Raw genomic sequence first — 72,089 nt, 5'->3', positions numbered from 1 at the left:
AAGTAATGGTAGAGTCTGTGCACTAGGAAGCCTGGTTATAGGGATGAAATGAGACATTTTACTGAAGCAATCAACCACTACCCAAATAGTATTATGCCCTGTTGAACATGGGAGATCCACAATGAAATCCATAGACAAGTGTGTCCAAGGTCTTGTAGGGACAGATAATGGCATAAGCTGACCCAAAGGGCGGTTTGCTAGACGTTTTGTTTTTAGCACAAATTTCACAGGACATAACAAAGTCTCGAACATCTGAAGACATGTTGGGCCACCAAACAGAACGTGAGAGATTTTCCGTGGTTTTAAAGATACATGGATGTCTGACGCTCTTATTTTCGTGGGCTTCAGTGAGGACAGCCTTTCGAAGGTGAACTGGTATAAATAAGTAGTTTATAGGTGTCTCAGAGGGAGCCAACTTTTGAAATCTGCAAAGGGTTATACCCAAGTCCTGGGCTAAACCTGTGTGAATAACTGAAGGTGGTATTATAGGCAGTGATTTCAGAACTGGCGCATGATGAGAGACAAAGCTTCTGGACAATGCATCCGCCTTGATATTCTTGGATTCTGGTCTAAGTGATAATGAAACGGAAGCAGGTAAAGAACAATGACCAGCGGGCTTGCCTAGGATTCAACCATTTTGCAGATTCGATGTACTGGAGGTTCTTATGGTCAGTGATGACTGAGATGACATGGATGGCTCTTTCCAGCCAGTGACGCCACCCTTCAAAAGCCCATTTAATGGCTAAGAGCTCCCGATTACCAACATCATAGTTAGCCTCTGCAGCAGAGATCTTGCGGGAGAAAAGGCGCAAGTCAGTGATTACAAGGATCTTTCTGAGATAGAACAGCGGCCGCACCAATGTCAGAGGCATCAACCTCCAAAATGAAGGGTAACTCAGGGTTACTATGTCTTAAGACAGGGGCAGAGATAAATGCTTTCTTAGAGCTTTAAAAGGACTTGATAGCCTCTGAGGACCAATTACCAGGATCTGCCCCCTTTCAGGCAGATCCTGGGCAACAATGGGCAACAATGGGAGCCACCAAATCAGAAAAGCCTTGGATAAACCTTCGGTAGTAATTGGCGAAACCCAGAAACATTTGGACAGCTTTCAGATTAATGGGCCGCACCCATTCCAAAATAGCCTGAACTTGACTTGGGTCCATAGCGAATCCGGTAGAGGATATTATATATCCTAGGAATGATACACTCAGAACTTCAAACTCACATTTTTCAAGTTTAGCAAAAAGATGATGGTCCCGTAATTTATGGAGAACCTACTGAACATGCTGAGACAAAGAGTGGGAGTAAATTAATATGTCATCCAAGTATACAACTACGAACTGATCTAGAAACTCCCGTAAAACTTCATTAATAAGGTCTTGGAAGACAGCTGGGCCGTTACAAAGACCAAATGGCATAACCAAATACTCGTAGTGGCCGGAATGGGTATTGAAGGCGGTCTTCCACTCATCTCCTTTTCTGGTGCGGATAAGATTGTATGCCCCAAAGATCAATTCTGGTGAAGATGGTAGCACTTTTGAGTTGATCAAACAGGACTGAGATGAGAGGAAGTGGATAGGTATTTTTTATAGTCATTTTGTTAAGGCCACTGAAAACGATACAGGGACGTAGTCCACCATCCTTCTTCGAGACAAAGAAACAACCAGCACCCACCAGAGATTTTGAAGGCCTGATAAAACCTTTGTGTAAATTTTCCTCTACATATTCTTGTATGGCCCTAGTTTCAGGACCAGAGAGTGAATACAGCCTTTCTTTTGGTAATTTAGCACCTGGAATGAATTCAATGACACAATCAAAATCTCGATGTGGAGGCAGTGTCAGCGGCTCTTTTAGAGAAAACATCCCTGAATTCACTGAGGAGGAAGTAATTCGGAAGCAGGTGGCAGAATCCGAACACACAAGCTCAAACACTTCTGAGAACACGAGGAACTCCATTGGGTAATTTCCCCTTTGAGCCCAGTCTATTACAGGGTTATGAAAGGCGATGTCAGGGATGACCCAGAATTAATGGTACAGACGGGCAATTGATGGGGTAGAAGGACAACGTTTCCGAGTGAAGGGTTCCCACTGTCAACTGTAGTGAGGGCGTTTCACACAAGCCCTTGCCACCTAGGAGTGGCCCGCCATATAAGCCACATACAGTAATAGCAGTACTGATACTCTTGAAAGGAATCCCAGAAGACTTAGCAAATTCAATGTCCAGAAAGTTACCAGCAGCACCATTATCCATTAAGGACGAGATATCACCACCACCACTTACAAACCCCTCTCCCAGTCTACTGCCCCCTACATCTCCAACCTCCTCACCATTCACACCCCTGCCCGCTCCCTGCGCTCGGCCAACGACCGTCGCTTCTCCTCTACTCTGATCACGTCTTCCCACTCCAGAATCCAAGACTTCTCCCGAGCTGCTCCCCTCCACTGAAACGACCTCCCTCGCTCCATCCGTCTCTCACCCAGTCTGTGCTCCTTCAAACGGGCACTCAAAACTCACCTGTTCCTCAAAGCCTACCAACAATCCACTTAACCCTTACCTCGTTGCACCTTCGCAAACATCCTTCTCTTGTTCTCCCCTCTCTCCACCAGCCCCGCCCTTCTCTCCCTTACTTTAATGGCTCCCTCCTGTACCTGTTTCTCCACCCTCCCTTAGGATGTGAGCTCGTATGAGCAGGGCCCCTCTCCCCTCCTGTCTCCATACCTGTTCTTCTACTCCATCTTCGCTCATATGTCTGCCCGGAGTTCTGAAGTATTGGTACTTTGTGTTTATTGCTGTGTACTATGTCACCCTGTATGGTCTCCTGTTTGTATTATGTACGGCGCTGCGGAAACCTTGTGGCACCTAACAAATAAATGATAATAATAATAATAATAATAATAATATCAAGGGAATGAGCACCATAAGTGATATGTGTGGGAACTAAAGTTGCATTTTTGGAGATGATCTGAAGACCTAGATGAACCTCCTTCTTAACCCGTAGGCCAACTCTTTTCCCAACTTATTAGGGCAGGAACGGAAAAAAATGACCTTTGGTGCCACAGTAGAGACACAGACCTTGGGTCCGTCTTCTGGTTTTCTCCTCTGCAGAAAGACGGTAGACTCCTAATTGCATAGGCTCTTCAATGTCCATTGATACAGGGACAAACGCAGATGAAGAGGAAGGTACCTCCTTTTCCGCCTTCCTCTCCTTGATCTGTCTGTCAATTTTGATGGCAAGCTGCAGAAGACTCTCCAGCGATGTTGGAGTGGGAGGGGTACTGTACCAAAGCGTCTTTGATCTGCTCTGACAAACCTAAGCGAAAATGACTGCACAATGCAGGATCGCTCCATTCGCTGTCAGTAGACCATCGCCTAAATTCAGCATAGTATTCCTCAGCGGAGCACCGACCTTGCTTTAAGGCCCTGAGGTGAGCCTCAGCAGGGCCACTCTATCTGGATCATCAAAAAGCAGGCCCAAAGCATTGAAGCATGTATCAATGGACAGTAAAGAAGGACTTGCAGGAGCAAGACTGATTACCCAGGACTGGAGGTCACCTTGGAGAAGGAATATTATAATACTGACCCTTTGCTGCTCGGTCTTACCCGAATATAGAGCTTACAACTTTCTTTAAAATTGCGGAGCAAAGCTCTCTCCAGAGAAACGGTCTGGCAGATTCAACTTAGGTTCTACAGCAGGTTCCACAGGAGCTTGCTGGGCTTGCAAAGTCCTAGAGGCTTCCGCTTGTGCACATAAGCGATGCGATAGTCCTTGGACCGTCTTAGACAAGGTTTGAATCTGTCCTGCTAAGACTAGGGTTGGAGAAGGATTCTTCCAGTTATCATCCATGAATAATCTTCTCCAATAAATTTGCGGCTGGTTCTACAGTTAGGGCTCACGAACACCAAGATGAGTTTTTAGAACAGATAGGGTAGAGGTCTTCACCTTTAGCAGCCGCCTTTCCCGTAGAGCTTTATGTGCTCACAGGTACTCAGATGACCCCAGGTCTTAAGCTCAGACTACTAAAAGCTTATCAATGATGGCTAAAGCGCAGATGGAACTGAAGGCGCTAGCCCAGACTGGAGTGGGTGGTCAGTGGCAGGCCGAGGTCAGGGGTCCAAAGCAGACAGACAAATCAATATCCAAGCAGAGGTCAGGGTCACAAGTGAAACAGTGAAGCCAGAATACAAGCCAAAAGGTCAGAGCAACAGGCAAGGTCCATGGTACAGGCAAGGGTCACAACAGAAGATCAGGCAGACAGAAATCCAACAGTGGTCAGCAACAGCACAAGACAGGAAACGCTATTACTGGCTGAGAGGCTAAGCCCTCCCTGCCTTAAATACAAAAAATAACCAATCAGGGCCCTGTCCTACAAGTGTCCCCAGGGGCTGCTTAATAAAATAGATTGCCCGATTAATTAGCCCGCAGACTGTTTACTAATATACGTACAAGCCCACTGTTGGCATGGAGATGGTCGGGACGACGGGAACCGGAAGCGACATCCCGGCTGTTGCCATGACAGCCGGGACACCAATGGAGGAAGTGAGCCGCTGATCACCGCTGCTCGTGACACAAAGTCCTTTTCTCAGACCAACACTGCCTAACTCTGCGAACAGACTGGTCCCTAACTTCCCTGGGCCCTGCTACCGGCTACCTGGCGGGACCGGAGCCGGAGCACAGCGGATTGTCAGGAGACATTGAGTCCCGAGTGGGGCCGGAAGCCACGGACTTGCTTACCCGTTTCCAACCCCAACCATCGGCCTGGGATCCTCGCTGCCCAGTCTACCAATGGTGTATTCGCCCACTACATGCCAGTGGATCGTCAAGTGCCCCTAACAATACCGACTGAACTGACTGGCGGAGAGCTTTAGCCTCTGGATTGGGAGGACACTGCTACAGGTACCGCTTCTTCTCTGTGTCTTTACTATCCCCACTTGGCTGCCAGCACCCGAGAGTCCCTGATCTCCCACTCCCCCTTAACCTGACTGCACTTGAACACTGACACCAAAAAACAACAGAGTAGTGCCCCTAATGCTGTCAAGAGGGCACAATATATAGCCCAGGAAGATTGTCTAATCAAACACAGCGGCCCTGCAGAAAGAGAGAACGACTGTTTAACCCTAACCAACATACAGCTCGGCGTACCTGGGAGGGGGGAGGAAAAAAAATTAAATAAAAAAATCCTGCAGTCCGAATCATTGAGAAAGCTTGCCTTCCCATTGAAGCACGCTGCTCCATTATAACTACCACCACCACCACCACGTGGCTAAGCAGTGCTACTCTACCTCCTGTTGTAAACTCAGTACAGGCACTTGAAAACACTCCTTGCTCAGGAATCAAAATATTGTTATTGACAGGCACCAACTGTAACCCCAAATGCTCAGCATCCTACAGGAACCTCTGCATTTCACCCCAGCCATACTGGAAAGGGTGCTGCCTTGACAACTGAATATCTGATATAACAGCATATAGGCCCACCCACTAGCACATTACGGGCCTCAATATTGTACACCCCTAGTGGCGACCAACATCCTAATGGAAGTTTATTGAATTAACATGTAAGACACGCCTAGTGCGTGGCACCCTAAGCAACAGATAGCTAGTCGGAGCCTATCTTCAGACCCTGCAGGTCCAACCCACTGAATAGGCTGACATGGCTCCTAAAAAGATCAAGCCTACTGTCTAGGTTCCTCCAATTAAATTTCAACAAAAGACTAAATCCGAGTCCAGTTCACCTTCTACATCAAGAAGTTATCCTCCATTGGCTCTCCTCCCTGAACTGGGACCCGACGGAGAACAGCACACCCCGCTAACAGTTCGTACTCTGCATACTACTCTACATCAGATGCTAACTGATCTTCGGGTCGATCTGCCTTCTGAGCTGAGTGGCAATTGGGGGCCTAAAAACTGACATTGCTTAACTTGGAGATCATACGAATCATTTGGAGACGAAGATGGGGAACTGGTCGCCTTCCACAATGACCGTTCTTCCTCACACATCATCAAGTTTAGAGGCATACCGGAATCTGTCTCAAACACAGATCTACAAGACGACTATGTTGTCCCATTGTTTAAGAAGCTTCTACCTTCTGTGGATACTAAGGACCTCCTTATTGACCATATACACCGCCTCCCACGTCCTTGTTCTGCACCGGGGAATGCCCCGAGGTACACCCTCCTCCAGGGTCCACTTTTTCTACATCAAGGAGGCCATACTTTTTGCGGCACGAGATCCAAATAATGCAGCTGAGCTCAACGACCTGCGATTCTTCCAAGATCTTTCACTACCATCAACCAGAGAGGAGCCCTTCATTCCATCACGACAGCCCTGCAAGCAAATGACATATCCTAACGATGGGGTTTCCCAGTCAAGCCCAGTCCTTCACAAAGTCTCCACTTATGTCATCTCATTTTTTGAAGCTGGTACTAAACTCTTAAAGGAATGGCACATACCTCTTCCTCAGATACCTGCTGCAAGCAAGCCCCAGCTTCAACCAGATTGGACTCATGTTACTAAAGAATGAGGTTACTAAAGACTGAAGTTCACCGTTTTGCTGAAGTTTTTACAGCCTCTATCTCCAGCTAGATAAGTATTATTATTACTGGTGTTAATGACGAATGCTTAATGTTTTCTTGTTTAAATTGTCTAATGTTCAATGCCCTATGTTCTACGTTTTTGATGCACAAGCTATGTTAGGTTGTAATAGGCATACTATCCACATTATGCTAATATACCACTACTGCTACTACAACACACCAGTAACACTACCTGTTGTTACATTGTTGCTGTACTGTTGCTTTCCCCTTCCTCTTCAACCGGGTGCACCATGGATGGGATCATGCTCCACCCCCCTACCCCACGATACCCAGTTTGCCACACGCTTCCCTCTGTGGGAAATGCGCTGACCCCATTCCTCGGCCAGTTTATTTTTTTCTCTCTCTTCTCCCCCTCAACTCCCTTACCCTAGCCTCCCCCCCCCTCATTCACTCAGATATCATGCCTTAAAAAGAGGACAGGCTCTTCAACTTTAAATCTTCCCTTCCTGGTTCCATAACCCATGGTTCGGTTTTATTCTATAAATGTTAAGGGACTTAACTCCCCTAATAAATGCCATTACTACATTTTACAAGCATAGAGCGGATGTTATAGAATTGCAAGAAACACACATTTTATCCCGTGCACCCCCCAACTGAGACACTCAAAATACCAGTTGGGATACTTCGCTAATGGCCCATTTAAAAGAAATGGTGTGGCCATGTTGTTTAGTGTTCGTGTCTTTTTTTTAACCTACAAGTAAAAATAGAGTATAAATCCGGACGTTTTATAATCTTGGTTGGAAACCTAGAGAACAAACTGGTGATCTTAGTCTCCCTATACGCACCCAACTCCCGCCAAATTCCTTTCCTCAGGTCACTATGCAATGAGATACAGAAAGTATGTAGAGGCCATCTGATTATGCTGAGTGATTTTAACCTGACCCTAGACCCCAAAATAGACAGGTGCAGACCCTAGAGATCAGCGGGCCCTGATCCTACCCTCGGTACCTCTACTGTTTTTCGCAAACTATTGACAGAGCACGACCTATATATTTGGCAGGTTCATTCCCCAAATGCACGAGAATACACCTACCACTCTGGGGTCCACAACACATACTCTAAAATAGATATGGTTCTGACAGATAAATGGACACTCCAACATAACAGCACTATTAACATACTCCCCATCACATGGTCAGACCATGCCCCAAAAGAGGGGTCCTGAAATTTACACCTTACTAAAGTTCCCCTGAGACCTTGGCGCATGCCGGTATACCTACTTACCTCCTTAGAAACCAGGGTTGCTTTTTTGGAAGCACTGTCACAATATATTCAGATTAATAGTCCAGAAGATACCTCTCTTTCCACTCATTGGTGTGCCTTAAAAGCAGTTCTCTGGGCTCAACCATCCAAATAAGCGCCTGCCTAAAAATACAGTACCTTTCACACCAACAGAACCTTGAATCCACCCTGCCTGTGTTAGGAACCCCTCCAGCCGGTACAACAAAACCCGGAGTCTGCTCCGAAAGTCTGGTGTTCACTGTTGCCCCTAGTGGTGGGGACAGACTTGGCTGCAGACAAATGGAGGGTCGTTAAATGTTTACCGGCTGTAGAGAACCCAGGAAGAGAGAGTTATGGCAGACAGTGTATCCAGAGAACAAGCCGAGGTCAGGGGTCACTTGCAAGCAGGAATAGTCGGTAAACACGCCAAAGGTCGGGGTCACGGGCACGGCAGCAAGGTCCAAGGTACAGGCAAGAAAGGTCAGGGTCACGAGAAAACAAGCAGAGTTCAATAATCCAAGCAAGGGGTCATACACAGGGAATCAAACGGAGTATCCACAGGACAGGGACTAGGAAGCAGGAGCAGGTAAGCAAGACTGAAACACAGAAGCCATAGCCCGCAGTGAGGCTCCAGACCTCACTGCCTTAAATATTGCCACCAATCAGAACCTAGCTCTGAACTCAACCAACGCCATCTGCCTAATTAATTAATGAACCTAAATTAGCCCACAGACTGTTCAGCCAGACTTGTGCACGCGCCCGGCTGTCCCGTTGCCAGGACGCGGCGCTAGAGGGGTTTAGTGTCCGGCCGTATTTTGGATGTTGTTGACCTGGCTGGGACCTAAAAAGAGCTTGTGTTGCTTTCTCTAGATGCTAAGGCTTTTGATAGGCTTCACTGGCTCTACATGAAAAAAATACCACTTAAATTTGGTATATAGGGAAATATACTTCACTCCATTCTGACCCTATATCAGGGACCTTCCGTGAAGGTATTTAGTAAAGGCTTCCTATCCTCTTCCTTCCCTATAACCAATGGCACTAGGCAGGTGTGCCCCCTCTCCCCTTTGATGTTTGTTCTTGCCATAGAATCTCTAGCACACACAATTAGACAGGCTTTCGACTTTCCGGGAATTACTCTTCTTACCCCTACACACATAAATTGTGTGTTTGCAGATGATGTATTCCTATTTGTTACCAGCCCAGAAACCTCGTTGTCAGCCTTGAAACTAATCTTGGATCGCTATACTGGGGCCTCATTCTATAAAGTGAATATTACTAATTTCTAAGCCCTCCCTATTAACATACTGCAATCTTCACTCTTGGCTCTGCAAAAGTAATTCCCTTTTGTTTGGGTGAAGGAGTCTTTACCATACACATACCACCTACCTTATCTACCATATTTGCAAGTAACTTTTCCCCAATATTCCTCCATCTCTCCTCATTGGCAAAGAATTGGATTAACTTAATGCCTCCTGGCTGTGTTGCATAGCTGCCATTAAAATGATATTACCCAAACCTATGTATATTTTCCGCACCATTCCATATATTGTACCCAAAAGATTGATGGCCCACTTTCATACTGTAATGATGACCGATGTGTGGAGACAGAAAAGCTTCCTTCTCAGTCACAAACGTATGACCATACCAAACCGGTGAGGGGGCCTAATGCTTCCTAACCTAACTCATTATCAAGAAGCCTGTATACTGAGCCACCTTCTAGATTGGGCACTTGTAAGCCTTGGATAGGCAGTAAAAGGGCCCTGTGCCCAGCATTTCCCCTACCAAATCTTCTTTGGATTCCCAAGGCCGCCCGGCCGCCCGCCCCTCAGCTGTACATAGACTATTGTCCATCTCAGATGCCATGAATCTCTCTGCTTTAAGACTGCTACAGCCTCCCCCATCTGAGACGTATAAATATTTGCAAGTCAGGCACCGGGTGTTGACTGACTCCACTCTCTCTCCCCGCCCCCAGCTCCAATTTTAGATAGACTGACAAAAGGTGCCAATAAAGGTGGAATAACATTCTGGTACCAGTATCTCCACTCCTTGATTCCCTTCTCTAAAGCCCCAGCCCAACTTCGCTGGGAAGCAAACGTGGGTCTATCCCTTACTCCGCAACAGTGTTAAATTATCTACTCAACCTCCCACCGTATATCAAAGTGCATTAACCACACAGAAATGCAGGTTAAGCTTCTCAAATCGACTTATACCTCACCCCAGACCGGCTCCACAAGATCTGGCCAAATCAATCAAAATTCTGCTAGCGCCACTGTGCCCAGATAGTCGATATCTTTAATTTCTTCTGGTGACTGGTGCTCCAGCCACTCAGGGGTGACGTTTTTGCCTTGATTTCCACTGTTTTGAAAACTACTGTTGCTCCAGACCCTAACTCTTCTGCATGTGTACCAGACTTCTATTCCTAAACAAGACCACTACCTTTTGGGACATATACTTATAGCTGCTAGGGCTATGATAGCCCAAAACTGGAAGTCCCCCCCCCCCCCCCCTCATCATCTCAAAAATCCAATATAGCTTTGAGATGGAGACAATAGATTTGTCCTATTCCACATCTGCATCAGCACCTATTATGAAATGGTTTAGTTGCCATGAATATGTTACAGACGGGCCTGATGCAGATCAGGATGCCGCTGTTTCTTCACTATCCCCTTCTCCAGCAGCTCTTATTGAATTCCCCCAGCCTAATGACCAGATTTCTCCCCCCTACACTTTCGCTTTACCATGAGCATTTTCAGATTACCAAAATGTAAGATAATATGTTTTGTTGTATATTCACTCTCCTCTATATGTACATTGTTGAAATTATGAGGCACTAGTTCAACTGAGTGACCCTCCCGTGTGGGGGTTCACATATGTCTCCTCTTGTTTTGACCTCCCCCTTGTCTTCCCTTTTTTTTCTGTACCTCATACACTTTTGAAAAGTTTCAATGAAAATTATTGATGGGGGAAAAGAAAGAAAACAAAAAAAAAAAAAAACCAGACACAAGGGTTTCAAGCATCACATTCCATGTTTATTGCATAGATCTAATTTTTAAATATTATCTAAATAACATATTCCATGAAAAGCTTGCTTGCATTTTACAATTAAATATTCCCTTAAATTAATACATTAAATGGAAAAAATTGGAAATTAAAACCAATACTAATTGATTCCCTATGTCAGTAATTACAACAGTTCCTGTCTCCAGCAGACAGAGCAATCTTTTAAAACAACAAAAACACATGTTTTAAATCAAATGGGTGCACAATTTTAAACCTTGGGGGAAGGGGGGATTCCATTAGCCTTGATGTCCGGCTGCGCACATTGCCGGCCAATTCGGTACAGAATTTCCACTCCTTTTCTCCTCGCATCCATATGGTACGTGAGGATAAATGAGCGGAGATTTGAGAAAATAACATTGAGTCAGTGTGTCTCCGCAGGCTGTTCAAAAAACACATTGCAGCACCTGGCAACTAATTTAATTCCCCCCTTGAATAGGAATAAAACCAAAAATCAAAAAGTACAATTACAAAACTAGAACTCAGGGCAGTGCATATAGCTATAGCAAAGCAATTGAGAAGCTTTGCTTTCTGAAACCATTATTAAGCCTAAAAGGTTTTAGCTCAGGAAGTACAATAAAAAGAGCACATTGAAATAGAATTATTAACAAGACATACATAACACAGAAAGGATTTTGTAAAATAAATAATTGTAATTAAGGCAAAATCAAAAACATTCAACAAAGTATGTATTTATTGCTTCATCATAGAACATATAAAGTTCCAGTGTTCACTTCTCCAGATAAACAACAAAAACAGATAAAACAATATTTAAATCATACTACTTAGTGCACCTTAAAAGACTTTAAGCAGCTTGTGCTACCACCTACTAAAATTGGTAACACACGGGCTCCCCCTCCTTTAGCTAGAGCCCCAGGGGCTGTTCTGTGCAGCCATTTTCCCTTAGTTCTTCCTCTTACAGCCCCAGATGCTCAAAACTTACCATCCCCCCCCCAGGGATTGTCGCTTGCAATTGGTCCTCCTGCTCATACATACACACTCTGCCTCCGTTTGAAATGGGGTTAACAAAAATAATTTGCTGGTCTGTATACTTTATTAACGTCCTCAGCTTCTAACCTATCATGTGCACTTCACTGAGAAGCCCTGCTGGATAAATACTTTTCCCTCCTTACCAGAAACTTCTTTACCTGTATAAGTGAGCACTTACATAGCCGACAGGTATTTAGCCTGGGTTGGAAGTCGGGGGTCTCTAGGAACTGATCAACAATGCTGCAGGACTTTTTTTTTTATTTGAGCTTATCCATGATGATGACAGTTAATTTTCAATACAAGTTGATTCACCAAAAATATGTAAAATTTACTATACAATGGTAGTCATGGCTCCCTTATCTGTTCATGGCCAGGCTACATTTCAGGTTTATGAGGTGTGTGGTTTAACTAAGTAAAACCTTTTATTTGCTACACTGGTGAATTCTATAGCATTTGGGGGGTGGGGGGAATAGAGAGGGCTCTCTCTTTAAAGCCTGGTCATGTAAATATATATTTTACTTGAAGGCCATTGTACAAAACTCAATAAATTTATCCTAAAGATAATCCTAGGTACAGGGGGTACCAAATATGTACACTTTATGCAGCTCTGACAAAGCAATGGGCCCAGGAACTAATGCACATTGTTTAATTTTGAGTATTATTATTTTAGTCAAAGTATTCTGCAACTACATTTACAGGATTTCAATATTTGTTGAATACGTGATTTCGCTTTTCTACACATATGTCTCATGATGATTCTCGGGACCTTCTAAGCTTTATCTGGATATCCACAAAAGAAGTTGATTTTGCTACAGTTTGACCTGGCTATATATTTTGTATTTTTCTATATAGGAGCCCTGTTTTGCGATCGGATTGTTTATCTATATATCAATTTATTATGACTTTTTAAGTAGGATGTGTTTTTTATTTATAATTTTGGAATTTTGATATTTTATTATGTTATGTAATTAACAATATATTTTAATTCAAGTACAACCAATGAAGCCTCTGACTTTGCTGGATCCCTATCTGATAAAAGCACTATGCACAAACATTAGAAGTGCGTGGCCGTAGCAGTACCTCCTTTCACTGACAGTGTTGGGCTGTGGGTGAATAGATAGAAGATCTTTGCTGAGGCTCCCAAAGCAGTCCTGGCATGGTCAATAGCAGAGGTGCTTCATTATGTATTGGATTTGCAACGATACATAATTATGGTTAATGCCCCACAATAATAGATATATTGTTAGCTGACTGAGTGCAAGCTATTGTCTTCTGTACTTTTCTCATTACAGTCTGTGCATTGTTTTCCAGTGTATCTAAAGCCAAGAATTCTGATGTGCATAAAAAAAGTTCCTCCATCATCAGAATTTTGTTTCAAGTATCCCTAATCCAAAACCACAAATGGGCTAATGTACAGTTGGATGAATGCGATTTATTTGCATAAAAAAAATGCACTTACTGTGCATGCCTACTAAACAAAAAAACACATAAGCCTATTTTGGCACATTTTACAATTCCTAACGAAAGACGTGTAATGGGGAAAGGGAGGGGCAGGCAAGTGAAGGTCAAACACAGTAAGGGTGTGTTCACATAATTGTGCCACAAGTAGATCAGGATGCAACTGAAGATACACCTGTCAGGAGGCGTATCTCTTACAAGTGCATCGAAATGCAGTGAAACTATCCACTTCTGATTGGCTGATTGTGGATTGACCTCTGGTCAGATTTCTTAATTGACATTTCCATTTGGCCTCCAGCAGAAAAGATTCACATTTGATTTTCAAAATGGGAAAATAAGATATTTCGATTTAATTTGTATCTTGCATATGTATTTTTACATAATTCACATTTTATATGATAAATGCAACTTTCACATTTATCAATAACGGTCAATAAACTACTCTTGTTTATAAGACATTTCATTATTTTATTGTGTAGAAATAGGGATTGCGAAAGTCACATTCACTACCAAAACTGTCAAGCCACATCTCTATATTTTCTTTACACTACTGTAGGGTATAAAAAGGGTATATGCTTGTTTGACGCAAGCCTGGTACAAATGCTAGCGATGTATAGCTGGACGCATTCTGAGTTATGTCTGAATCAACACATGAATGTAAATGCACCTTTGTGTGGTCAGAGCACAAACGTGACCAAGAAAAAAAAAATCTCTAAAAACAATGACAAGTGTAATAAATTATATACATATATATATTTATTTTATTACACTTGTCATTGTTTTTAGAGATTTTTTTTTTTTTTTTTTTCTTGGTCACGTTTGTCAAAAATATAAATAAGTAAAATAAGTTCCCTCGCCATCACAGCCTTATTTGAAATTGCTTCAGTGCTGCTAAGCTCCGGAGGAATTTTTTTAGATATATATATATATATATATATATATATATATATATAAATTCCTCCGGAGCTTAGCAGCACTGAAGCAATTTCAAATAAGGTTGTGATGGCGAGGGAACTTATTTTGTGACTACACAGTGAACAATGCAATAATATATCAGTTATTGCACTGAATTACAGACTTTGGGATACTTTTAGCCAGAGAAGGGCTGTTAACTGATTATCTTCCACTCAGCTACACTGCAAATATAAATACAATGTAAAATATCAAGTTCTACTAAGGTATGGCAGCTTTTACATATACTTGTGATTCTTATTTACATAAGTCAACTTGTATTTTAGGTTTAGCAGTCCTATCAATACAAGTATTAGTTCATGAGGTCAGTAATTACAAATATATACAAACACGCACACAAATATGGTATGGTACATGCAACTCCTTCACTTTAATTTTGTGGTTCAAATAATAGAGATTACATCTAGAAAAATTAAATCCTGCAATCTCAATAAAGGAGTAGTAAAATAAAATGTTACGTGGGAGTATCTCTTCATAAGATAAATAGACAAGTTAGAAATGGATTGCAATGAGAAGATAAGATGTTTCAAAGGTTACTAGTTAGTATTACTTTGAGACATTTCCTACCCTGCCTCCACGTTCAAGGTTTAGAAAATGTTTCGACTTTCCCTGTCAACAAATATATGGGATATTTATAGGCCAGCCTAATTTGATTCACTCTCCTATATATAGTTAGGAAAAAACAAAACAAAATATGGCTTGTCGTGGATATGCGAGTAGAGAAGTGAAAAATATAGTATAAAAAGGGGAAAAGTTAGCTGTAAGCAGAGTGGTCTGGATATGGCGATTGATGTATTAAATCATTAAAATCTGGAGTGAATAGCACAAAATAAAGTGGCTACATTAAATAGCAAACAACATGTCCGAAAGTGCCCCAACCAGGACAGAATAAAATGTAAATAGCAAAGTTGTCTTTTTCTGTGTACCCTTCTAGGGACATTTTTCACAATGAATCAGCCTTTAGGAATGCAGCTTAAGTTAAGACATACTTCCTTTCTCCCTCAATCTTCTAGAGACAATTCTGTTTTGGGTACAGTGCAACACATGAATAATGCATTCACATCTGAGCTACAGAATGTGTTTTTGGCTGGTACATGAAATATGCGATTTCTAGTGCTTAACTCATCTTAATGGAACACAATTTGCAACTTTAGCAACTTACTAGCTAGTCTGGAAGACATGTACTATATGGGAAATAGTTTTTGGTATTAAAAACTGATCTCTTCATCACACATTCTAGAATAAATTATTTGCTAAAATAAATTCATATTAAATTTACTCTTGCATGGCTAGCAATTGATAAGCGAAATTCATGCAAATCAGCTTAGCAACAGAGCATTTTGCATGCTTCACCATTCCACACCGCATTTGTAAATTGTAATTTAACATAATTCATAGTCTTCTAATGGGACAATGACAGTTAATTCATTCTGCTGTGTGTGGTTGGGATAAGACTGGGAACACCTACAAAATCCTACTGGAAAACATGCTAAATATTGTGGCCAAAAGTGGAATGAAGTGAACATTGAGTTGAATAATTAGCTAGATAGCAACGAAGATCAGAATTGCAGAAATATATTTGTTAAACGAGTACAAAAACACTGCAAGTTGATCTTATGCTCAAAATATTTCCAAACTTTAAAGAATTTATGTATTTCCCTCTTTTAGGAAGGAAACAGGTGTTTCCAGCAAAGGCTCTAGATAAAATTCTTTGGAATGGGGTTTCCCTAGATTTGAAGAGATTTAATGACCCAATGCTTTTTAAAGCAAAACAATATGAATGAATATTGTCTTTCGGCTATTGTGTCTTTGAATGTATATCAAATTTCCATCTGTGAATTTCTATTAGATGAATGCCAAGTGTATATAAAAGAAAAAAAAAATAGCATTTGCAACACATAGATGTGGCTCAAACATTGATTTTCAAACAAGGCCTTTTGAGAAGATCAGTAGTCTCTTGTTGCCAATAAAATCAGGCTAGAGGTCACTTAACAAAGAGATGAGATGTTTGTGTTGGACTGAAATCTACGGCTGTATTCTCACAACAGTCACATTGTGAACAGATGCATGCCTCCCCCGATAGTTTATAGCTTTTTTTTTTTTTATTCACCAAGAGCTACCTCAGCCCTATCAGAAACATAGAATCAATAGAAAAATACAACCCAAAAAAAATAAAAATAAATTAAAAACAGACTTCTCTCTAACAGTCATGCATCAGTCACACACTAAATGTATACCAAGACACAGACAGCGGTGAGCGGGTTGCTAAAATATGCAATATGGCTGCTGATGCCTGTATGTGTACAGGAAAGCAATTATTCAGCAAGTAATTCAGTCTCCAAATTCAATGTATTATGTTTTTGAAGCAGGAACTGTGCTTCATTTTAGTATATTTTATGGCCAGGATGCTTCTTTAGTTAGCTTGGTCTAAAGTTATTCTTATTGACTGTAGGAGTAATGTAAAAATTGCCCTAAATATGAAGGTTTAATTGAGCTTATTTATTGATTCCCAAGGAACAGAGAGTCGGTGACTTGTCCAAGTATCCAGAAAGCCTCTTACTGACATTATATGATTTGTATTAACCACTGATCTACTCTTTTTTCCCCCCCACATACAATGTATGTAGGCTATAACAATTTAAGGCGGAACCAGCCTCAAATTATATTCGGACCATAAGACACAAAGATTGACTCATAAAAGGTGCACATGTCTTATAATAAAAAGATGGACGCAACAGCTACATTGGTACTGTAGAAGTGGGGCAGATTCCTTCTTCACTTCTTGCCTTTTCATTGGTTTCTCTACTACAGACAGAGGAGTCGGGCTGTTGGCGGAGAAGATAGCAATGCTGCTTCTATAGTAACAATGTAAACGGGAAAGAAAAAAAACAGGCATAGAGAGGGGAGAGAATGTGTCAGTATAAATACAGTATTATAGGCTAGTACAGTGGTTCCCAAACTGTGCGCCTAGGCTCCCTGGGGTGCCTTGGAGATCTCACAGGGGTGCCTCAGCCACGGGTAAACGAGGCGAGGGACTACTTAGTAACTATTTTGGCTTAGGGGTGCCTTGAAAATTTTTTGGAGACCCTAAGGGTGCCTTGAACTGAAAAAGTTTGGAATCCACTGGGCTAGAATATACATTATATGGATGTGTGAAAGTGTGTGTATAAATGTTGCCAATTTATTTGTACCAATTACTGATATTTAAAATTTTCCCTCTAAAGATGTAGGTGTGTCTAATTGCCTGCAAAATATGATCATTTTGCATGTTCTAACATGAAGGGTAGTGTCTACAGCCATTGCTTCCTTGCAAACAATATTTCCAATTTTCTGCAGAGCACAGCCATTGTCTCTATAGCAGAACTCCCAGTTAGGCTGCAAAAAATTCACCCCATCCCGAGTGCAAATCGCCAGAGCCACGTGGCCTGCTCCATGCACCTGCCTTTCTCTGTGCTATATGGATCACTTTATAGCCCAGTTTGAAAATTGGAGCTGTATGGCACTGCGGAGGGAGGGTGTGAGCAGAGGAACAACAACTCGCAGCAATCTCTGCGATATCCGATTGGGCCTATCACTCAAGCTGCCATTTAGAAGAGTAAGCATTAATAACCATCTTATATAGAGCATTGAAATTACACATAATTATATCAAACAGGGCAGTAGTTGAAATGATGCCCATCAAAAAGCAGTGGCTGTAGAGTCAATTAATAAAATGTAGATAGATTTCAGTCTGGCTTAATTTCAGTAATTACATGTAAATGCCTGAAAGTCCAATGTTAAAGGCAGTAAGCTTCTGTGGGAAGTGATATTATGTTTCTGAATGACATGCGCAAAACTAAGTGGCGTGCTAACTGTTAAATATATTCTGATGATTTACAAGTTAAATTGGTCCTCAGGCAAATAAAAAGGACATCTGCACAAGTCTGGGTAGTCGCCCCCAAACAAGAAATCAAGACATTGCAATGTAAATGAGTAATTTACCGTACCCTGTTCTTAGGAGGATAGGGCAGTAGACAAGCATAAAGCTGATAAGGGGTAACTGATGTAATAAAGGAAGGTCTGAAATTCCTGCTGCAATTATAGAAATGATGACATAAGATATTCTTGCAGATTTTCCTCTCTTCTATCTAATTCATAGGTGTTATGGGTACTGGACCAATATGCATGTGCAGAAGTAGCTCCGTAGTTAAAATCACTTACTTACTATAATGGATAACTCGACCTAAACCTTAAAAATAAATTTTGAGTGGATACAAGTGCAGTAAATAAAATAGCACAGCGATCTCCTGTTTGGACCGCTCGAGACATTGTGTGACCTCCCTTGAATCCACCCAAAATTAAATGTTTAGCGTTCTATTTTAAGAGATCCGTTTCCCTGTGTCCCTAGTTTAACTTTACATTGCTTGGAAATCTTAGAGTACAACTTTAAAAAAAAAAAAAAAAAGGGAAAGGAAGAAGAAAATGAATCAAGCAATATAAATTAAACATGCATCAGTATTTCTTTTTCTTCAAAGAATTGACCAGTACATTGAATACCACCACCAAGAATGCAGCAATATTACGAGGTATCAGCTACAGTGTGGGAGAGAAAAAATATTTGATGTAAGTGAGAGTTTAGGAATAACTTCATGAATCTTATTTAATACACCAACAGATAAAAACTTAACAATCAAAAGAAAAATATTGTATACATTGTATTAAACACATTCCACACAGGCAGATGGGTATTAAATTAATTCCAAGTATTATTCAGACAAGTATGCATTAATAAACTAGCAGAAATGTCTTAATAAATTATAACACATAAAAACATTAGGACAAACTTCATTTTCATTTTACAAAACCAATCCAATGCATCCTGAGGTTGTGGTCATTTCAGTTCTGTAAAACTAGTGCAAAATGCTAGTCCTATCTTCATTTTAACAGCCAATGTCACTAAATGTAACACAGGCAAAATGACTGAAGCCATAGAGCGCTCTTTGTAGGAAACATCTTTTATGTCAAATACTGTGCTTTGTACAAGAGCAAAGGTCATTTCACAAGCATTGTATTCCACCGGCATAAAGCACATAGTAAAGCTCATTTAACATATCTACTGGTCTGAGGGAGAATCCAGTCTGCTTTCTGAACGTGTTCTGACACTTTTACTAGAACATACCTAGTAATGATGTGACTACACAAAGTTAACACAGTTAATCCTTAGGGCTGCAATAAATCAGATACATTTAGATAATGAAAAACAAAAATAAATAGTATCTCTCCTTTAACATTCACCTTCTCCCAGTGGTAGTACTTTATTTTAAGTATTTTCTAACACAGTCTTTGTGTAGTAAATAATTTCCCTACACCTTGCAGGTTAGCGCCTAGAACAAAGTATGTGACTTCCCAACCCACCTTGCCACTGAAACACAGAGACCACTTCTCTGCACTATTGTGGCCCATTATTACAATGGGTTCCATTATTATACTGGACCCCACAATAGAAGGCCTAATACATGAACAGACCACATGTCTGATATTGGCCTGACTCCTGCTGTTCACAAGACCAATTCAGGCTGTTGATGCAAAGGTCCCAGTCTGACAACTATTGGCACTATGACCTCAAACATAATATGCCTGAAGCAGGATGATGACAAGGGTAAGAGATCCATAATAAACATGGCTCCAACAGCACAGTGAAAGAATTATCTCCCCGTAATTCAGGTAAGGAGGAGCAAAGGGGTTACTTCCCCAAACCTTTCAATACAAAAAGTGGAATAAGCCTTTAAACGTGCACATAGTGACTGGTAAAAACCTGAACTAACCAAGTAATGATTATCAGCTTCCTAAATAATAACAGACATTAGGAAAAGATACACTTGTGTCACTGGCTATTAGTGAAAAGCATCTGTCCATCTGCAGGATAAATGCAGAATTCTGCAGGCATGGCTGCCATGCATGTTGGGTTTAATAGAAAAGGTTTTCCTGGAATGCAGCTATCCCCTAAAGTCATTGAATGTACATTTATACAAGAACCATGGCTTTGTCTAACTAATGCATAGCAGATTATAGATCCAGAGAAGAAGAGTGGTTAATGTAAAGTTGCGTGCAAAATCAAGGCAAAAGTTCTGGTTGCATATGCTGCATTTCTTGCAGTAAATAATGTACACTTAAAAAATATACTGGTATGGAAAGTATCCACAATGCTTGGAACTTATGATTTTCCAAGGAAGGTTTTTTATTTTAATTTGAAAACACCATGCTTAAAATATTGTACAATAAATTTAAAAATGTACCCACGTCATCTTTCCCAACCATTCTACGCCTGCTTAAATTGTTCAGCAGTTCCTCATTTAACTGTAGAAATTGCAGCAACTAATGTCTCCCTTTTATTTTTGTTTATCAGAACCTTTTTGGATAAAGGGCTCTCATACCTCTATAGATTTTGTAAACACATTATTGGATGTTTATTGCCATGTAAATCTAAATTGCTCCTGTGACTGAAAAAAAACCAAAAACTTAATATTGGCTACAACAACTTTATTTAGGAAAATATGGGTGCCATTTCTATGTGTTTAGAGGTCATTGTTGTAATTACTACAAATGTTATTTTCCTATGTGCAAAAAAAAAAAGAAAAAAAGAGCACTACTATTAAATGTAGTTAAAAAAAAGTCCAGATGGAAATCAATTATCCCCTGCTTCAGACACACGCGTCCTGTACTTTTAAATCAAAATTGCATGGATGTTCTCTGTCCTGCTTTTTAGTTTCAGCAAATATTATTCCAGCTCAACAAATAAATGGTAATTAGGAAGTTCAGATGAACAGTAAGCCAGCTATAAATAACAATCTTATTATTTATATAGCACTTTTCTCCCAAAAGAACTCAACGCACTTCACAGATTTATCAGAAGGTCTGGCAGCCTTCTTGGGTGTGCTCAGTTACTGTCCTATAACCATTCTTATCAGTGCCTGCCCTACGTGAACTTACAGTCTAAATTCCCAAACACACACACACTATGGTTACATTACTGTCATAAGTCAGTTATCCTACCAGGACTTTTCTGGACTGCGAGAGGAAACATCAGTATTAACACAAACACAAAGAAAATGTACAAACACCACACAGATAGGGTCACTGGTTCGATTCCAACCACAACCCCCTATCTGTGTGGAGTGTGCACATTTTTCTCCTGTTTGCCTTGGTACTCCGGTTTAACACCCACAGTTCAAAAACATACTGGTAGGTTAAGTGGCTTCTGACAGTAATGGACCATAGTGTGAGTTGGGGAATGTAGACTGCAAGGCATCAAGGATGACCACTGATCTATTGTGCCAACTAGTATGACTTTTTGAGCTAGCAGTTCTACTGCATTTTTAAATAAAAGCTTAGCTCATTTTTTTCTTGAATATTTACAGTATTAAATCAACACATAAGGAACACATTGAAAACATGCTCCCATTGGTGACTAGCACCAGTATTATAAATAGGCACATGCCACAATTCCAATTATACTATATTTTCTAACTCGGTACTATATTTCATATTTAAAATCTATTAAAGGCATAGCTGAAACTTGGGGAAACATTGCAATGCATAAGACTGTGTGGAAATAAGCAATCCCTAGAAAGAGCTCATATGAATTTTACCAGACCCAGTGATGAGATTTCCAAGTCCATGGTGTACTTGAGCCTGAATTGGGCCATATTCTACCTGCTCTCCATCCACAGTAAGGATCCCCTTCCTTGTGAGGGGTTCTAGACGGAAAGCTCTAACAGGAACATGTACAACATATGGGCACTCCATTTCAATGTGTGTCCCCTTTTCCATTGCCAAAAACAGGCGCACAAGGGCAGTCCGAGAAATTCCAGCTTTAACAAAGAATAAATGGATCAAACCATCATCGAAGCATGAAAAGGGTGCTGTAAATAAGTCAGCCCCAAGATGAGTCTGATAAATACCCAATACTAGAACAAAATCCCCTTCCACAGTTATCCAGGACTTCGGCACAGGCTGATCCAAGGGAGGCAGGAGATCATCCTTCGGTCCATTTACCTGATTATGTGCTGGAGGTTCTTTGTCATTTGGCAGCACATGATCTTGCTGAGATTGATCATCTGAAACAATGTCAAATGTGAATCTAGAGGTGTGCAATGCGGTTGGTGAGCCTGGAGAAGGTGAAGTCTCAAAGCTTGGCAACTCAGCGTCAAACGCTGCAGAGCTCCTTTTACACATAACATTACGTTCCTCACAGAGACCCATATCTGAAATGGTACGGTGCAGTTGAGAGCGCTGTAAAGGAGCAAGGCTCCCATTAGGAGACAAGGTGATACTCCTGCAGATAGGCCGATGAGCATCAAGTACTGGAAGATAAGAAAGACGGCCTCTATAAGTGCGAAGTGAGGCCACCCTCACCATGGTACCTACAGTGAAACGAGCAGAACCCATGTGTCTGTACTTCTCACTTTCTATGTCTACATCAGAGATGAAGCCCCAGGCAACACTCAGAAAAGAGAAACTACGGGTTCCAGAGCAGGTAGTCACAGATACCAGGTCCATAGGCATAACAGTACCTCGACACAGCAGTAAGATACAGTTAAGTAGCAGTTCTGACCCCATCGCCTGGTCAAACCTGTAAGAAATGCATAGAAGTAAAGAGACAAAAAGGTACGGAGAATCACGAAGCTCACATGCACAATTCTAGCAATGTTTGTCAAATAACAAAAAACACACAAAAAAACACTTTACCCTAATCTAGGAATAGTGGAAATTGTATTACTAAGAGTTGGACTATTCTTGGCTATTAATAACTTTGTTTCCGTAAAGCCAATGACAGCCTCCCCGTTTGGGGAACATGTCATTCTCAAACAGTGGTGACCTTAGGTTTGGGTAAACTGAATACATCTAGTTTCTAGGCAACTAATGGCTTCAATTATCTCCAAGTAATAATTATTGCTTATCTTATATTTGGTTTAAGCTCACTCACATCCAGAAGACAATGGAGTCAGTCAAGTGATGGATGTAAAAGTACATGTTCCTGCTATTTCAGATTTTAAAGCACAGGAATGCAAACAACTCATTTTAAGAATATTACAGTATTTCATATAGTGTAAAATACAAAGCTACTATGCTGCAATACAATGGAATTTTAAAAATCTAGGAAGTGCAAACTGTTTCCTCATCTTACCACATCTGCTTTACAATGCCTGCCAGCATTTAGCAACTTTGAATATTTTAAATTACTTGTATGGTAGTAATGGTAATTACTTAGCTCTGTATTTATTGTCTTTATACAGATGAAGCATTGGGGAAGGAAGGAGCTATTAAGATGTGTGGCAATGGGGAAAGGGGTACAGAAAATGTGGTCAGTGCTCCAAAGAGTGAATGCTTGGATCACAGAACGTCAAAACAACTTTACATTTCTATGGAAAGGTTTCCCATTTTATTGTTAAATATCATTAACAAACATCTCATGCACTAGGAAAAATCATCTCCGATACCCCCATGCACCGCCATTTGCAAAAGTGTGCCTAGATTTCAGCCACAGTGCAATATGTTTGTGAACCAAGAATGAATAATTTATAGTAGAGCTGAAGACTGAACAGACGTGGGGAGGAATTAGCTGCAGTGAAGCCGTTCTTGGCAAGATAAAAGTTTTGTCAAGCAGAGCAAAAACAAGATTTTGGTTTGCAGATGTGTCAGTATTTAAATAAGGTGGAGGGGGTAAATTTTTAGGTATGTTCCTTACTGTGCAGAGGGGCACACTGCAAGTGAGTTTTGTACCAGCTCAGTGCTGGAGGTGACTATTGTCCCTCTTCCTATACTTTTAGTGGGACCCATTTTGCCCCTGCATGTTGCGCTCTTTTAATGCAATCCGAGCAATGTAATAAAATGATCCACACACAACAATAACATGTAATAAAAACAGTGGTAATGTCTCCGCAATTTCATGGTTTATTTAAACCACAAATTAGGCTAAAGAGAGAAGTAGTTTAAGACCCAAAAAAAAATAAAAAATGACATGATTATAAGAGGTTGAACTTTGATGCAGCAGTTATACATTTGCACAGTGTGCCTCAGAAGCATCAGAGTAGTCGTGCATCTTGATGGGCACTAGGCAGCACGTTTTGTGATGTGCATCAAGTGAGAGTCATAACAGGGCCCTCAATGATTGATTACACCATCAATTTTAAAATGGAATCATTTATAGTGGGCCCTGTTATATGCCCAGCGTACACTCCACATGGATTAACGATCCATATATTCTTCTCAGGACCTTGTCTTTAGCACTGGCATAGAACTTTGAATGCTTTGTATGAAAAACAAAACAAAACTGTTTAATAATTGTTTCTGCTGCACTAGGGATGCATTGAGCTAATGAATATGTTTCTTACCCGGCATTATAGTTAACAGCTCCAGCCAAAGCATTTCCTGAACCACACGGGAGAATTCCAATGGGTATCTTGATTGCTTCCTCCCAATCAGGGCGTTCCATCAAACCATTAATAACCTGTTCAGAAATTACAATGACAATAGTCAAGAAATATTTTGGTCAGAAAGGGAAACTGAGGTTTATACATATATACGAATGGACACTGGAATCCACTGCGGAGCTGCCATAATACAGGCTTCTTCCTGTAGCTTACTATACCCAGCAGTGACCAGTAGACAATATAGCACCCCATCCCCCTGAGCTTCATCAGATAAGCAGTATAATAAGTAAAATATTGAATACAAATGTACAATAGAAAATTTTATAAAACATTTTAAAAGTGCACTGATGCAGTCAGATGCCCATATGGTCCTCTGTCATTCTAGGATTCTAGTATATTGCATTCCAGTGCTTATAAGATTCAACCTCTTCTGCAGAGTGCACTGAATCATAATCCAGAAAAGCCTTACTATATATAAGATATTTTCATTTAGGAAAGGGAAAATGCGTCAGTTTTTATCCACTATATTTTAGCAACAACACAGTTTGTAAACAACAGTAAAGTAGATATATTAAACTAAACCATGGATGTTGGAGGTGATCCATAGACATAATTTGGGTCACAACCTGTAAGGTAAAGAATAAATAGAAAAGCTGTGGCAGGAAATACAACTTTTACTTTATGAAATAGTTAAACATAAGTCTTTGGAACAATAGATACATAGGTTTCCCAGCAAGTTACAATACATAAACAGTCCCTACGTTCAGGGGATTCCCTATATTGTTTTTGTATTGTGGATGTATAGCTTGCCGTTTAAAATTAAGAAGGGTTCAAGTGCTGCAACAATTTTAAAACCACAATAAATATAGTGGGTCAGATTCATAAATAACCATACATGCTGTATTTTGCATAAAATCGCTCAGTGCATGTCCAGAAACGGACTATACACCAGTGAGTGCAGCAAAAACAAATTCATGTTAGAGCACAAAGGACCCTTTACTACAGCCTATGATTTCAAGGGATGAACGGAGAGGGGAATGAGCATATGCATGTAGTCAATATACAGTAAGGGCGTGCCAAGCTCAAGGGCACACAGCAACGTCCGATTCAAGCTTTGGGCATCTCAGAAGGTATGTTTTTGCTGTTGTATCACTCGCACCAGCTACAGGTCGGTCGCGTATGAATGCTAGAACATGTGTTTGCAATCAGGAGCCATTTTACGTACAGTAGACATTAACATTCTAACAAATGTATTTTACGGAAAAATATTAACAGGTGACATGAAATCAATATATTTTTCCCTCTTTCTGTGTGTTCCATTTGGACTTTATATTCCACATATGTATTGGACGTATAATGCAGTGTATTATCTGTTAGAGCAGAGACACCTAGGCCCGTATTTAACAGACGTATTTTCAGATCCGCTACTAGTTGAATACGGACGTCCAATATATGTTCGTTTTTTGCGCTTTAATGAATCAGACCCAGAGGGTTCCTCTGGAAATGGTAAGTAATAAGGCAAGATGTTTTCCCAAACACTGATAATAGAGAAAGTCTAATTGAGTCTGGTCTTCCATGAAAAGGCTTAACACAACGGTCAGAATCCATGCCCTTATAAAAATGTATCAAGTTATGTATCCTTGTTACCATCACATGAGAAAGGTAAAGGATATGAAAATCTATCAAGGATCTGCATTTACATACATATATTAGAAGAAAAGCAGCTACACACAAAATCTGAATCTATGGAATCCAGAACATTACACTAAATATTTTAGTTAAAGAACAACTACAATATATCTATTATAACTTGCCTAATGTAAGAGTTATAAAGAAATGGAAGTTGCTAAAATCAATTTATAGGCTATAGCAGGTGCATGAAAGGGTGGGGTTATTTGTCTGTGTTTGTTCCTTTTAGGATAACCCCACCCTTTCATGCACCTGCTATAGCCTATAAATTGATTTGAGCAACTTCCATTTCTTTATTTGTCTGAGAGGCATGTTGGTGTCAGTAGCTAAGGGGGAGTGCTGACATTGGATTGCTATTCGGAGGCTTCTGGGGTACCTCTTTGGTAAGTTAGCCCTCAATTTAAAAACACATATGTATGGCCCAAATATATGGGACTCAACTGAGACTTTTGCATTTTTATCTAATGGAAGAGTTACCAGTAACATTGTAATTTGCACTAAGTCTGCAGGAGAATTACTCATACCATTGAAGTTTAACAGCCATCCACACATTGTATCTGTTATTGTTTAATAAATACTCCTTTTAATATTTCTTCTTAATATTTTATCATTAACCGATACATTTTACTCAAAGTAAGTTTACTGTAAGAAACTGTAGTAGCCTTTAATCTGTCCAAGGCACCACTCAGGGTACACGTACCACAGGTTTAGAAGCCTGCACTACATTTTCATCCAATAATATTAAGAGCAGGGGAAGGCTGTCAATTTTAGCCAGGGGAGCAAGACTTGACTATAGCAGCCTATTAGGAGCATTTTAAAGGAATAAAAGGCAGGTCGCCCAGCCCAAGGTGGTCATACTTGGGCTGGGCAGGTAGCCCAGCCTGCTTCTGATTAAGGGGGTTTGTTTTTTTAATAATATTTTTAAACATTTGCTGGAAAATGATCAGCGAGAAGATTTAACAGACTTTACCTCAAATAACAGTCCATCGCCAGAAATAACTACGATACCATCCCACTCTTCCAAATTGATACCTTGCATCAACTCTCGAGCATGATTTTGTCTTTCTAAAGACAAACAGATAATAAGCAAGATTACATGTGAATGGTGAAATAAAATCAAATATAGTAGCAGCAACATCTGCACAGTACAAGGCTAACCTGTTTGTATAAGATTATAGCTAATATCTGCCTCTGTGATTATAGGTAGGATGTGTGTATGACACTGTTGGAGGGCATTGCCCCGTCCTCCACATGGGTTCAGTAAAAGCATTAAACGTCGGCTTCTGGGCTGGAGATCTGGAAGAATTTCTAAAAACGATAAGAAATAATCTTTTAATAACAGTTTTAACTGTGCATAAGTGCGGCTATTTAAAATAATAATAACAATAATAGTTCTGTGGATGGACTCAGGATATGCGAGCATATCTTATTATTGAAGTTATGATAGAAACTTTAATATGCAGTACAAAAGTGGGCACCAAATCACCAGTAAAAAGCCTTGGAACCAGAGAGCACACAGTAGGATGACTAAAAGTAGCAACAATCGTAAATCCACTGGCTCAATATCTGGCATGATGGAAAATGACCACTATCGTTCATCTTCCAACAGCACTAACTGGCTCCAGCAGAAGCAGCGAGATATCTGGCCGATCTACTATGGTGCTGGACAGCTCAATCTCGTTCAAATTGTCAATTCCAGCATGTGGCCAAACTGGAGACAGATCCTGTCTCTTAGTGCTCAGGTCAAGCTGTAGGGTTGTCTTGTGTTCGGTCAACTTTCAATTAATGAAATATATGATGATCTTAGTTATAAGTAAAGGGTGTCAGAGCTAGAATTATTCACACTAGAGAAGATACATTTAAGGAGAGATACGATCACTTGGCACATACTTTCAGTAACCTGTTCAATAGAGTCAACAGAGAAATGGAGGTGCAAAAAACACTGCTCGTGTCTAACAAACAAATCCTCTGTAAGAGATGAACATAGTGCTGTTTTGATTTCAAACATGAACATGCCAACATGACCAGTACACATGGTACCTCAATGGAGGGGACGAGGTTTTGCCCAAGCGAGGGTTTTTATTTTCCTGGAGACTGCCTGAAAAATGCATTTGTTTTGATAAGTGCGTAGTAACATAAAAACAAAATAAACAGTCCTATGGTGCAAAGCAATGTATAGAGAAAAAAAAAAAAAAAGTTAAAAATAACCTTGAACTGCAGTATTACTACGTAAACATACAGGTGTAAAGTATTTTCAGATACTATCAGACTTTTTAAAGGTAAAAAGCAAGGTGTATGTATAAGGAACAGGTGTCAACTAAACAGCTATATTTACTGGCAACAGCTTTTTAAAGAAGGATTCACAATATGAAGAACCATTTTTAAGAAGGGATGCAAATAAGCATAGGTCATTTAGAACACAGAAATCAGACTTATAGGTCAAAAATGAATATGTAAAAATAAGTATAAAAGGAATCTCATAAGACCTGTTATCTTTAATGAGTCTCCTTTTACATAACTATTGAAATTAAGAAAACAAAAAGGTCATATACAAAGAGTCCACCTATCAAGCCATCAATGGACCCCGCATCCATTGATAATTACATCAGACACCCACAGTAGGGAGTGCAGATAAAGTATTATCTCTTTTTGATTGTGAAAAAAAGATAGAATGTGATTTTTGAAGCATAACTTTTCTTTGGGGTATGTTCTGTAAATGTCCGATCTCTTTTTGTGCACATTGAATTTTTGTAATTATTAAAAAAAACAAACAAAAAAAAAACAACTTAGTTATGAGTAGTCAAACTCTATTGTGTCAATACTTTGTATTACTATTGTATTTATTAGTTTTAGTTACTTAATATACACTGCTTTCGTTTTAAATTATCATCCCATATAGCTTTAGTAAATTGCAGCCTGCATGTGTTCCACTGTCAAAGCAAAGAATTTGCATTACCAGCTATGGTAATGCAAATTCTTTGCTCTGACAGTAGATATGCAGACAGTTAAATCATGTGTTACTTCATATACTGCTAAGATGGAGGATTTGGGAGCAGGCAGAGATGGAACGACATAAGAATAGTATTGAAGTCTGAGAAGACGTGAGAAAGAGAACACAAGTCTTATGGAGCAATGCGTGATTGAGCTTTTTGGCAAGGACTTCTTTACATCTGGCTTTTAAAGTGAAACGGCACATAGGGTGCACATTAGGCCTCATCCTCAAGGCATGGCTCATAAGCCCATACTTGCTAAACTGATTGACCACTGAGATTCTATGTTAATAAAGACATGGTAGAAAGATGCTAATCACTTAAACCACAATCAAGTAACTTTTTACCCAGCATTTTCTTTAATAGTGGAGAAAAAAGAAAAGAAAAGAAAAAGTTACTGGATTTTAGATGTCGACTTCAAGCACTCAACTTACTATACACCATATTGTACCCTACCAGGCTGCACATTATAGCTTAAGGCAACACCCACTTCTACCAATCTTCGGATGTAGCATCCCAATGGCTGAATACCAACAAATAGATCACCCAATTCTAAATACTATATTCATGGTACTGTAATGGATTTGGAATCATGGAATATGGTACTCTAAGCATTAGGCCAGGTCAAGGCCATTCAACATCTGTGGCTACATTTTAGAGAGTGAGGTTATTGGGAAATTTAAGTTTGTTCATATTTTTAAGGACAATCGGGTGGGGTTGGGTTGATTTGGGTAACATTTATAATATTTACTTGCCTATATTCTGTCACCACTAGGTAGTCAATAAATGCTTGGTTAATTTACTATGCATTTACTATAGAGAAATTGGTTATCCTAATAGTCTATTATGCAACATATGCTGGACACCACCGTCCTTTTGTATAGCAGATTGTACATTGCACAGTATACAGATTATGCTAGTCATTATGCTATCCTAGTCAGTACATCATCATCATTCCTGGAGAGAAAAATGGTGCCCAGGTTAACAGACAGGCCTCTTGCACTACACATCATATTTAAGCAGTGTGACATATACAAACATTTGCCATCTAACTTTTCATTCCATCTTTGCCCCACCTTGGAAGCATTCTCATCTTTCTGAGGTTAACTTAAAGGGCCACAGAGCTGGATTAGATACAGCATTAATATGTTACCTCAGCTAGATGATAATATATTCAAAACCCTTTCTGTTTTGCAGTTAGCACTCTACATACCTAAGCAATATATATTTTAAAAAAACAAAACCAGATTTTGCCGTAAGTGCAAAATGGGAAACAGATATTGGAGAACCTTGAGATGAATCAAGAAATTACTCTAGTAGAGAATTGGGATAAGGTTTCAATAAAATGTTCAGACTTAAACACAGAGATAGATATCTATCTATCTATCTATATCTTCTATGGCATTGCCCCAGGTTGCAGTGGAAAAGGGTTGTGCAGGTTATAGACCCAGACTAAGTTTAAACTTTTTCTAACCCATAAACCAACTGCCCAGAATTAGATAACTTCTGGAGCCCCATCCCTTGAACACTGGAAAGCTTTAGTTCGTAATGCCATAAAGTTAGAAAAAGTAAGAGTATGAACACAGAAGTTACCTTTAAACCTCATACTTTAATCGAAGATATTTTTGTGTATTCTACCCGAGACAAATATAGCTATATTTCCCCTTCAAATATACCCAGCTAAGCAAACACCATACGAATAGTGAACTTGTTTACTCACTGATTCAAGTTTGCATTAGGTCAGAATCACATGGTATAATACAATACTTTCTCTCCAGTGTGCTTGCTGTGCCTGCTCATAGAATATTACCATGTACTCATGATGTGACATTGTTTTTTGTTTAATGAGTGTTTTATGCCAGTCATCCCTATTGATGTTTGTTACATCCCTTTGTACAAATGTATAAATAAAAAATAAAAAAATAAAAAACGTTAAAAATATATAGGAAAAAAAATATTTTTAAAGGTTCCCCACAATTCCACTGCTGTCCCAGGCAAAATAAAATATATTTTTTTTGTACTTTGAATAAAATATTTCAGAAAGTATCACAGAATGGGAGAAGTCTATGTTTTGATTGTTTGTCTTTTAATCAGCTTCTGCCACAGAAAAGCAACCTTGTACTTTATCCTGATTTCAGATATAAAATAGATAAACAAAAGATAGTGACTGCTGTACCTGGCACAAAACACCACAATGATTTCTAAATAATACAATAATAAATAAATTAAATATGACCTACCACTTTTAATGTCCTCAGACTATGTATCAAAGAAACCAATTATGGTTAATACCGATGACATCCTAGAGCAGGCATATAACACTTCAGTGACATGAAGAGCTGAAATCTGATCGTTCTTTACAATATCTATACAAATGACTTTAAAAAAAACCCAAAACAAATAACTGCATTTATTTAGGGGACAACGGACATAATACAATCAGACCACATGAAGATGGCCAGATAAATCAATCTTTGACGGAAGCTTTTAATCATCCCTTGATAAGCCAGTTACTATAGCAGTGAATGCTGCTTTCCCCTTTCAAACTTCTGCAATCTGCATTTCATGCTGTGGAGTGGCAACACCCCTATAAAGTGAAGTAGATGTCTACTTTAACATAATATGATACTGTTTGTGTACCATTCCCAAATATTTTTTTTTGTAAAAAAGATTCCTGGCTATAATACTGTTTGCCCTACTTGTCAGTATTGCAAGCACCAAGCAGTTCAAATAAATCCCTTCACTTCAGTGTCAAACCACTGCTTCATCATGATAGACAGTACTAGCCATACTGCAGGGTATAGGTCTGTCCATCATGATGGCAAGACGGTATGAAACTGCGTATCGTGGGTGGCTACAAGGTACACGATTTACCAAGGCATGGAGGGAAACAATCGTCAGGCAACCAGCGCCTTTAAAATATAGAACTTTTAGGTTCTCAGAGGTTTTTATTTTTTCTTTCACACAGTTCCAGTTAGAAACACTGAACAGTACCATGGGGAAGCTAGTGCTTGACACCACAAACTAGATGACCTGAAGGAACTATACTATTGCTAATTGTGCATGTCTACGTTCTCAGAATCTCCCTTATTTCAACAAGAATGCCAAGTTCTGGGCTGAGATCCAGGGATCCATGAGTAACAGCTCACATCAATGGCAACCATGTTCCACACACTGGCCGATTCAACATTTCCCACGGCCCAAGGATTGCCACCAGACCAAGCTAGGACCGTACAAGTAGCCGTAGGTGACACTGGAATAGATTCGCCAGGGTTGATTGCCTGCTCGATTAAACTACTTTCAAACTCTTGGCAGATTAATAGTCAGAGAGTTCTGTATTTTCTGTCCTATGAGTTTTAGCTAAACAAAATATAAGTGCACTTCCTTTGAGTGTACTGACAGTGTTAATCTGGTATTTTTTTAACTCTACCCATTGCTTTACCTCTTTTAGGACTGTAGATCAACAACTTGGCTTTTACAGAATATTTCGAAGCAAACTATTTTTGGGTAGGATGGATACACCATTAATTGGACCATAAACCCGATTAAGAAATAATAATAAATGTTCCTGGTCAGTTTTCAGCACATCGTTTTATAGGTTCCAACATACGTACATTTCAGAGAGACTGAGGTTTCAAGAACTTGCGCTAAAAAAAACACATTTTTATAAGATATGCTGGAATTGTGAAATTCCATTTTATTCAGATTACTTTCTTACCTGTTTCACTGGAGATTGGAATTTGTTGAATCAGACACTTTATTGATATTGCCCACTTTTCAGCAATGGCTTGATTCTGCTCATAGTCTGCGGCTTTATCGACCCTAAAAGTGCGAACCAACCTTTGGCGTGTGCGTGTAGAGCCCATAGCAACCTTCTTTTTTTTCAAAGGATATGAATAAATTGAAAAGTAGGCAAAAATGTCACTTGAGCCACGACTACGACTACGCAGAGTGTGACATCCCACCATGTCAAGAATGGGTAGTACTGTCCGCTGGTCATCCTCCGGTTTGGGCACTAGCCTCTGTATGTGGAGCCCTGTTCGGGTCAGGCTAAGTGCATAGCGAATACCTTTGGTTGGATAGACTCCAAATTCTCCATGGAGCAGGGTCTCCGATACCTGCTGGTATTCCTTAGACATTTTATGTTGCTGGTATCAAGTGCAACCGTTTTGATTTTATTCTACAAACAATGTAACACAATGGCACAAGTGCATAAAACTTGGCTTGGTAATGCATAAAAGCAAACAGTATGATGCAGTCATACAAAGAAATATGAACAGAAATCTATTTTTTCTGTCCCATATATTTTCAAAGAGACCATTGTAATAATTGTGACACCAGGCCCCAGACGTTACCCAGAGATGCAACTTCTGCAATATTCATTCAGATGAAGGTTTTCTGCTGTGGAAAAAACATGAACGAAAAACAAATATAAAAATTGGGAAGTTACTATAATGATTACTTACATATGTAACAATATGATGAATAAGACACATAATAAAACTTTAGTCTAAGAGCAGACCAGGGCCTTATACCCACTGACATCTGTTTTTTTGGTTAAAACCCAAGTATATATGCCAGGAAAACCACATGTCGACCATTTTTACTTGAGTTCTGCAGGTCTAGGCTTCCCTCAAGCATTCATGTAAAAACACAAGTACAACACACAAAACTGACACCATTCGATAGAATGCATAAATTTAACCTCCCATCATTAAAGTGGAACTGTAGTATACATATATTGACAAAGTGTCATCACTGGGGCATAAGGTGCTACTTCAAAATAAAATGGAATTAAACAAAATACAGTTTAAGTTCACAAAATGTATATTTGTATTCATAAAATAATGTACATTTGTGATTTGGAACTTGCCACAAAGTAATGCTTACTGAAAAGTTCATGGAAACTAGATAGCACAAAAGCAATATAGCCCAACCTTTAGCCCTTTATTTTATGACATGCATGTCCTGGTAAAATAGCACAGTACACATGAGCACAAATATTTCATGGATAAATAATTTACCAGGACATGTGACCAACTTATAAATCACTAGCACATTCAGTACTGAAAGATTCCTACTGATAAGGGGCATTCTTAGACCTGTTTTTCATTAACGGTGCCAATTCAATTGCTCCAAGATTTCCTTGGATCTTTATGCTAATTTGGACATTAGGTGAAAATGTACTCTTAGGGGCATATTCAATTCCGATCCCGATCCGCGGGATCGCGCCGGAACGAGTCGCGAACTTAATCCACGGTACCGCAATAACGTGGATTTTCGTTCGCAGCCCGTAGGGCTGCGTACGAAAATCTGCGTTATTGCGGTACCGTATTACCGGCAGTAGTGCGCATTTTCCACGGTAACGCCCATCGGAATTGAATATGCCCCTTAAGGTTTAAACATGGGATCAACTACTGGGGTACAGTTGCTTCAAGCAACACAGCTGAGGAGCCCATTGGGGCTACACCCATGCTACTCCAGGCCCTGCTCCTCTCACTTCTGAGTGCTTCAGCACACAGGAGAATAGCGTGATTTGCTAATCAGCAAATTTCCTTTACAGTAAGAAGAAAAACAAATCTATAAACCTCATTACAATACCCACTATAAACTTGATTTAAAGTTGTCGATTTCCAACTGTTAGGAGGGACTATTATATTTTACACACTCAACACATGATCATCATCATGACCGCCTGAGCTGGATCGGCACAAAAGAGCCCCAAAAGTGTGGTACAATAATGAGTGTGTGCAGGGAACAGTAAAGCATGGTAGAGGTTCCTTGCAAGTTTGGGGCTGCATTTCAGTAAATGGAGTTGGGGATTGAGTCAGGTTCAATTCTGAGACAGGCAGGTACTTATCCACTATGCAATACCATCAGGGAAGAGTCCGACTGGCTCCAACTTTATTCTGGAGCAGGACAAGGACCCCAAACATACAGCCAATGTTATTAAGAACTGATCTTCAGCATAAAAAAGAAGGAGACCTGGAAGTGATGATATGGCACCACAGAGCCCTGATCTCAACATCATCGAGTCTGTCTGGGATTACATGGAGAAAGAAGGATTTGAGCAAGCCGACATCCACAGAAGATCTGTGGTTAGTTCCCCAAGATGTTTGGAACAACCTCCCTGCTGTGTTCCTTCAAAAACTATGTGCAAGTGTACCTAGAAAAATTGATGCTGTTTTGAAAGCAAAGGGTGGTCAAAACAAATATTGATTCGATTTAGATTCTCTACTGTTCATTTACTTTGCATTTTATTTATTTTTACCAATTAACTATTGGACATGTCTATCTTTGAAAGCACTCTTACTTTGCCGCATTTTTTCCACACCTGTCTTAAACTTTTGTGTGTGTATATATGTATAATATATACACACACACACTAATATAATAATATATATATATATATATATATATATATATATATATACACACACACACCAGTCTAAAGCAATAAGAGATGGTTCACAGACACATGACTAATGTGGTGTGACTCAGTGTTGAAATCACTGTAACCGATTGTTCGCTTAAGACCAGACACCAAGACACGGATCAGAGAAAAACCACACACTGGACAGCAGTTTATGCATTTCCCCACTGATGGCTAGTGTACCAGTTTCATTTCCACATATTCTGCAATATAATCAATTACTACAAAGCAGCAAGAAGATCAGAGATTTGTACATTCCAGGAAGTACAATTTCAGCTATGTAATTACAGAACCACTTGACATGCATGTAATTTGCAACATTATTTATAAATACACATTAGTTACACAAAGAGGAAAATTCAATTAGTCTTGATGTCCAGCTGCACATATTGACGGTTAATACAGTACAGAAATCTTTGCTCATTTTCCCTTGCAATATGGGACGCACGAGAAAATGAGCGTAGATTTTAAGAAAAACTCTGATGTGATCTGTTTCTGTAGACTGTTCCAGAGACGAATCACAATCGCACAGATTTTAATCTGCCCCCAACACTATAATATGCACTTTTCTCATCAACAAAATCCTGTCAGCAGATTGCTTGAAGTGAAGCCTGGGTGCCATATCCATAGGACATATGACAAATATATTAATAAAAAAAAATAAAAAAATGCAAATTTTAACCATAAACAGTTTACGATCAGGATATTCAAACATTGTACACATTTATAGAGCTTTAAGAAATACAGTATGTATGTCAATAAGGAAAAGAGGGGAGCAAATCTATAAGGAAAGGTGTAATTAGGAGTTTTGACAGATTAACTGGTGGGCAGCTTTATCACTCAAAAGTTAATACTTTGCAAATAGCACTTTAAAATTTCAATAGAACACTATTTATATTTTAGCTCCAACACTTCCAAATGCAATTACTTATAGGGAGACATCTATAGACAATATTCCTGACACATCTATAGTATACATTTTTACCCTATTCAAAACAATTAACATGTGGTCCTGAAAACCAAGTTAACACTTTAATCTGGACCAAAAGACATACCTGGAAACTAGGACAAACCTCTATCCTTCTTTGCATTTTTAAAGTGACATTGTTTGTTATTTTATTCTCGTTAATGATTACAGATCAACGAAAAAAACAGTATATAAAAATATAAAAAAGAGCAATAATATTTGAGTTTGAACCTAAAAGAGAAACATAATATACTTTTAAATGAATATAGTAATTTTTACTGCAAAAACTCGCATGCAAAGAATATTGTCATAAAGTCAGCGCTCACCTTAAATTCTATTCAGAATGATCATGAACTTTGCAAGTCATGTGTATTCTTGGTTGGTTCACATACAATGAACATTAAATTACAAATAATAATGAAAGAGAAGAAGTGTGCCAGACTCTGTACATGCAGCTATGAGGAGAGCACAAAGGCGCTGGTGTCTCACTGCAGCACCGCCTGCCTCCAGCTCCCACTACTTTGACTCAGCTATACTAAACAGGAAGTGAATGATACAAGAACCTGCAACTCTTTGGAGAGAGCGCTAAGGGACCATGACTCACCAGGAGTTCCAGATGGGCAGTATCATCAGCCAATCATTTTTCTCTGCCAGTGAACAATTGGCCAATCGGTAATCTCCTAACGAGCTGTGGGCGTTTGTTTGTCCATGGTTGCCTGGCTGAAGCTGTTTTACTCGATTGGTGGGTGTGAGAATCCCGTGATGACATCAGAGTCATGTGACTGAATGTTATAACCGCGCTATGTGTCATTGTAGGTGAAGAAATCTAGGTTACATCCAGTTATTGTTATTAAAATACGTTTACAGTCATTCACTTAGTTCTCCCTAGGATAATTCAGTAGGTGAAAACAAAGGTAGCAGAGCAGTGTGTCCTAAGTGAAATGTTGGCTTTGTGCTTAAAATGGTAGGTTAGTAATAATACCTTCACATGAGCCAGTCGGTAATGTTATTAGCCTGTTACCAGCCCTGGTGCCATAGACGTAGGACATATTTTCACACCCAGGCAAATATTCAAATAACGTAAAGATATTTTATTTACCCATTATTATTATTACCATTTATTTATATAGCACCACTAATTCTGCAGCACTCTACAGAGAACTCACATCAGTCCCTGCCCCATTGGGGCTTACAGTCTCAATTCACACACACACACATGCACACCAATTTGATAGCAGCCAATTAACCTACCAGTATGTTTTTGGAGTGTGGGAGGAAACTGGAGCACCCGGAGGAAACCCACGCAAACACGGGGAGAGAACATACAAACTCCACACAGATAAGGCCATAGTCGGGAATTGAACTCATGACCCCAGTGCTGTAAGGCAGAAGTGCTAACCACTTAGCCACCGTGCTGCCCTTGGCTGAGCAGTTATAGATCTTTTAGGAAAAAGTAATCAATTACTCTACCTAATTGCAATTAAACATAAAAGCTAACGGCAGTACTTGCCCACTCTCCCAGAATGTCCGGGAGACCCCTGAATTTCAGGTAGGTCTCCTAAACTCCTAGGAGAGCAGGCAAGTCTCCTGGATCTTGCCTGTTGGGTGTCAAAATGACACGATTTGCGGGGAATCGCATTATTTTGGCCAAGCCCCATGACAAAACGATGATTTTGTCGTGGGGCCAAAATTACGTGAATTGCCCTGCCCCCTCCCCAGAATCTCCCGGATACCAGCTACCTAAATTTGGCAAGTATGATGTACCCGCACTTCTTCGCTCCACTTCATGAGTATCCAGGGCCGACGGTTGGTGGGGAAGCGCCATGCCGGAGAGGTGCGCTACTTGCCTTCCCCGCTTGTCCAGCGGAGCTGCATCCGGCTGCAGCTCCCTGCTCCTCTCTGGTCTATTCTCACTGACAGTGTCGGGCGTGATATCATCACATCCCAACACTGTCAGTAATGGGCAACACAGAGAAGAGCCAGGGCATAGAAGAAAGAAGGTCATAGAAAGGTAAGTAGAAATGGAGGGGGACAGCAGGACAAACAGGGTGATGAAGGAGGGCACATTGTGATTAAGGGGCTCAGGGTTATGATGAAGGGGCAAAATTGTGAATTCACCCGTGAGAGGGAATAATAGGAACAGTGGATCTAGGAGTAAGGGAGGAGCGAGAGAAGCAGGATGTGAGGCACAGGGAAGAGCAGATAGGGAGAGAGGGGGATACCCATGGTCGGATTAACAATGGACCTGATGGGGCTACAGCCCCAGGCCTCTCAACAGAAATAGACCCAGTCCAGCCAGGAGTACAAAAAAAAAAATTTGTGAGGGCACCTGGCGTGGGCAGTCTTGTCATTGGAAAGTAACAGGCAGCCAATCACAAGGCCGTCTGTTGCTGAGTGGGATGGGGGCTGCGTCTACGGAGGCTGTGTGTGACTCATGCTGTGTGACTCGTGCTGTACCAACTTCCACCCAGTCCCAGACGGAGGTCAGCGGCATTCAACACAACAGGTAGGATCAATTTATTTTTAACGGGATATGTGACAGTCCCATCGGGATATGTGAAAATATAACATGCAGGTGTCAATGGAGATTATGCTCTGGTGCTACTGACAGTTAACTGTGTTAGTGACTATTTGTATTTTGAAGTCTGCTCAGTTGTATGAACACTTGAAGAAAGAATAGTTATAGATAACAAATCTTATACATTCCCCTTTGGCCATTTGAGGTGTTAGAAGGTATGAAAATGACCAACAACTGATAATAACATTCTCACACATTAACTGCACAGTTTGTTTGTATCAATAAAATCATATTTTGCTCTCTGTATTGGGTGGCGGTCTCATGGCTGCCCTATGTATTGTATGGCGGTCACAAGGGTGCTGTGTATTGTGTGGTGGTCACAAAAGTGCTGTGTGGCGGTCACAAGGGTGCTGTGTGGTCTTCTGCAGCTGTAGCACATCCACTTCAAGGTAGGATATGCTGTGAATTCAGAGATGCTCTTATGCATACCACCGATGGTTAATTGAGTTACTGTCACCTTCCTATCAGCTGGAACCAGGCTGGCCATTCTCTTCTGACGTCTCTCATTAACAATGTGTTTCCACCCACAGAACTGCCGCTCACTGGATGGTAATGGTTTTGGTTTTGAGAATCGTTATTTGTAAAATCTAGAGAGTGTAAAAATCCCAAGAGATCAACAGTTTCTGAGGTACTGAAACAACCCATATGGCACCAAAAATCATTCCACAGTAAAAGTCACTTAGATCACATTTCTTCTCTATTCTGGTATTTGGTCTGCATGTTTTGCAAATTTTTGCAACTTTTGTCCATGTCTGCATGTTTCTATACATTGAGTTTCTTCCACAGGAATGGCTGATTAGATGGCTGATTAGATATTTGCATTAACTAGCAGGTTTACAGGTAAAACTAAGTGGACAGTGAATTTGTGTGTATTAATGTATATATACACACACACACACACACTATACATATATAAACAAACTATACATATACACACACAACAAAAAGTCAGTTGTCCATGCTTATCCTTTACACGGCATATCTGTGTGTATCTAGCAAAAGGAAAATATGAGGTATTAGTTCATATTTTGATCAAAACATTTAACCTGCATCCCAACGTCAAGGGCACCTCATTATATGCAGGTCCTACACTGAACAACATTCTTTAAACACCATTAAAATGCAGTTAAAAATCAGATGCACTCACCTCCCAGGTATAGGGGTTTACATCTAGCAAGGGCTGGCTTGTGAGTCACACCCAAATAAATAAAATATATATATATATATATATATATATATTATATACAGTATATAATCATCAACATTATACAGCGCCAGCAGATTCCGTAGCACTTTACAATTGATAACAAACAGTAGTGCAACAATACTGGTTAATACATACAGACAGAGAGGTAAGAGGGCCCTGCTTGCAAGCTTACAAACTATGGGACAATGGGAGTTTGATACACAAGAGTAAGTGCTCCATCATATTGCATGTTGGTCAAGCTAGAATGCAGACTAGTTTGCTGAAATGCTGACATGTAAAGGGCGGGCGGGTGTTCACTTCTGACATGTAAATGGCTGGCGGGTGTTGCGCCCACACCCTCGTTGCGGCTCTGGTGTGTCCTGTATTTTCATGTTACATTTTCACACTTCTTAAATGTTGCCAGGTGTGTCCTCCATGCAGAGACATGTTCTCTAAAGAAGTTATTGTCACAGTCCTATTACTTTTTTACCTGCTATTCAGGTACACAAAATTGCTAAGCAATAATTGATCTAGTATGGCTAGTCCTTATATGATCCCAAGACTCAGCCCCATGTGGCATTAGATAATTCTCCAATCCTAGTTATACTCTCTTGTGCTTCAGCTCTGAACTACTGGAGGGAAATTTATTAAACAGTGAATTATAGACCGCTTCTGATTGACTGTCTGTCTATTAAGTAGGCAGGCTTAACATTCATTAATTCATTTCGGTTTACATTTTTGTTTTTTTGTTTTTTACACACATGTTCACAGGCAATATATTACAAATTGCTTGCGGTTTGAGTTCTCACCTCTCACAACCACCTCTTTTTTTCTGCTGCGTGATAATTTTTGTAGTGTGTATTTTAGTACAATAAAAAAAAATCAGGGCGGCGATGTCTAAAGTGGCGGTTTGAAAACCAGCGGTTTGGCCTTTGATAAAGCAGTTTAAGGCTGCACTTTAAAAAATTTCCCCCAGGTGTCTTCAACCCTATTGTTTAAATACCCTATTGTTTTACAGAAAATCTCAACTGCTCTAAAGACATTTACTGACAGTAATATGGGCTCTGCATCATCCATATGTGAGGCTGATTAAACTACTTGCTAGAGCAGTGATGGGCAACAGGCGGCCCTAGGGCCACATGCAGCCCTCTGAGCTTTCACCTGCGGCTACCACTCCTTCCTGCTTTATTGTCTGATTTGTTTGTTATAGCTTGTAACACTTGTTTAAAATGACTGCTGATATGTCCTTACAGATAGGTGTCTCTTTCTTTGAGTGTAACAGGTTGCCTATCACTGTTCAATACCTTTCAAAAGAACATTATCCTTAATTTCACTATTAAGTTAAAACCATGCATTTAATCAAAGGAAGGTATCTGTAATAGGATATTAGCAGGCATTTTCATATACGGTAAACAGGTGTTACAAGCTATTACGAACAAATCTGATCATTAAATATGACTTATTTGTGATCAGATTTACCACCAATTTTGGAAGCTTAGGTATGAGGGTGGAACAAGCATATTGCAGGGAGGTTTTAAACTATTAACTTTTGCTTTTTATTTTTGATGTGCCCCATAATAGAGAAAGTCTGTATGACACATGTATGAGTGGAACCAAATTGGGCAACAACTATGCAGCACACTGGTGTATAACATGGGCCTGCCTAAAACTGTCTTATCGTGCTTTAATGAAGTAAGCTGGATTATTGTAGCTTGTTCTTGCAAATGACGGAGGGAGATCACAGACCCCTCCTCTGACTTGTGCTACTGGTGATGCATCTTGCAGAGAAGGCCACATGATGTGAATGATGGCTGCTTTGAGCAAAGAATAAGATTGAGCTCAGTCTTATTCTCTGTTATATGACCCAATGCTTCACCTACTGCCCCAACTCTTATTCAATAAGAGGTGGGTCCATGAATGAAGGCATAAAGCTGAGGCCGATAGGGCATAAAGCAGACAACAGGACTGACTGGTCATAAAGGAGGAAGAAGCAGGGGGCTGCACTTGCACCAAATCCACAGGTTGTCATTTGAGAAGTTTGGCTGACTAATGTCATATCACAAAGGCCACAAAAACAAAAGGCCACTGTTGTGAAGGCACTTTTATTAGGCCACATTCATTTGTTAAAAATGTCATACTTTATTATAATCTTTAAAGAAAGTGAATTAAAAAGGTTGATAAAAACAAACCTACAGAAATCTTATTAAACATCATATTGTGTTTCATTTCATTCATATTGTAATAAGTATTTGCAACATTTTTTCATTCTAGACCCTTCCCTTTGAACAATAACAGGAGGGAAAGAACTATATGCATTATAATTTTCTAATATTCCCTTAACTGTATATTAGGTTGTGTTACAAACTTTAACGTTAACTAAAATTCTTACTCTTTCCTACTGTGTCGCTACTATCCCCTTCAGATATCTATATCAAAGTTTAGTTACTAATACTTTTACTTTCTTGGTAGTGGGCTGTACACAAACCAAAGGACATCACTAGATATTCATAGTGGCCGTCACGGATGTTAAAGGCCGTTTTCCATTCATCGCCTGCTTTGATTCAGATGAGATTATAGGCTCCTCTAAGATCCAATTTGGTAAAAATCTTAGCACCCTTTATACGGTCAAAAAGTTCAGTAATAAGTGGAATGGGATATCAGTTCTTAATCGTTATAGCATTAAGGTCTCTGTAATCAATACACGGTCTGAGAGAACCATCCTTCTTTTTAATGAAAAAGAATCCGGCCCCGGCAGGAGAGGAAGGAGGTCTGATGAAACCACGTTGAAGATTTTCTTGAACATAGTCAGACATGGCTAGGGTCTCTGGCAACGATAAGGGGTGCACACAGCCTTGAGGAGGGATTTGATCAGGTTGAAGGTCAATAAGGCAGTCCCAGTCTTGATGAGGAGGAAGGTGTTCGGAACTGGTTTTATGAATATTGCTTTTGAAGAAGATCAAACTTGACTTCTGAGGAACTGCTAGTAGAAGCCAGGGGGTGAACACAAGAAAGACAATTTTGAAAACAGTTTGGACTCCAGGATAAGACTTGAGAAGTAGACAATCCATTTGAGGCAAATGTTGGAGCCAGGGCAGCCCCAAGATGACCGGACTGATGGAGGATGGTAAAACATGGAAAGAGATCATCTCTTTATGTAGTGCTCCTACTTGCAAAAGGATAGGCTTAGTGCTGATCTTGATAAGGCCGTTGGAAATACGGGATCCATCAAAAGCAGTAACAGAAACAGGATGCTCTAGGGGAAATGTAGCCAAAGAACTTTAAGACTTGAGGGAAAGAGAAATACAGTTCCCAGCAGCTCCTGAATGGAGCATAGGGATGGATGGGGCCTAATGGGCCATACAATGTAATGGGGAAAGAACAGACCTTAGGTAAACTGTACTGAGGAGAGGATTTAACATTACCCAATCTGACCTCTCCGGGAAAAAAATTAGGCTTTGGCGTTTCCAGACTTCTTGGGACAACTGTTGAGCATGTGACCCAGATCGGCACAATAAATACACAGTTTGTTGTTAAATCTTGGGTCACGCTCCTCTGGAGTCAAGCGTGACCGTCCTAGTTGCATGGGTTCATCCTTAGAGGTTGAAGAAAAGTAACGAGGTGTTGTCCTAGGCACAGAACGTTGAGAGATGTCCCTCTCAGGAGCCCTTTTGCGGAAGTGAAGATCCACACGGATGCATAAGGAAATTAGGGCATCTAAAGTAGTTGGTAATTCCTGAGAGGCCAGAGCATCCTTGATTTTATCGGGTAGTCCTTGCGAAAAGGTAGCCACCAGGGCGTCATTATTCCAGCGCAACTCGGATGATAAAGTGCGAAAAGTGATGACGTATTGAGCCACGGATCGTGACCCCTAGCGGAGTCTAAGGATACTAGATGCAGCAGATGTAACACGGCCAGGCTCATCGAACATTTTTCGAAATGCAGCTATGAAGGCAGCGCTGTCAGAAAGGAGTGGATCATCCCGCTCCCAGAGGGGGGAAGCCCAGGCCAGGGCTTGACCAGAAAGCAAGGATATTAGGTAAGCGACCTTAGCCTTTTGGGTAGGAAAATTCTGAGGTTGTAGTTTGAATTGAATTGAACACTGGTTGAGTAAACCTACAAATCTTGGGGTCCCCATCGAACTTGGTAGAAGGAATCCGAAGAGTAGAGGTGGAGTTGGCGGGTATCTCGAGAACAGGAGGTTTGGGTGCTGGAATGACAGGAGGAGGTGTGGAAGCAGCAACTTGAATAGAATCTATTCTGGAAGCCAGTGTTTGGAAACACTGAAGGAGTTGTCGCTGTTGTTCCACCCGGTTAAGTAAATGTTGAAGCATGTCTTTGGCAGAAGGCTCCCCAGTAGAATCCGTCATGGCCTGTTGATACTGTCATGGTTTGGTAAACTGGATTCTTAGGTCTGCCCAACTTGGCGCTACTTCCAGCAAGGCGCGGAGTCTAACGGATGGATGGTTTTCACCAGTGACCACCGCAACGTGATTTGGACCTAGCGTCCTCCGTCCGCAGGTCGCGGACCCTACCAGGAGTGTCAGGCGAGACCCTAGGGGAGTGATTTGGATAAGATGTTATAGAGAGACACAGTGGAGACTTGATGGAGTGTAAGCTCTTTGGCCAGTGGCACGATGGAGACAGGTGGTGAGTAAGCTGCTCAGCCTAATGGCAGAATGAAGACAGATGGAGGGTGAACAATTCAACTAGCAGGATAACGGAGACAGGTGCAGCTTGAGCAGTACAGCCCTTAGTATAGCGGCACAATGAGGACAGGTGCAGCGTGAACAGTCCAGCCAGCAGGGTAACAGAGACAGGTGCAGCTTGTGGCAGTTCAGCTCGTAGTATAGCGGATCAATGGAGACAGGTGCAGCGTGAACAGTCCAGCCAGCAGAGTAACGGAGACAAGTGCAGCTTGAGCGGTTGAGCCTGTAGTATAGCGGCACAGCGGAGAGAGGTGCAGCGTGAACAGTCCAGCCAGCAAGGTAACGGAGGCAGGTGCAGCTTGAGTGGTTCAGCCTGTAGTACAGCAGCACAGCGGAGACAGGTGCAGCGTGAACAGTCCAGCCAGCAAGGTAACGGAGGCAGGTGCAGCTTGAGTGGTTGAGCCCGTAGTACAGCAGCACAGCGGAGACAGGTGCAGCGTGAACAGTTCAGCCAGCAAGGTAATGAGGTAAAAGAGGCTCTGAGGATCCAAGGTAAACGCTCAGAAGACAAGACGAAGTCTAGTCAGGCAGGTAACTTGATCAGCAGGCACTGAGGAGAAGAGGGAAGTGCATTTTCAAGTTTGGAGCCAAACTGATAGCCAATGGAAAACATGCAGAGGACACAAAGGTAAAGGTCTGCACATGCGCAGAACCAAAGCCAGGATGCCAGCAGCTGAAGTATGAATCAATGAAGAAAAGGTGAGCGTGTCGGTCTTCGGTTGTGGAAGCTGAATGAGTGCCGTATGAGTTATTGGTCGTCTGTGGTTTGTGTTCTTGGTAGTGGGCTGTAGCTCACCTTCTTAATAATAACAGTGAGACCTCCCTAGGTCGATCTCTATGAGGAGGCCTTTTTGAGTGAAGCTTCCTAAGTTGTTTATCCAAATTCCATCTGGAGATCTAGAAAATTTATTTCCTTTCTCTCCAGGATTTTTGAATATTCTTTATAGCTATGAAGGATCATTCCATAGGACTGTGGTGTTGATGTTACATAGTAGTCAGAAACCCTGACCCAAGAAGAGGTTCCACCCACCCAAAGCCCTCTGTACCTCTTTTTGGGGGCAGGAGTGACTTTCAATCATTTTATATAGAATGTCGAGAGCATCCTAGTAATTTTCTTCTTCGACCTTCTTCACTTTAAGAGAAAGGCACATCATGAAATAAGGCGTTATTGGTCGTCTGTGGTTTGTGTTCTTGGTAGTGGGCTGTAGCTGAATTTCTTAATAATAACAGTGAGACCTCCCTCGGTCGATGTCTAGGAAGAGGCCTTTCTTCAGCCTTCTTCACTTTAAGAGAAAGGCACATGTTGAAAAAAGGCGTTATTGGTCGTCTGTGGTTTGTGTTCTTGGTAGTGGGCTGTCGCTGAGCTTCTTAGTAATAACATTGAGACCTCCCTAGGTCGATGTCTATGAGGAGGCCTTTTGGGTTGAAGCTTCCCCAGTTGTTTATCCACCTTCCATTAGGAGATCTAGGAAATTTATTTCCCTTCTCTCCAGGATTTTTGAATTTTCTTTATAGGTATGAAGAATCATAGCATATGATTGTGGTGTTGATGTTACATAGTGGTCGGAAAACCCTGCCCCCAAGAAGAGGTTCCACCCACCCAAAGCCCTCTGTACCTCTTTTTGGGGGCAGGAGTGACTTTCAATCATTTTATATAGAATACCGAGAGCATCCTAGTGAGTTTCTTCTTCGGCCTTCTTCACTTTAAGAAAAAGGCACATGTTGAAATAAGGCGTTATTGGTCGTTTTTATAGTTTGTGTTCTTGGTAGTGGGCTGTAGCTCAGCTTTTTAGTAATAACAGTGAGACCTCCCTAGATCGATGTCTATGAGGAGGCCTTTTGGGTTCAAGCTTCCTCAGTTGTTTATCCACCTTCCATCTGGAGATCTAGGAAATTTATTTCCCTTCTCTCCAGGATTTTTGAATTTTCTTTATAGTTATAAAAGATCGTACTATAGGATTGTGGTGATGATGTTACATAGTGGTCGGAATTCCCTGCCCCCAAGAAGAGGTTCCATCCACCTAATGCCCTCTGTACCTCTTTTTGGGGGCAGGAGTGGCTTTCAATCATTTTATTTAGAATGCAGAGAGCATCCTAGTAATTTTCTTCTTCGGCCTTCTTCACTTTAAGAGAAAGGCACATGTTGTTGTGATGAATTAAGGTGTTATTGGTCGCATGAGGTTTGTGTTCTTGGTAGTGGGCTGTAGCTGAATTTCTTAGTAATAACAGTGAGACCTCCCTAGCTCGATGTCTAGGAGGAGGCCTTTCTTCCGCCTTCTTCACTTTAAGAGAATGGCACATGATGAATTAAAGGCATTATTGGTCGACTGTGGTTTGTTTTCTTGGTAGTGGGCTGTTGCTCAGCTTCTTAATAATAACAGTGAGACCTCCCTAGGTCGATGTCTATGAGGAGGCCTTTTGGGTTGAAGCTTCCTCAGTTGTTTATCCACCTTCCATCTGGAGATCTAGGAAATGTATTTCCCTTCTGTCCAGGATTTTTGAATTTTCATTATAGATATGAAGAATCATACCATAGGATTGTGGTGTTGATGTTGCATAGTGGTCTGAATACCCTGCCCCCAAGAAGAGGTTCCACCCACCCAAAGCCCTTTGTACCTCTTTTTGGGGGCAGGAGTGACTTTCAATCATTTTATATAGAATGCAAAGAGCATCCTAGTAATTTTCTTCTTCGGCCTTCTTCACTTTAAGAGAAAGGCACATGATGAATTAAAGGAATTATTGGTCGACTGTGGTTTGTGTTCTTGGTAGTGGGCTGTTGCTCAGCTTCTTAATAATAACAGTGAGACCTCCCTAGGTCGATGACTATGAGGAGGCCTTTTGGGTTGAAGCTTCCTCAGTTGTTTATCCACCTTCCATCTGGAGATCTAGGAAATGTATTTCCCTTCTTTCCAGGATTTTTGAATTTTCATTATAGGTATGAAGAATCATACCATAGGATTGTGGTGTTGATGTTACATAGTGGTCGGAATACCCTACCCCCAAGAAGAGGTTCCACCCACCCAAAGCCCTCTGTACCTCTTTTTGGGGGCAGGAGTGACGTTTAAACATTTTATATAGAATGCCGAGAGCATCCTAGTAATTTTCTTCTTCGGCCTTCTTCACTTTAAGAGAAAGGCACATGATGAATTAAGGTGTTATTGGTCGTCTGTAGTTTGTGTTCTTGGTAGTGGGCTGTCGCTGAGCTTCTTAGTAATAACAGTGAGACCTCCCTAGGTCGATGTCTATGAGGAGGCCTTTTGGGTTCAAGCTTCCTTAGTTGTTTATCCACCTTCCGTCTGGAGATCTAGGAAATTTATTTCCCTTCTCTCCAAGATTTTTTAATTTTCTTTATAGGTATGAAGGATCATACCATAGGATTGTGGTGTTGATGCTACATAGTGGTCGGAATTTCCTGCCCCCAAGAAGAGGTTCCACCCACATAAAGCCCTCTGGACCGCTTTTTGGGGGAAGAAGTGACTTTCAATAAATTTATATAGAATGCAGAGAGCATCCTAGTAATTTTCTTCTTCTGCCTTCTTCACTTTAAGAGAAAGGCACATGATGAATTAAGGCATTATTGGTCGACTCTGGTTTGTGTTCTTGGTAGTGGGCTGTCGCTCAGCTTCTTAGTAATAACAGTGAGACCTCCCTAGGTCGATGTCTATGAGGAGGCCTTTTGGGTTTAAGCTTCCTCAGTTGTTTATCCACCTTTCATCTGGAGATCTAGGAAATTTATTTCCCTTCTCTCCAGGATTTTTGAATTTTCTTTATAGTTATAAAAGATCGTACTATAGGATTGTGGTGATGATGTTACATAGTGGTCGGAATTCTCTGCCCCCAAGAAGAGGTTCCACCCACCCAATGCCCTTTGTACCTCTTTTTGGGGGCAGGAGTGGCTTTCAATCATTTTATTTAGAATGCAGAGAGCATCCTAGTCATTTTCTTCTTCGGCCTTCTTCACTTTAAGAGAAAGGCACATTATGAATTAAGGCGTTATTGGTCATTTGTAGTTTGTGTTCTTGGTAGTGGGCTGTCGCTCAGCTTCTTAGTAATAACAGTGAGACCTCCCTAGGTCGATGTCTATGAGGAGGTCTTTTGGGTTTAAGCTTCCTCAATTGTTTATCCACCTTTCATCTGGAGATCTAGGAAATTTATTTCCCTTCTCTCCAGGATTTTTGAATTTTCTTTATAGTTATAAAAGATCGTACTATAGGATTGTGGTGATGATGTTACATAGTGGTCGGAATTTCCTGCCCCCAAGAAGAGGTTCCACCCACCCAAAGCCCTCTGTACCTCTTTTTGGGGGCAGGAGTGGCTTTCAATCATTTTATTTAGAATGCAGAGAGCATCCTAGTAATTTTCCTCTATAGCCTTCTTCACTTTAAGAGAAAGGCACATGTTGTTGTGATGAATTAAGGCGTAATTGGTCGCATGATGTTTGTGTTCTTGGTAGTGGGCTGTAGCTGAATTTCTTAGTAATAACAGTGAGACCTCCCTAGGTCGATGTCTAGGAGGAGGCCTTTCTTCCGCCTTCTTCACTTTAAGAGAAAGGCACATGATGAATTAAGGCGTTATTGGTCGACTGTGGTTTGTGTTCTTGGTAGTGGGCTGTTGCTCAGCTTCTTAATAATAACATTGAGACCTCCCTAGGTCGATGTCTAAGAGGAGGCCTTTTGGGTTGAAGCTTCCTCAGTTGTTTATCCACCTTCCATCTGGAGATCTAGGAAATGTATTTCCCTTCTGTCCAGGATTTTTGAATTTTCTTTATAGGTATGAAGGATCATACCATAGGATTGTGGTGTTGATGTTACATAGTGGTCGGAATTTCCTGCCCCCAAGAAGAGGTTCCACCCACCCAAAGCCCTCTGTACCTCTTTTTGGGGGCAGGAGTGGCTTTCAATCATTTTATTTAGAATGCAGAGAGCATCCTAGTAATTTTCCTCTATAGCCTTCCTCACTTTAAGGGAAAGGCACATGTTGTTGTGATGAATTAAGGCGTTATTGGTCGCATGAGGTTTGTGTTCTTGGTAGTGGGCTGTAGCTGAATTTCTTAGTAATAACAGTGAGACCTCCCTAGGTCGATGTCTAGGAGGAGGCCTTTCTTCCGCCTTCTTCACTTTAAGAGAAAGGCACATGATGAATTAAGGCGTTATTGGTCGACTGTGGTTTGTGTTCTTGGTAGTGGGCTGTCGCTGAGCTTTTTAGTAATAACAGTGAGACCTCCCTAGGTCGATGTACATGAGGAGGCCTTTTGGGTTGAAGCTTCCTCAGTTGTTAATCCACCTTCCATTAGGAGTACTAGGAAATTTATTTCCCTTCTCTCCAGGATTTTTAATTTTCTTTATAGGTATAAAGAATCATACCATAGGATTGTGGTTTTGATGCTACATAGTGGTCGAAATACCCTGCCCCCAAGAAGAGGTTCCACCCACCCAAAGCCCTCTGTACCTCTTTTTGGGGGCAGGAGTGACTTTCAATAATTTTATATAGAATGCCGAGAGCATCCTAGTAATTTTCTTCTTCGGCCTTCTTCACTTTAAGAGAAAGGCACATGATGAATTAAGGCGTTATTGGTCGACTGTGGTTTGTGTTCTTGGTAGTGGGCTGTTGCTGAGCTTCTTAGTAATAACAGTGAGACCTCCCTAGGTCGATGTCTATGAGGAGGCCTCTTGGGTTGAAGCTTCCTCAGTTGTTTATCCACCTTCCATTAGGAGATCTAGGAAATTTATTTCTCATCTCTCCAGGATTTTTGAATTTTCTTTATAGGTATAAAGAATCATACCATAGGATTGTGGTGTTGATGCTACATAGTGGTTGGAATACCCCATCCCCAAGAAGAGGTTCCACCCACATAAAGCCCTCTGGACCGCTTTTTGGGGGAAGAAGTGACTTTCAATAATTTTATATAGAATGCAGAGAGCATCCTAGTAATTTTCTTCTTCTGCCTTCTTCACTTTAAGAGAAAGGCACATGATGAATTAAGGCATTATTGGTCGACTCTGGTTTGTGTTCTTGGTAGTGGGCTGTCGCTCAGCTTCTTAGTAATAACAGTGAGACCTCCCTAGGTCGATGTCTATGAGGAGGCCTTTTGGGTTTAAGCTTCCTCAGTTGTTTATCCACCTTTCATCTGGAGATCTAGGAAATTTATTTCCCTTCTCTCCAGGATTTTTGAATTTTCTTTATAGTTATAAAAGATCGTACTATAGGATTGTGGTGATGATGTTACATAGTGGTCGGAATTCCCTGCCCCCAAGAAGAGGTTCCACCCACCCAATGCCCTCTGTACCTCTTTTTGAGAGCAGGAGTGGCTTTCAATCATTTTATTTAGAATGCAGAGAGCATCCTAGTAATTTTCTTCTTCGGCCTTCTTCAGTTTAAGAGAAAGGCACATTATGAATTAAGGCGTTATTGGTCATTTGTAGTTTGTGTTCTTGGTAGTGGGCAGTCGCTCAGCTTCTTAGTAATAACAGTGAGACCTCCCTAGGTCGATGTCTATGAGGAGGCCTTTTGGGTTCAAGCTTCCTCAGTTGTTTATCCACCTTCCGTCTGGAGATCTAGGAAATTTATTTCCCTTCTCTCCAGGATTTTTGAATTTTCTTTATAGTTATAAAAGATTGTACTATAGGATTGTGGTGATGATGTTACATAGTGGTCGGAATTTCCTGCCCCCAAGAAGAGGTTCCACCCACCCAAAGCCCTCTTTACCTCTTTTTGGGGGCAGGAGTGGCTTTCAATCATTTTATTTAGAATGCAGAGAGCATCCTAGTAATTTTCCTCTATAGCCTTCTTCACTTTAAGAGAAAGGCACATGTTGTTGTGATTAATTAAGGCGTAATTGGTCGCATCATGTTTGTGTTCTTGGTAGTGGGCTGTAGCTGAATTTCTTAGTAATAACAGTGAGACCTCCCTAGGTCGATGTCTAGGAGGAGGCCTTTTTTCCGCCTTCTTCACTTTAAGAGAAAGGCACATGATGAATTAAGGCATTATTGGTCGACTCTGGTTTGTGTTCTTGGTAGTGGGCTGTCGCTCAGCTTCTTAGTAATAACAGTGAGACCTCCCTAGGTCGATGTCTATGAGGAGGCCTTTTGGGTTTAAGCTTCCTCAGTTGTTTATCCACCTTTCATCTGGAGATCTAGGAAATTTATTTCCCTTCTCTCCAGGATTTTTGAATTTTCTTTATAGTTATAAAAGATCGTACTATAGGATTGTGGTGATGATGTTACATAGTGGTCGGAATTCCCTGCCCCCAAGAAGAGGTTCCACCCACCCAATGCCCTCTGTACCTCTTTTTGAGAGCAGGAGTGGCTTTCAATCATTTTATTTAGAATGCAGAGAGCATCCTAGTAATTTTCTTCTTCGGCCTTCTTCACTTTAAGAGAAAGGCACATTATGAATTAAGGCGTTATTGGTCATTTGTAGTTTGTGTTCTTGGTAGTGGGCAGTCGCTCAGCTTCTTAGTAATAACAGTGAGAACTCCCTAGGTCGATGTCTATGAGGAGGCCTTTTGGGTTCAAGCTTCCTCAGTTGTTTATCCACCTTCCGTCTGGAGATCTAGGAAATTTATTTCCCTTCTCTCCAGGATTTTTGAATTTTCTTTATAGTTATAAAAGATTGTACTATAGGATTGTGGTGATGATGTTACATAGTGGTCGGAATTTCCTGCCCCCAAGAAGAGGTTCCACCCACCCAATGCCCTCTGTACCTATTTTTGGAGGCAGGAGTGGCTTTCAATCATTTTATTTAGAATGCAGAGAGCATCCTAGTCATTTTCTTCTTCGGCCTTCTTCACTTTAAGAGAAAGGCACATTATGAATTAAGGCGTTATTGGTCATTTGTAGTTTGTGTTCTTGGTAGTGGGCTGTAGCTGAATTTCTTAGTAATAACAGTGAGACCTCCCTAGGTCGATGTCTATAAGGAGGCCTTTTGGGTTGAAGCTTCCCCAGTTGTTTATCCACCTTCCATCTGGAGATCTAGGAAATGTATTTCGCTTCTGTCCAGGATTTTTGAATTTTAATATAGGTATGAAGAATCATACCATAGGATTGTGGTGTTGATGTTTTATAGTGGTCGGAATACCCTGCCCCCAAGAAGAGGTTCCACCCACCCAAAGCCCTCTGTACCTCTTTTTGGGGGCAGGAGTGACTTTCAATCATTTTATATAGAATGCCGAGAGCATCCTAGTAATTTTCTTCTTCGGCCTTCTTCACTTTAAGAGAAAGGCACATAATGAATTAAGGCGTTATTGGTCGTCTGTAGTTTGTGTTCTTGGTAGTGGGCTGTCACTGAGCTTCTTAGTAATAACAGTGAGACCTCCCTAGGTCGATGTCTAGGATTAGGCCTTTCTTCCGCCTTCCTCACTTTAAGAGAAAGGCACATGATGAATTAAAGGCGTTATTGGTCGACTGTGGTTTGTGTTCTTGGTAGTGTGCTGTTGCTCAGCTTCTTTATAATAACAGTGTGACCTTCCTAGGTCGATGTCTATGAGGAGGCCTTTTGGGTTGAAGCTTCCTCAGTTTTTATCCACCTTCCTTCTGGAGATCTAGGAAATTTATTTCCCTTCTCTCCAGGATTTTTTAATTTTCTTTATAGGTATAAAGAATCATACCATAGGATTGTGATGTTGATGCTACATAGTGGTCGGAATACCCTGCCTCCAAGAAGAGGTTCCACCCACCCAAAGCCCTCTGTACCTCTTTTTGGGGGCAGGAGTGACTCAATAATTTTATATAGAATGCCGAGAGCATCCTAGTAATTTTCTTCTTCGGCCTTCTTCACTTTAAGAGAAAAGCACATGATGAATTAAGGCGTTATTGGTCGACTGTGGTTTGTGTTCTTGGTAGTGGGCTGTCGCTGAGCTTCTTAGTAATAACAGTGAGACCTCCTTAGGTCGATGTCTATGAGGAGGCCTTTTGGGTTGAAGCTTCCTCGGTTGTTTATCCACATTCCATTAGGAGATCTAGGAAATTTATTTCCCATCTCTCCAGGATTTTTGAATTTTCTTTATAGGTATAAAGAATCATACCATAGGATTGTGGTGTTGATGCTACATAGTGGTTGGAATACCCCGTCCCCAAGAAGAGGTTCCACCCACCCAAAGCCCTCTGGACCACTTTTTGGGGGCAGGAGGGACTTTCAATAATTTTATATAGAATGCCGAGAGCATCCTAGTAATTTTCTTCTTCGGCCTTCTTCACTTTAAGAGAAAGGCACATGATGAATTAAGGCATTATTGGTCGACTGTGGTTTGTGTTCTTGGTAGTGGGCTGTCGCTCAGCTTCTTAGTAATAACAGTGAGACCTCCTTAGGTCGATGTCTATGAGGAGGTCTTTTGGGTTTAAGCTTCCTCAGTTGTTTATCCACCTTCCATCTGAAGATCTAGGAAATTTATTTCCCTTCTGTCCAGGATTTTTGAATTTTCATTATAGGTATGAAGATTCATACCATAGGATTGTGGTGTTGATGTTACATAGTGGTCGGAATACCCTGCCCCCAAGAAGAGGTTCTACCCACCCAAAGCCCTCTGTACCTCTTTTTGGGGGCAGGAGTGACTTTCAATCATTTTATATAGAATGCCGAGAGCATCCTAGTAATTTTCTTCTTCGGCCTTCTTCACTTTAAGAGAAAGGCACATGATGAATTAAGGCGTTATTGGTCGTCTGTAGTTTGTGTTCTTGGTAGTGGGCTGTCGCTGAGCTTCTTAGTAATAACAGTGAGACCTCCCTAGGTCGATGTCTATGAGGAGGCCTTTTGGGTTGAAGCTTCCTCAGTTGTTTATCCACCTTCCGTCTGGAGATCTAGGATATTTTTTTCCCTTCTCTCCAGGATTTTTGAATTTTCTTTATAGGTATGAAGGATCATACCATAGGATTGTGGTGTTGATGTTACATAGTGGTCGGAATTTCCTGCCCCCAAGAAAAGGTTCCACTCACCCACAGCCCTCTGTACCTGTTTTTGGGGGCAGGAGTGGCTTTCAATCATTTTATTTAGAATGCAGAGAGCATCCTAGTAATTTTCCTCTATAGCCTTCTTCACTTTAAGAGAAAGGCACATGTTGTTGTGATGAATTAAGGCGTTATTGGTCGCATGAGGTTTGTGTTCTTGGTAGTGGGCTTTAGCTGAATTTCTTAGTAATAACAGTGAGACCTCCCTAGGTCGATGTCTCGGAGGAGGCCTTTCTTCCGCCTTCTTCACTTTAAGAGAAAGGCACACGATGAATTAAGGCGGTATTGGTCGACTGTGGTTTGTGTTCTTGGTAGTGGGATGTCGCTGAGCTTTTTAGTAATAACAGTGAGACCTCCCTAGGTCGATGTACATGAGGAGGCTTTTTGGGTTGAAGCTTCCTCAGTTGTTAATCCACCTTCCATTAGGAGATCTAGGAAATTTATTTCCCTTCTCTCCAGGATTTTTTAATTTTCTTTATAGGTATAAAGAATCATACCATAGGATTGTGGTGTTGATGCTACATAGTGGTCGGAATACCCTGCCTCCAAGAAGAGGTTCCACCCACCCAAAGCCCTCTGGACCACTTTTTGGAGGCAGGAGTGACTTTCAATAATTTTATATAGAATGCCGAGAGCATCCTAGTAATTTTCTTCTATGGCCTTCTTCACTTTAAGAGAAAGGCACATGATGAATTAAGGCGTTATTGGTCGACTGTGGTTTGTGTTCTTGGTAGTGGGCTGTTGCTCAGCTTCTTAATAATAACAGTGAGACCTCCCTCGGTCGATGTCTATGAGGAGGCCTTTTGGGTTGAAGCTTACTCAGTTGTTTATCCACCTTCCATCTGGAGATCTAGGAAATGTATTTCCCTTCTGTCCAGGATTTTTGAATTTTCATTATAGGTATGAAGAATCATCCTATAGGATTGTGGTGTTGATATTACATAGTGGTAAGAATACCCTGCCCCCAAGAAGAGGTTCCACCCACCCAAAGCCCTCTGGACCGCTTTTTGGGGGCAGGAGTGACTTTCAATAATTTTATATAGAATGCCGAGAGCATCCTAGTAATTTTCTTCTATGGCCTTCTTCACTTTAAGAGAAAGGCACATGATGAATTAAGGCGTTATTGGTCGTCTGTAGTTTCTGTTCTTGGTAGTGGGCTGTCGCTGTCACGGGCACTAGGAGTCTTTACCCAGGGATCACCAGGTGATAAGCTTACCAGAGCAGTATAGGTGGTAACATGGTACTCTGGTAGCAGGGTGATCACGGAACAGGAGACAGCAGATGATAGAGATGCTCAGGAAAGTCTATGACTAGCAGCACTGGTGATATATATGTAGAAATACACAAGGAACTGTATGGACAAAGGACACGTGAGGGTAGTCAGTGGTCTGCGGTAGCAAGTTGTACCACTGCTATAGTGAGGAGGAATGTCCAACAGAAACGAGGAGGTGATGAGAGTCAGCGGTCTGCGGTTAGCAAGTTGTATCGCTGTCTGGGTGAAGGAATGGAATCCAAGTGGAGGTATCCGGGGAGTCAGTGGTCTGCGTTAGCAAGTTGTACCACTGCTATGTGAGAGGATACTGGAACAGGTGACACGGGAAACAGGGATCAGTGGTCTGCCTCTAGCAAGTTGTACCACTGAATATATATGTGAGGAGGAGCACGCGGAGAGACTGCAATACAGAGGATACACGGGCACCTTGAACTTGATCCACAATGACATGCACAATATAGTAATGACTGAACAGCACTGCAATAATATAAAGTCACATAAACTATCCGGGCAATAGATGACACAGTCAATGATGGCAATAGTCTCAGCAGATAGTAAACTCCAGAGGAGAGCAACTCAGTCCAGCAAGATATGCAATACACCAGCACAGTCAATGAGAAGTATGCATACCGTGGTTCAGGAGCAGGCTGTCAGACAGGAGTGCAGAGATACCTGAACGGCTGTAGGCCGGCAAGATGCGAAGTCCCAGGAGGATGAAGCGGTAATCAAGTAGGTGCAGCGCACAGGTAGGTAGACCAGCAGGGGAACAAATACTCAGGAAGCAGTAGTATGTAGAACTGGACTCCTGGAGGACCCTGAAGAGTAGCGATGGTCTAGACGAGATGAAAGCAGTGAGGCGCAGATCCGATGCAGAATGGCGAGTAGAGACCAGCGGGAACACGGAGAAGCACGGAGAGCGGATCAGCTGTTGTAGGACGAGTAGCACTGAGGAGTAGCAGCCAGCAGGACTCAGCAGGTACACGGAGGTAGCGGATAGCAACCAGCAGGTGCAGCCACGATGAAACACGGGAGAGCAGAGCTGAGCTGGAACTGTTGAGCACGGAGAGCAGCGGATAGGAATCAGTAGTAGCAGTCTCGAGGAAACACGGGAGAGATGAGATGAGCTGAAGACTGAAGCGCACGGAGGCAGCAGATAGGAATCAGCCAAACAGTCACGATGAAACACAGAGGGGTTGAAGTGGTCTGAGGACTGTAGTGCACGGAGGCAGCGGATAGGAATCAGCTAACAGTCATGATGAAACACGGCAGAGTTGAAGTGGTCTGAAGACTGTAGTGCACGGAGGCAGCGGATAGGAATCAGCTAACAGTCACGATGAAACACAGGAGGGTTGAAGTGGTCTGAAGACTGTAGTGCACGGAGGCAGCGGATAGGAATCAGCTAACAGTCACGATGAAACACAGGAGGGTTGAAGTGGTCTGAAGACTGTAGTGCACGGAGGCAGCGGATAGGAATCAGCTAACAGTCACGATGAAACACAGGAGGGTTGAAGTGGTCTGGAAACCACAGGAATAGAAGTGGTCTGGAAACCACAGGAATCAGCAGCGCTGAATACACAAGGAAACACAGGAACACCTTCAGAGGCTCATGGGGAATGAGACTCCAAGATCAGGCCACGTGGTATTGACCACAGGTGCTTAATATAGGGAGTGTTGCCTGATCTGCCAATTAAGTTAAAGGAACAGGTACTGAAGGGTTTGAAAGGGCTTCGCATGCGCAGACCCTCAGGATGGTGGACGGCCACGGTTCCTAAACATACAGGAAGAAGCACTCACAGTCCGGTGAGTGACAGTACCCCCCCTTTTAAAGGTGGGCACAGAACGCCTGGAACCGGGCTTGTCCGGATTTTTGGAATAAAACTTCTTAAGAAGAGCTGGGGCGTTGAGATCTTCAGCTTTGATCCATGAACGCTCCTCAGGACCAAAGCCCTTCCAATGAACGAGGAAACGGAGAACTCCTCGCGAAATTTTTGCGTCCAATACATGAGTAATCTCGAAATCTTCCTCCTGATGGACTTGAACTGGCTGAGGTGCTGAAGGAGGAGTCGAGAAACGGTTGATGATGAGAGGTTTAAGCAAGGACACATGGAAGGCATTGGAAATACGAAGATTCTTAGGAAGTAGAAGTTTGAAACAAACTGGATTTATCACTTGAATGATCCTATATGGACCAATAAAACGAGGAGCGAATTTCATAGATGGGACCTTCAAACGAATATTTTTGGTAGATAACCAGACACAATCTCCAATTTTTAGTGGTGGAATAGCCCGCCTCTTCTTATCTGCGAAAGACTTATATTTGGCAGATGTCTTCTTTAAACAGGTTTTGACCTGAGACCAGATATTTTTGAAGGTCTGACAAACAGTCTCTACAGCAGGAACTTGGGTGGGAGGGAGGGCAGGAAATTCCGGAAAAGAAATGATGGTGACCGTAAACCACAAAGAATGGAGTTTTGGACGATGACTCATGGTACATGTTGTTATGGGCGAATTCAGCCCAAGGAAGCAATTCTACCCAGTTGTCTTGATTGGCTGATGAGAACATCCTTATAAAGGTCTCGAGATCTTGATTGACCCGTTCAGTTTGTCCGTTTGATTGCGGATGGTAAGAAGATGAGAGTGCTAATCGTATGCCCAAGGTTTTACAAAGGGCCCGCCAGAATCTGGAAACGAATTGTACTCCTCTATCTGACACAATCTCAGACGGACATCCATGGATACGAAAGATTTCTTTAACGAAATGTTCAGCCAGAGTAGACGAGGAAGGCAAACCAGACAAAGGGACAAAATGAGCCATCTTCGAAAATCTGTCTACCACTACCCAAATAGTATTACAATTTTTACTAGATGGCAGATCAGTAACAAAGTCCATACTAATATGGGTCCAGGGCTTGGATGGAATGGGTAGTGGTTGCAGCAACCCCGCTGGAGTTCTGCGGGAGGATTTAAACTGAGAACACAATTCACAAGAAGCAACAAACTCTTTGACGTCTCTCCTCATCGAGGGCCACCAGTAACTTCGAGAGAGAATCTCAAAGGTCTTGCGTTCACCAGCATGTCCAGAAAAACGAGAGGAATGGAACCACGAAAGGATTTTCCTCCTAAGAGTAGGAGGCACGAGGGTCTTCCCAAATGGTAGCACTTTGGTGGAAGAAGCAGCCAGCGAGATACATTTGGGGTCTAGTATAGAATGGTTGGAAACCTCTTCAACGTCAGAGGACGTCACAAAAGCTCGAGATAGAGCATCAGCTTTCTTGTTCTTGGCAGCTGGTTTGAAGGTTATAATTAATTCGAAAACGGGAAAAGAAAAGAGACCATCTTGCTTGACGAGGATTCAAGCATTGGACAGACTGTAGGTATGACAAGTTCTTATGATCCGTGAAAATCGTCACAGCGTGACGAGCTCCTTCCAATAAGTATCTCCACTCCTCTAATGCAACTTTGATAGCCAGCAACTCTTTGTCCCCGATCGTGTAATTTTTCTCTGCAGGCAGGAGACCCCGAGAGTAAAAGGCACAAGGATGGAATTTTTGTTGCTCCGAGCGTTGGGAGAGAATGGCTCCTAAGCCCACATTAGAGGCATCAACTTCTAGGAAAAAGGGAAGTGTCACATCAGGCTGTCGAAGAATGGGAGCAGAGGAGAAGGACTCTTTAAGAATTTGAAAGGTTTGGAGGGCCTCGGATGACCATTGCTTAGTATTGGCCCCTTTACGAGTCAGGGCCACAATAGGAGATGCAATGGCCGAGAAGTCTTGAATGAAGCGTCTATAGTAATTGGCGAAACCTAAAAAACGCTGGATAGCACGAAGAGTAGTTGGCTGGGGCCAATGTAATACAGCATTCACCTTTTCTGGATCCATTTTTAGGCCAACTCCGGAAACAATATACCCCAAAAATGGAATCTGGGGCAACTCGAATGAACATTTTTCTAGTTTGCAGAATAATGAATTTTTCCGGAGTCTGGAAAGGACCTCTGCCACATGTTGGTGATGAGAAGGCAGGTCCTGTGAAAAGATCAATATGTCGTCCAGGTAGACAACGACACATACATATAACAAGTCCCGAAAGATCTCATTAACGAAGCCTTGGAAGACAGCGGGGGCATTGCACAACCCGAAAGGCATTAATAGATATTCATAATGCCCATCTCTGGTGTTGAACGCTGTCTTCCATTCGTCACCGGGCACGGATTCTAATTAAATTATAGGCACCACGAAGATCCAACTTGGTAAAGATCCGAGCTCCCTTGATGCGATCAAATAACTCAGTGATCAACGGAATGGGATACCGATTCTTAATAGTAATGGCATTGAGTCCACGAAAATCTATGCAGGGGCGTAGTGATCCATCCTTCTTTTTTACGAAGAAGAACCCGGCTCCAGCGGGAGAGGTGGAAGGTCGAATAAACCCTCGCTGGAGATTCTCCTGGATGTACTCAGATGTGGCTTGAGTTTCAGGTAACGAAAGTGGATAGACCCGACCCCTAGGAGGAGTCTTGCCAGGTAGAAGATCGATCGGAACAATCCCAGGAACGATGAGGAGGAAGACGTTCAGACTGAGCTTTATCAAACACATCGGCAAATGAAGCATACTGAGGGGGGAGTCCCGGTGAGGAAGATGAGATGGAAGATTGCTGTACTTTAAGAGGAATGACTTGAGAAAGACAACGATGATGACATTCAGCTCCCCAAGACGTAACTTGAGGAGTGCGCCAGTCAATCTGGGGAGAATGACATTGAAGCCATGGAAGGCCTAAGACAATCGGACTTGTCGTAACAGGAAGAATTAAAAACGAAATCTCTTCATGGTGTAGCACACCAAATCTGAAGCGTTACTGGAGACGTACTCTGGGTGATGAGACCATTGATGAGACGTGATCCATCTATAGCAGTCACAGTAATCGGTGTTTTCAAAGTAATCACTGGTAGGGACCATTGATTCACTAGGGATTTAGAAATGAAATTTCCTGCTGCTCCAGAATCAATCAGTGCTTGAGACTCAAAGGATTTGGTAGCAAAGGAAATCGTAACATCAAAAGCGCAGACTTTTAGTTTCGTAGAAGATGGAGAGGACTCCAGGGACCCTAACTTCACCTCTCCAGAACTAGTTAGGGCCTGGCATTTCCCGATTTCTTAGGGCAAGAACTGAGCATATGTGTGGAATCAGCACAATAGATACAAAGTCTATTCTTTACTCTTCGTTTCCTCTCTTCTAAAGATAATTTGGAACGTCCTATCTCCATGGGAATCACAGAAGGTGAAGCTGGACGAAATTGAGGGGTTGAGCGAAGAGGTGCTTTAACTGAAGTTGTTTTCTCAGATTCTCTTTCACGAAACCTCATGTCTACACGATGGCAAAGAGAGATCAAATCTTCTAATGACGTAGGAAGCTCTTGGGTAGTCAGTGCATCTTTAATTTTATCGGAGAGCCCCTGCCAGAAGGCGGCAATTAATGCTTCAGTGTTCCACTGAAGTTCAGAGGCTAATATCCTAAATTGAATGACGTACTGGCCTACTGTATGAGAACCCTGACGTAAACGAAGAATGCTGGAAGCAGCGGAGGTCACACGACCTGGTTCATCGAACACACTTCGGAACGTAGAGATGAATTTGGCACTATCTTGCAATACAGGATCGTTTCTCTCCCACAGAGGGGAGGGCCAAGCCAGAGCTTGTCCAGAAAACAATGAGATAAGTTAGGCCACTCTGGAACGATGGGTAGAAAAATTTTGAGGTTGGAGCTCAAAATGAACTGAGCATTGGTTGAGAAAACCCCTACAAGTTTTGGGGTCCCCATCATACTTTGACGGAGTAGGCAGGTGAAGCGTGGGAGCTGTAGACACCTGGGATGGCACTGGGGAAACGGAGGAAAGCACAGGAGCTTCAACATTAGCTGTAACAGGCTGTCCAGATGGTCCTTGGGAGGCTAACGACTGGTAGCATTGAAGTAACAGCTGTTGGCGAGCATCCTGTTGCTCCACACGGGTGACCAGATGCTGCAGCATCTCTTTGGCGGTAGGTTCCGTATCTGGGTCTGTCATGGCCTGATCTTACTGTCACGGGCACTAGGAGTCTTTACCCAGGGATCACCAGGTGATAAGCTTACCAGAGCAGTATAGGTGGTAAAATGGTACTCTGGTAGCAGGGTGATCACGGAACAGGAGACAGCAGATGATAGAGATGCTCAGGAAAGTCTATGACTAGCAGCACTGGTGATATATATGTAGAAATACACGAGGAACTGTATGGACAAAGGACACGTGAGGGTAGTCAGTGGTCTGCGGTAGCAAGTTGTACCACTGCTATAGTGAGGAGGAATGTCCAACAGAAACGAGGAGGTGATGAGAGTCAGCGGTCTGCGGTTAGCAAGTTGTACCGCTGTCTGGGTGAAGGAATGGAATCCAAGTGGAGGTATCCGGGGAGTCAGTGGTCTGCGTTAGCAAGTTGTACCACTGCTATGTGAGAGGATACTGGAACAGGTGACACGGGAAACAGGGATCAGTGGTCTGCCTCTAGCAAGTTGTACCACTGAATATATATGTGAGGAGGAGCACGGGGAGAGACTGCAATACAGAGGATACACGGGCACCTTGAACTTGATCCACAATGACATGCACAATATAGTAATGACTGAACAGCACTGCAATAATATAAAGTCACATAAACTATCCGGGCAATAGATGACACAGTCAATGATGGCAATAGTCTCAGCGGATAGTAAACTCCAGAGGAGAGCAACTCAGTCCAGCAAGATATGCAATACACCAGCACAGTCAATGAGAAGTATGCATACCGTGGTTCAGGAGCAGGCTGTCAGACAGGAGTGCAGAGATACTTGAACGGCTGTAGGCCGGCAGGATGCGAAGTCCCAGGAGGATGAAGCGGTAATCAAGTAGGTGCAGCGCACAGGTAGGTAGACCAGCAGGGGAACAAATACTCAGGAAGCAGTAGTATGTAGAACTGGACTCCTGGAGGACCCTGAAGAGTAGCGATGGTCTAGACGAGATGAAAGCAGTGAGGCGCAGATCCGATGCAGACTGGCGAGTAGAGACCAGCGGGAACACGGAGAAGCACGGAGAGCGGATCAGCTGTTGTAGGACGAGTAGCACTGAGGAGTAGCAGCCAGCAGGACTCAGCAGGTACACGGAGGTAGCGGATAGCAACCAGCAGGTGCAGCCACGATGAAACACGGGAGAGCAGAGCTGAGCTGGAACTGTTGAGCACGGAGAGCAGCGGATAGGAATCAGTAGTAGCAGTCTCGAGGAAACACGGGAGAGATGAGATGAGCTGAAGACTGAAGCGCACGGAGGCAGCAGATAGGAATCAGCCAAACAGTCACGATGAAACACAGAGGGGTTGAAGTGGTCTGAGGACTGTAGTGCACGGAGGCAGCGGATAGGAATCAGCTAACAGTCATGATGAAACACGGCAGAGTTGAAGTGGTCTGAAGACTGTAGTGCACGGAGGCAGCGGATAGGAATCAGCTAACAGTCACGATGAAACACAGGAGGGTTGAAGTGGTCTGAAGACTGTAGTGCACGGAGGCAGCGGATAGGAATCAGCTAACAGTCACGATGAAACACAGGAGGGTTGAAGTGGTCTGAAGACTGTAGTGCACGGAGGGCAGCGGATAGGAATCAGCTAACAGTCACGATGAAACACAGGAGGGTTGAAGTGGTCTGGAAACCACAGGAATAGAAGTGGTCTGGAAACCACAGGAATCAGCAGCGCTGAATACACAAGGAAACACAGGAACACCTTCAGAGGCTCATGGGGAATGAGACTCCAAGATCAGGCCACGTGGTATTGACCACAGGTGCTTAATATAGGGAGTGTTGCCTGATCTGCCAATTAAGTTAAAGGAACAGGTACTGAAGGGTTTGAAAGGGCTGCGCATGCGCAGACCCTCAGGATGGTGGACGGCCACGGTTCCTAAACATACGGGAAGAAGCACTCACAGTCCGGTGAGTGACAGTCGCTGAGCTTCTTAGTAATAACAGTGAGACCTCCCTAGCTCGATGTCTATGAGGAGGCCTTTTGGGTTCAAGCTTCCTCAGTTGTTTATCCACCTTCCGTCTGGAGATCTAGGAAATTTATTTCCCTTCTCTCCAGGATTTTTGAATTTTCTTTATAGTTATAAAAGATCGTACTATAGGATTGTGGTGATGATGTTACATAGTGGTCTAAATTTCCTGCCCCCAAGAAGAGTTTCCACCCACCCAAAGCCCTCTGTACCTCTTTTTGGGGGCAGGAGTGGCTTTCAATCATTTTATTTAGAATGCAGAGAGCATCCTAGTAATTTTCCTTTATAGCCTTCTTCACTTTAAGAGAAAGGCACATGTTGTTGTGATAAATTAAGGCGTAATTGGTCGCATGATGTTTGTGTTCTTGGTAGTGGGCTGTAGCTGAATTTCTTAGTAATAACAGTGAGACCTTCCTAGGTCGATGTCTAGGAGGAGGCCTTTCTTCCGCCTTCTTCACTTTAAGAGAAAGGCACATGATGAATTAAGGCGTTATTGGTCGACTGTGGTTTGTGTTCTTGGTAGTGGGCTGTTGCTCAGCTTCTTTATAATAACAGTGTGACCTCCCTAGGTCGATGTCTATGAGGAGGCCTTTTGGGTTGAAGATTCCTCAGTTGTTTATCCACCTTCCATCTGGAGATCTAGGAAATGTATTTCCCTTCTGTCCATGATTTTTGAATTTTCATTATAGGTATGAAGAATCATACCATAGGATTGTGGTGTTGATGTTACATAGTGGTCGGAATACCCTGCCCCCAAGAAGAGGTTCCACCCACCCAAAGCCCTCTGTACCTGTTTTTGGGGGCAGGAGTGACTTTCAATCATTTTATATAGAATGCCGAGAGCATCCTAGTAATTTTCTTCTTCGGCCTTCTTCACTTTAAGAGAAAGACACATGATGAATTAAGGCGTTATTGGTCGTCTGTAGTTTCTCTTCTTGGTAGTGGGCTGTCGCTGAGCTTCTTAGTAATAACAGTGAGACCTCCCTAGGTTGATGTCTATGAGGAGGCCTTTTGGGTTCAAGCTTCCTCAGTTGTTTATCCACCTTCCGTCTGGAGATCTAGGAAATTTATTTCCCTTTTCTCCAGGATTTTTGAATTTTCTTTATAGTTATAAAAGATCGTACTATAGGATTGTGGTGATGATGTTACATAGTGGTCGGAATTTCCTGCCCCCAAGAAGAAGTTCCACCCACCCAAAGCCCTCTGTACCTCTTTTTGGGGGCAGGAGTGGCTTTCAATCATTTTATTTAGAATGCAGAGAGCATCCTAGAAATTTTCCTCTATAGCCTTCTTCACTTTAAGAGAAAGGCACATGTTGTTTTGATGAATTAAGGCGTAATTGGTCGCATGATGTTTGTGTTCTTGGTAGTGGGCTGTAGCTGAATTTCTTAGTAATAACAGTGAGATCTCCCTAGGTCGATGTCTAGGAGGAGGACTTTCTTCCGCCTTCTTCACTTTAAGAGAAAGGCACATGATGAATTAAGGCGTTATTGGTCGACTGTGGTTTGTGTTCTTGGTAGTGGGCTGTTGCTCAGCTTCTTTATAATAACAGTGTGACCTCCCTAGGTCGATGTCTATGAGGAGGCCTTTTGGGTTGAAGCTTCCTCAGTTGTTTATCCACCTTCCATCTGGAGATCTAGGAAATGTATTTCCCTTCTGTCCATGATTTTTGAATTTTCATTATAAGTATGAAGAATCATACCATAGGATTGTGGTGTTTATGTTACATAGTGGTCGGAATACCCTGCCCCCAAGAAGAGGTTCCACCCACCCAAAGCCCTCTGTACCTCTTTTTGGGGGCATGAGTGGCTTTCAATCATTTTATTTAGAATGCAGAGAGCATCCTAGTAATTTTCCTCTATAGCCTTCCTCACTTTAAGAGAAAGGCACATGTTGTTGTGATGAATTAAGGCGTTATTGGTCGCATGAGGTTTGTGTTCTTGGTAGTGGGCTGTAGCTGAATTTCTTAGTAATAACAGTGAGACCTCCCTAGGTCGATGTCTAGGAGGAGGCCTTTCTTCCACCTTCTTCACTTTAAGAGAAAGGCACATGATGAATTAAGGCGTTATTGGTCGACTGTGGTTTGTGTTCTTGGTAGTGGGCTGTCGCTGAGCTTATTAGTAATAACAGTGAGACCTCCCTAGGTCGATGTCTATGAGGAGGCCTTTTGGGTTGAAGCTTCCTCAGTTGTTTATCCACCTTCCATTAGGAGATCTAGGAAATTTATTTCCCATCTCTCCAGGATTTTTGAATTTTCTTTATAGGTATAAAGAATCATACCATAGGATTGTGGTGTTGATGCTACATAGTGGTTGGAATACCCCGTCCCCAAGAAGAGGTTCCACCCACCCAAAGCCCTCTGGACCGCTTTTGGGGGCAGGAGTGACTTTTAATAATTTTATATAGAATGCCGAGAGCATCCTAGTAATTTTCTTCTTCGGCCTTCTTCACTTTAAGAGAAAGGCACATGATGAATTAAGGCGTTATTGGTCATTTGTAGTTTGTGTTCTTGGTAGTGGGCTGTAGCTGAATTTCTTAGTAATAACAGTGAGACCTCCCTAGGTCGATGTCTATGAGGAGGCCTTTTCGGTTCAAGCTTCCTCAGTTGTTTATCCACCTTCCGTCTGGAGATCTAGGAAATTTATTTCCCTTCTCTCCAGGATTTTTGAATTTTCTTTATAGTTATAAAAGATCGTACTATAGGATTGTGGTGATGATGTTACATAGTGGTCGGAATTTCCTGCCCCCAAGAAGAGGTTCCACCCACCCAAAGCCCTCTGTACCTCTTTTTGGGGGCAGGAGTGGCTTTCAATCATTTTATTTAGAATGCAGAGAGCATCCTAGTAATTTTCCTCTATAGCCTTCTTTACTTTAAGAGAAAGGCACATGTTGTTTTGATGAATTAAGGCGTAATTCGTCGCATGATGTTTGTGTTCCTAGTAGTGGGCTGTAGCTGAATTTCTTAGTAATAACAGTGAGACCTCCCTAGGTCGATGTCTAGGAGGAGGCCTTTCTTCCGCCTTCTTCACTTTAAGAGAAAGGCACATGATGAATTAAGGCGTTATTGGTCGACTGTGGTTTGTGTTCTTGGTAGTGGGCTGTTGCTCAGCTTCTTTATAATAACAGTGTGACCTCCATAGGTCGATGTCTATGAGGAGGCCTTTTGGGTTGAAGCTTCCTCAGTTGTTTATCCACCTTCCGTCTGGAGATCTAGGAAATTTATTTCCCTTCTCTCCAGGATTTTTGAATTTTCTTTATAGTTATAAAAGATCGTACTATAGGATTGTGGTGATGATGTTACATAGTGGTCGGAATTTCCTGCCCCCAAGAAGAGGTTCCACCCACCCAAAGCCCTCTGTACCTCTTTTTGGGGGCAGGAGTGGCTTTCAATCATTTTATTTAGAATGCAGAGAGCATCCTAGTAATTTTCCTCTATAGCCTTCTTTACTTTAAGAGAAAGGCACATGTTGTTTTGATGAATTAAGGCGTAATTGGTCGCATGATGTTTGTGTTCCTAGTAGTGGGCTGTAGCTGAATTTCTTAGTAATAACAGTGAGACCTCCCTAGGTCGATGTCTAGGAGGAGGCCTTTCTTCCGCCTTCTTCACTTTAAGAGAAAGGCACATGATGAATTAAGGCGTTATTGGTCGACTGTGGTTTGTGTTCTTGGTAGTGGGCTGTTGCTCAGCTTCTTTATAATAACAGTGTGACCTCCATAGGTCGATGTCTATGAGGAGGCCTTTTGGGTTGAAGCTTCCTCAGTTGATAATCCACCTTCCATCTGGAGATCTAGGAAATGTATTTCGCTTCTGTCCAGGATTTTTGAATTTTCATTATAGGTATGAAGAATCATACCATAGGATTGTGGTGTTGATGCTACATAGTGGTCGGAATACCCTGCTCCAAGAAGAGGTTCCACCCACCCAAAGCCCTCTGTAGCTCTTTTTGGGGGCAGGAGTGACTCAATAATTTTATATAGAATGCCGAGAGCATCCTAGTAATTTTTTTCTTCGGCCTTCTTCACTTTAAGAGAAAGGCACATAATGAATTAAGGCGTTATTGGTCGACTGTGGTTTGTGTTGTTGGTAGTGGGCTGTCGCTGAGCTTCTAAGTAATAACAGTAAGACCTCCCTAGGTCGATGTCTATGAGGAGGCATTTGGGGTTGAAGCTTCCTCAGTTGTTTATCCACCTTCCATTAGGAGATCTAGGAAATGTATTTCCCTTCTGTCCATGATTTTTGAATTTTCATTATAGGTATGAAGAATCATACCATAGGATTGTGGTGTTGATGTTACATAGTGGTCGGAATACCCTGCCCCCAAGAAGAGGTTCCACCCACCCAAAGCCCTCTGTACCTGTTTTTGGGGGCAGGAGTGACTTTCAATCATTTTATATAGAATGCCGAGAGCATCCTAGTAATTTTCTTCTTCGGCCTTCTTCACTTTAAGAGAAAGACACATGATGAATTAAGGCGTTATTGGTCGTCTGTAGTTTCTCTTCTTGGTAGTGGGCTGTCGCTGAGCTTCTTAGTAATAACAGTGAGACCTCCCTAGGTTGATGTCTATGAGGAGGCCTTTTGGGTTCAAGCTTCCTCAGTTGTTTATCCACCTTCCGTCTGGAGATCTAGGAAATTTATTTCCCTTTTCTCCAGGATTTTTGAATTTTCTTTATAGTTATAAAAGATCGTACTATAGGATTGTGGTGATGATGTTACATAGTGGTCGGAATTTCCTGCCCCCAAGAAGAAGTTCCACCCACCCAAAGCCCTCTGTACCTCTTTTTGGGGGCAGGAGTGGCTTTCAATCATTTTATTTAGAATGCAGAGAGCATCCTAGAAATTTTCCTCTATAGCCTTCTTCACTTTAAGAGAAAGGCACATGTTGTTTTGATGAATTAAGGCGTAATTGGTCGCATGATGTTTGTGTTCTTGGTAGTGGGCTGTAGCTGAATTTCTTAGTAATAACAGTGAGATCTCCCTAGGTCGATGTCTAGGAGGAGGACTTTCTTCCGCCTTCTTCACTTTAAGAGAAAGGCACATGATGAATTAAGGCGTTATTGGTCGACTGTGGTTTGTGTTCTTGGTAGTGGGCTGTTGCTCAGCTTCTTTATAATAACAGTGTGACCTCCCTAGGTCGATGTCTATGAGGAGGCCTTTTGGGTTGAAGCTTCCTCAGTTGTTTATCCACCTTCCATCTGGAGATCTAGGAAATGTATTTCCCTTCTGTCCATGATTTTTGAATTTTCATTATAAGTATGAAGAATCATACCATAGGATTGTGGTGTTTATGTTACATAGTGGTCGGAATACCCTGCCCCCAAGAAGAGGTTCCACCCACCCAAAGCCCTCTGTACCTCTTTTTGGGGGCATGAGTGGCTTTCAATCATTTTATTTAGAATGCAGAGAGCATCCTAGTAATTTTCCTCTATAGCCTTCCTCACTTTAAGAGAAAGGCACATGTTGTTGTGATGAATTAAGGCGTTATTGGTCGCATGAGGTTTGTGTTCTTGGTAGTGGGCTGTAGCTGAATTTCTTAGTAATAACAGTGAGACCTCCCTAGGTCGATGTCTAGGAGGAGGCCTTTCTTCCACCTTCTTCACTTTAAGAGAAAGGCACATGATGAATTAAGGCGTTATTGGTCGACTGTGGTTTGTGTTCTTGGTAGTGGGCTGTCGCTGAGCTTATTAGTAATAACAGTGAGACCTCCCTAGGTCGATGTCTATGAGGAGGCCTTTTGGGTTGAAGCTTCCTCAGTTGTTTATCCACCTTCCATTAGGAGATCTAGGAAATTTATTTCCCATCTCTCCAGGATTTTTGAATTTTCTTTATAGGTATAAAGAATCATACCATAGGATTGTGGTGTTGATGCTACATAGTGGTTGGAATACCCCGTCCCCAAGAAGAGGTTCCACCCACCCAAAGCCCTCTGGACCGCTTTTGGGGGCAGGAGTGACTTTTAATAATTTTATATAGAATGCCGAGAGCATCCTAGTAATTTTCTTCTTCGGCCTTCTTCACTTTAAGAGAAAGGCACATGATGAATTAAGGCGTTATTGGTCATTTGTAGTTTGTGTTCTTGGTAGTGGGCTGTAGCTGAATTTCTTAGTAATAACAGTGAGACCTCCCTAGGTCGATGTCTATGAGGAGGCCTTTTCGGTTCAAGCTTCCTCAGTTGTTTATCCACCTTCCGTCTGGAGATCTAGGAAATTTATTTCCCTTCTCTCCAGGATTTTTGAATTTTCTTTATAGTTATAAAAGATCGTACTATAGGATTGTGGTGATGATGTTACATAGTGGTCGGAATTTCCTGCCCCCAAGAAGAGGTTCCACCCACCCAAAGCCCTCTGTACCTCTTTTTGGGGGCAGGAGTGGCTTTCAATCATTTTATTTAGAATGCAGAGAGCATCCTAGTAATTTTCCTCTATAGCCTTCTTTACTTTAAGAGAAAGGCACATGTTGTTTTGATGAATTAAGGCGTAATTCGTCGCATGATGTTTGTGTTCCTAGTAGTGGGCTGTAGCTGAATTTCTTAGTAATAACAGTGAGACCTCCCTAGGTCGATGTCTAGGAGGAGGCCTTTCTTCCGCCTTCTTCACTTTAAGAGAAAGGCACATGATGAATTAAGGCGTTATTGGTCGACTGTGGTTTGTGTTCTTGGTAGTGGGCTGTTGCTCAGCTTCTTTATAATAACAGTGTGACCTCCATAGGTCGATGTCTATGAGGAGGCCTTTTGGGTTGAAGCTTCCTCAGTTGTTTATCCACCTTCCGTCTGGAGATCTAGGAAATTTATTTCCCTTCTCTCCAGGATTTTTGAATTTTCTTTATAGTTATAAAAGATCGTACTATAGGATTGTGGTGATGATGTTACATAGTGGTCGGAATTTCCTGCCCCCAAGAAGAGGTTCCACCCACCCAAAGCCCTCTGTACCTCTTTTTGGGGGCAGGAGTGGCTTTCAATCATTTTATTTAGAATGCAGAGAGCATCCTAGTAATTTTCCTCTATAGCCTTCTTTACTTTAAGAGAAAGGCACATGTTGTTTTGATGAATTAAGGCGTAATTGGTCGCATGATGTTTGTGTTCCTAGTAGTGGGCTGTAGCTGAATTTCTTAGTAATAACAGTGAGACCTCCCTAGGTCGATGTCTAGGAGGAGGCCTTTCTTCCGCCTTCTTCACTTTAAGAGAAAGGCACATGATGAATTAAGGCGTTATTGGTCGACTGTGGTTTGTGTTCTTGGTAGTGGGCTGTTGCTCAGCTTCTTTATAATAACAGTGTGACCTCCATAGGTCGATGTCTATGAGGAGGCCTTTTGGGTTGAAGCTTCCTCAGTTGATAATCCACCTTCCATCTGGAGATCTAGGAAATGTATTTCGCTTCTGTCCAGGATTTTTGAATTTTCATTATAGGTATGAAGAATCATACCATAGGATTGTGGTGTTGATGCTACATAGTGGTCGGAATACCCTGCCTCCAAGAAGAGGTTCCACCCACCCAAAGCCCTCTGTAGCTCTTTTTGGGGGCAGGAGTGACTCAATAATTTTATATAGAATGCCGAGAGCATCCTAGTAATTTTTTTCTTCGGCCT

At 41.8% G+C, this 72,089-nt stretch overlaps 1 protein-coding gene across 2 annotated transcripts; it reads right to left on the bottom strand.

Moving 5' to 3' along the window:
• Positions 1-18,905: 18,905 nt before the first annotated feature.
• On the bottom strand, positions 18,906-37,331 carry SPHK2 (sphingosine kinase 2). 2 transcript variants are annotated; one of them, XM_075190794.1, is made up of 6 exons: positions 37,110-37,331; positions 33,102-33,784; positions 27,552-27,701; positions 27,364-27,458; positions 24,666-24,781; positions 18,906-22,903 (listed from the first exon to the last, which is right to left on the bottom strand). In XM_075190794.1, exons 2-6 carry the CDS (start codon positions 33,520-33,522, stop codon positions 21,895-21,897), a joined length of 1,791 nt encoding a protein of 596 aa, XP_075046895.1. In that variant the 5' UTR covers positions 33,523-33,784; positions 37,110-37,331; the 3' UTR covers positions 18,906-21,894. The 2 variants fall into 2 exon arrangements, with proteins under 2 accessions (XP_075046895.1, XP_075046896.1); XM_075190795.1 differs by having other exon boundaries at positions 33,102-33,781.
• Positions 37,332-72,089: the final 34,758 nt, after the last annotated feature.

Source organism: Mixophyes fleayi, chromosome 11, assembly GCF_038048845.1.
Source record: "Mixophyes fleayi isolate aMixFle1 chromosome 11, aMixFle1.hap1, whole genome shotgun sequence".
Classification (NCBI taxonomy): Eukaryota; Metazoa; Chordata; class Amphibia; order Anura; family Limnodynastidae; genus Mixophyes; species Mixophyes fleayi.
The sequence above is the reverse complement of the archived record's forward strand: the minus strand, read 5'-3'. Positions and strand labels throughout refer to the sequence as shown.

Excerpts from the sequence above, each read along its gene's own strand:
- SPHK2 (XM_075190794.1), bottom strand. The coding sequence starts at position 33,522 with ATGTCTAAGGAATACCAGCAGGTATCGGAGACCCTGCTCCATGGAGAA. Across the intron at positions 24,782-27,363 it reads GCGATGGACTGTTATTTGAG|GTTATTAATGGTTTGATGGA; the intron begins GTAAAGTCTGTT and ends ATTTCTGAACAG. Across the intron at positions 22,904-24,665 it reads GCTGTTAACTATAATGCCGG|GTTTGACCAGGCGATGGGGT; the intron begins GTAAGAAACATA and ends CATTTCTTACAG.